General features: G+C 42.5%; 1 protein-coding gene across 1 annotated transcript; it reads right to left on the bottom strand.

The window, feature by feature from the left end:
- Positions 1-22,932: 22,932 nt before the first annotated feature.
- POU1F1 (POU class 1 homeobox 1) lies at positions 22,933-50,854 on the bottom strand. Its single transcript, XM_073670809.1, has 7 exons — positions 50,599-50,854; positions 47,432-47,572; positions 46,654-46,767; positions 45,425-45,658; positions 30,141-30,305; positions 26,351-26,411; positions 22,933-25,283 (listed from the first exon to the last, which is right to left on the bottom strand). The coding sequence occupies exons 1-7, from the start codon at positions 50,846-50,848 to the stop codon at positions 25,070-25,072; spliced, it is 1,179 nt and encodes a 392-aa protein (XP_073526910.1). The 5' UTR covers positions 50,849-50,854; the 3' UTR covers positions 22,933-25,069.
- Between the last annotated feature and the right edge of the window lie 21,235 nt (positions 50,855-72,089).

Genomic DNA, 72,089 nt, shown 5'->3' with positions numbered 1-72,089 from the left:
TTCTACTCGAACTGTTCGCCAATCTCAAATTCGAGCTGTTTTGGGCGGTGTTCGAGCCGTTCGGCGAACACGAATGATTTGAGAAAAATTCGGCTGTTCGAGGTTATGTTCGATAACTGTTCGTGCACCAAAATCATAACTGGATTTTTTCTCAGCAATGATGAAAATTAATGTTAATACGCAGTTTGAGTGTACAGCGGGGTGGGGGGAGGGGCAGGGGATGGATCTCTGCAGGAATAATGAAGATCTCCATTTTTTTTTCTCTTTCCCGCATTTACAGTGGGGAGGTGCAAACTGTCAGCCTATCAACAGCGCACACACGGAGCGAAGTGCTTTTTTTCACACAAGCAAGGGCATGTGTCATTGGCAGTGTATGTCACATGTCCTTTCCCTATAAGACCAAGCCATTTTCCCCGTCGCCACCATTTTCTCACTGCTGCAGCTGCGTGTTAGACGGCACCGCTGTTGCTGTGTGCGCTATACCTTGTTAATTTCAAGCCAATTTTCGCACAAATCTACAGATAGCTTGGGAGTAGGGAATAGTTGTGATTGCAGTCCTTTTAAGGACTAGGTTACAGCATTTCCTACGACTTTTATCAGGCAGGTCTGTGCTCTTAAATAGATAGGTTGTGGGAGTAAAGACTAATTGTAATTGGAGTCCTTTTCAGGACTAGGTTACATCAGTTCCTATCAGTTTTTGCCAGGCAGGTCTGTGCCAGTGCTGTGCAAGTTTTTTTTCACAGCATTTGGCTGAATCTAGCAAAGCTAATCCTTTTTGGCCTATTGCAGAGTGTGTTAGTCAGTGGAGTAGCCTATCTGTGTTGCAAGATATACCACCTGTGTATAGAATACCAATTTTTTTACTGCACCTAGTGAAGTAAAATCTTTTGGGCATAGCATCATTCTATTAGTCCATCTATACTGACCTCCATCAGGTTGCAAATTGAATATAATTTTTTTCTGCATCTAGCTCTGAAAAAATATTTGGCCTTCTAGCAGTGTGTGGGACTTTCTCTATTAGTCCATCTATACTGACCTCCATCAGGTTGCAAACTGAATATATTTTTTTCTGCATCTACCTCTGAAAAAATATTGGGCTTGTAGCTGTGTGTGGGACTTGTTCTATTAATCCATCTATACAGACCTCCATCAGGTTGCAAACTGAATATAATTTTTTTCTGCATCTACCTCTGAAAAAATATTTTGGCTTCTAGCTGTGTGTGGGACTTGTTCTATTACTCCATCTATACTGACCTCCATCAGGTTGCAAATTGAATATAATTTTTTTCTGCATCTAGCTCTGAAAAAATATTGGGCTTCTAGCTGTGTGTGGGACTTGTTGTATTAGTCCATCTATACTGACCTCCATCAGGTTGCAAACTGAATATATTTTTTTCTGCATCTACCTCTGAAAAAATATTGGGCTTCTAGCTGTGTGTGGGACTTGTTCTATTAATCCATCTATACAGACCTCCATCAGGTTGCAAACTGAATATATTTTTTTTCTGCATCTAGCTCTGAAAAAATATTTGGCCTTCTAGCAGTGTGTGGGACTTTCTCTATTAGTCCATCTATACTGACCTCCATCAGGTTGCAAATTAAAAATAATTTTTATCTGCATCTAGCTCTGAAAAAATATTTGGGCTTCTAGCTGTGTGTGGGACTTGTTCTATTACTCCATCTATACTGACCTCCATCAGGTTGCAAATTGAATATAATTTTTTTCTGCATCTAGCTCTGAAAAAATATTGGGCTTCTAGCTGTGTGTGGGACTTGTTGTATTAGTCCATCTATACTGACCTCCATCAGGTTGCAAACTGAATATATTTTTTTCTGCATATACCTCTGAAAAAATATTGGGCTTCTAGCTGTGTGTGGGACTTGTTCTATTAATCCATCTACCGTCATGGCCAAAAGTTTTGAGAATGACACCAAAATTATATTTTCACATGATCTGCTGGCCTCTGGTTTTTATTAGTGTTTGTCTGATGTTTATATCACATACAGAAATATAATTGCAATCATATTATGAGTACCAATAGGTTATATTGGCAGTTAGAATGAGTTAATGCAGCAAGTCAATATTTGCAGTGTTGCCCCTTCTTCTTCAAGACCTCTGTAATTCTCCCTGGCATGCTCTCAATCAACTTTTGGACCAAATCCTGACTGATAGCAGTCCATTCTTGCATAATCAATGCTTGCATTTTGCCAGAATTTGTTGTTTTTTGTTTGTCCACCCGTCTCTTGATGATTGACCACAAGTTCTCAATGGGATTAAGATCTGGGGAGTTTCCAGGCCATGGACCCAAAATCTCTATGTTTTGTTCCATGAGCCATTTAGTTATCACCTTTGCTTTATGGCAAGGTGCTCCATCATGCTGGAAAAGGCATTGTTGGGCGCCAATCTGCTCTTGGACGGTTGGGAGAAGTTGCTCTTGGAGAACATTCTGGTACCATTCTTTATTCATGGCTGTGTTTTTAGGCAAGACTGTGAGTGAGCCGATTCCCTTGGCTGAGAAGCAACCCCACACATGAATGGTTTCAGGATGCTTTACAGTTGGCATGAGACAAGACTGGTGGTAGCGCTCACCTCTTCTTCTCCGAATAAGCTGTTTTCCAGATGTCCCAAACAATCGAAAAGGGGATTCATCAGAGAAAATGACTTTGCCCAAGTCCTCAGCAGTCCACTCCCTGTACTTTTTGCAGAATATCAGTCGGTCCCTTATGTTTTTTCTGGAGAGAAGTGGCTTCTTTGCTGCCCTCCTTGAAACCAGCCCTTGCTCAAAGAGTCTCCGCCTCACAGTGCGTGCAGAAGCACTCACACCAGCCTGCTGCCATTCCTGAGCAAGCTCGCCACTGCTGGTAGTCCGATTCCGCAGCTGAAACAGTTTTAAGATACGGTCCTGGCGCTTGCTGGTCTTTCTTGGGCGCCCTGGAGCCTTTTTGACAACAATGGAAGCTCTCTCCTTGAAGTTCTTGATGATGAGATAGATTGTTGACTGAAGTGCAATCTTTGTAGCTGCGATACTCTTCCCTGTTAGGCCATTTTTGTGCAGTGCAATGATGGCTGCACGTGTTTCTTTAGAGATAACCATGGTTAACTGAAGAGAAACAATGATACCAAGAACCAGCCTCCTTTTAAAGTGTCCAATGATGTCATTCTTACTTAATCATGACTGATTGATCGCCAGCCCTGTCCTCATCAACACCCACACCAGTGTTAATGGATCAATCACTAAAACGATGTTAGCTGCTCCTTTTAAGGCAGGACTGCAATGATGTTGAAATGTGTTTTGGAGGTTAAAGTTCATTTTCTGGGCAAATATTGACTTTGCAAGTACAGTAATTGCTGTTAAGTTGATCACTCTTTGACATTCAGGAGTATATGCAAATTGCCATTACAAAAAATGAAGCAGTAAACTTTGGAAAAATTACTATTTGTCTCATTCTCAATATTTTTGGCCATGACTGTATACAGACCTCCATCAGGTTGCAAACTGAATATAATTTTTTTCTGCATCTAGCTCTGAAAAAATATTTGGCCTTCTAGCAGTGTGTGGGACTTTCTCTATTAGTCCATCTATACTGACCTCCATCAGGTTGCAATTTAAAAATAATTTTTATCTGCATCTAGCTCTGAAAAAATATGTGGGCTTCTAGCTGTGTGTGGGACGTGTTCTATTACTCCATCTATACTGACCTCCATCAGGTTGCAAATTGAATATAATTTTTTTCTGCATCTAGCTCTGAAAAAATATTGGGCTTCTAGCTGTGTGTGGGACTTGTTGTATTAGTCCATCTATACTGACCTCCATCAGGTTGCAAACTGAATATATTTTTTTCTGCATCTACCTCTGAAAAAATATTGGGCTTCTAGCAGTGTGTGGGACTTGTTCTATTAATCCATCTATACAGACCTCCATCAGGTTGCAAACTGAATATAATTTTTTTCTGCATCTAGCTCTGAAAAAATATTTGGCCTTCTAGCAGTGTGTGGGACTTTCTCTATTAGTCCATCTATACTGACCTCCATCAGGTTGCAAACTGAATATAATTTTTTTCTGCATCTAGCTCTGAAAAAATATTTTGCCTTCTAGCAGTGTGTGGGACTTGTTCTATTAGTCCACCTATACAGACCTCCATCAGGTTGCAAATTGAATATATTTTTTTCTGCATCTACCTCTGAAAAAATATTTGGGCTTCTAGCTGTGTGTGGGACTTGTTCTATTAGTCCATCTATACTGACCTCCATCAGGTTGCAAATTGAATATAATTTTTTTCTGCATCTAACCCAGCCAATAGTTTTTGTCTAATACCACAGTTTGGCCACTCAGCTCTGCTCGGTTCCCATCCATTGTTTTTTTGTGCAAACAACTCCAGAGTTGTGAATTAGTTAACCACCAAAATAAGTGGAAAAAGGCCTGCTGCTGGTGGAAAGGGGAATAGGCGTGTTGGGAAGGGGAAAAAAGGTTGTGTCCGTGGGGTAGGTGTTAAAGCAACAGTAACATCTGCAGAAGAAAGACCATCTTCCAGCCAAACTAAAATGTTTACTTCTTTTAGCGGACAATGTGATAAGATCCCTTTCTTACGGCCACGCCAATCGCTACAAATTCCAGATGAGGCACAAAAACAGCAGGTGCTTCAACGGATATCAAGTGCTCCTTTAAGTGGGCTCTCCTCCACATCAACTTCAACATCACAAATACTCCAGTCCTCAAAGGTGTCACCCCAATCGCACTTGCTTCCTCACAGCTCCCAAATCTCCAGCTGCCCGTCTGAGTATGAGGTAGAACAGATGGTTGAGTCTGCAGAGCTGTTTACTCATACTATAGCCTGGGAATCAGAGGTCGACTCCAGCGCTTCTGTGAATCCAGACGAGGAAATGATCTGCACTGATGCCCAGAATCTTTATGAGTCGGATCCAGAACCAGACGCAGAAGGTTCTGACCATAATGTAGACCCTCATTCCCAAACTGTAACTCCTGTTGGTGGAGACAATGAGGAAGACGATGATGAGACTCAAATACCTGATTGGAGCGACAACTTTAGTCTTTTGTCAGGGCAGGAACAGGTTGGCTCTGAGGACGACGGGTGTGATAACGCACAGGGTGATGATGATGAGGTTGGAGATCCCACTTACTGTCAACCCACAGTCAGCCAAGAGATGAGGTCAGCAGAGGAGGTGGAGGAAGATGCTAGTGACGACGAGGTCAGGTTGCGCCTTCCTGGACAGAGACGTAGTACTGGAAGCACGTCAACAACTGCATCCTCAAACAGAACTCTGCCTCTCACCACAAGTCGTGGTGGCTCTTCAGGTCGCATGGGTGCTAAGCCTTGCATAGCCTGGGCATTTTTTCAGATCGATAAAGATGACCCAACTCGTGTTATCTGTAACATTTGTCAGCAAAAGCTAAGTAGAGGCCAAAAAATACATAGTTTGAGTACTTCATGCATGAACCGGCACATGGACATGAAGCATAAGTTGCAGTGGGAAGCTCAGTGTGCTACAATGCGGCCTAGCCGGCCGGGCCAACCACCGTCTGCCATATCTTGTGCATCCGCGGCCTCTTCATCCTCTGTGACTGGGGGGACAGCAGTCACACCTGTTTTGGGGCGCAGACCTGCCACCTCTTTACCCGCAACAGCCAGCGTGATTGGCAGGTCATCATTTTCTTTGGAGGTGGTAACACCAGCTGGTGTTGAGCGCTGTCCGACATCGATAGCACCACCTTTGGATCAAGGCAACCTAACATGTCCGCCTGCATCTTCCTCACAGACCGGCAGTTTGCCGGGGACACCCTTATCAACCCCGTCTAAGCACAATAGCCAGCCCTCGGTCCCTCAGATGTGGACAAGTAAAAGACCATTTCCTCCTAGCCATGAGAAAGCTAAGAGGTTGAATTTCACCATCTGCAAGCTCTTGTCTACAGAAAAGTTGCCTTTCCGCCTGGTGGACACAGAGGATTTTCGAGACCTTATGTCCATCGCAGTGCCCCAGTACCAGATGCCCAGTCGGCACTACTTCTCAAAGAAAGGTGTGCCTGCGCTCCACCAGCATGTCGCACACAACATCACCGCTTCTTTGAGAAACTCTGTGTGTGACAGGGTGCATTTCACCACAGACACTTGGACGAGTAGGCATGGACAGGGGCGTTACATGTCGCTGACTGGGCACTGGGTAACTATGGAGACAGCAGGACAAGGGGCTGCTGTCCAAGTCTTGCCGTCCCTACGAGTTGTGCGTCAATCCTCTTTATGTCAAAGTTCCTCCACTGCTTCTGCCTCCTCAACCTCCTCTCGGTCTTCCACCTGCACCCAAAGCCTGTCTGGTCATGCCACAAGCTTTCTAACTGCGCAGAAGGGATCCTGCACAACTCCTTACTATGCTGGCAGTAGGGCTCAACGTCATCAGGCGGTTTTTACTTTGAAATGTCTGGGAAATGTGAGTCACACAGCTGAGGAGTTGTGGTCAGCTCTGGAGAACCAATTTCATGAATGGTTGTCTCCACTGGACCTGAAACGTGTTGAACCTGGTTGTCCAGCAATTTTTAGCCCACTATCCCAGACTAGATGGCCTTCTGCAGAGGGCACGGTCGCTGTGTGCTCACTTCCGCCGTTCGCATCCCGCAGCTCAGCGACTTACATCTCTGCAGAAGTCGTTGGGCCTGCCACTTCACCGGCTAAAGTGCGATGTGCCTACCCGGTGGAATTCAACTCTGCACATGTTGCAGCGACTGTGGCAGCACCGACAAGCCCTGGTGCAATACGTTCTGACGTATAGCCTGGGCCAACGAGATCCAGACGTGGGGCAAATCACGCTGGAGAAGTGGTCTCAGATCAGGGACCTATGCACCCTTCTGCACAGTTTTGAAATGGCGACGAAGATGTTTAATGCTGACGATGCCATTAGCAGCATGACTATTCCGGTGATTTACATGCTGGAGCACATGTTAAACAGAATTTGGAGTCAGGTGGTGGCACAAGAGGAGGTGGAGGAAGTAGAGGAGGAGGAGTTGTATGCGGAAGGGCTAACATCTGCAAGGTCCAGACGGTCGGCAGCACCAAGGCGGCAGGCATGTGAGGGTGGGGGAGATGGTTTTACCAGGGCGCATGGTAGCAGCCAAACTAGTGAGGAAAGTGCAGGAGGCCAGGAAGAAGTGAAGGACGAACTGATGGAAGACTCATCAGATGAGGGAGACCTTGATCACATTTCTGTTGTGCGAGGTTGGGGGGAGAGGACAGAGGAAGGAAGCATGATTGTTACCTCGCCACCAACACAACAGGGACTTGGTGCTCCTGGATGCGCAACACACATGAGTGCCTTCTTGCTGCACTACCTGCAACATGACCCTCGAATTGTGAGAATTAGAAATAATCCTGACTACTGGGTTGCCACACTGTTAGATCCCCGGTACAAAAGTAAATTTGCAGAAATTATTCCTGCCATAGAAAGGGATGCACGCATGCAGGAGTATCAGCAGAGACTGTTGCAGAATCTTACATGTGCTTTTCCACAAAACACCAGTGGTGCACGTAGTGAATCTCACAGTTCCAACTTGCCAACCGTGGGACCGTCAAATGTTCAGCACTCAAACCATAACAGAACCACAGTATCTGCTGGTAACATCAATTTTGCGCAATCATTTCACCACTTTTTTAGCCCATCCTTTGCAAGGCCACAGGAGACAAGAAGTCTGACACATAGTCAACGCCTAGAGACGATGGTACAGGAGTATCTCCAAGTAAACATTGAAGCCATGACTGTGTCACTGGACCCTTGCTCTTTTTGGGCTTCCAATCTGGATAAATGGCCGGAGCTAGCCACTTACGCCTTGGAGATCTTGTCATGCCCCGCAGCCAGCGTTCTGTCTGAACGTGTGTTCAGCGCTGCTGGTGGTGTGCTGACAGATAAGCGCACGCGGCTCTCCACTGATAATGTAGACAGACTCACGTTCATAAAGATGAACAAATCATGGATCCGAAACGACTTTTCTACCCCTGTGTCATCCTGGGGAGAGTAAAAGATGGATGATTGGTTAAAATCACCCTACCAACCGTTTTAAGCTTTCAAATTACTAATCATGTTTATCTGTATCTTGGCTGGAAAATAATTTGGGCTTTGTAGCAGTGTGCAGCACTGATTCTATTAGGCCATCTATAATAAGCTCCACCAGATTTAAAATTGCTAATCATGTTTATCTGTATCTTGGCTGGAAAATAATTTGGGCTTTGTAGCAGTGTGCAGCACTGATCCTATTAGGCCATCTATACTAAGCTCCACCAGATTTAAAATTAATAATAATTTTTAGCTGCATCTAGCCCGGAAAATAATTTTGGGGCTCCGAGATGCGCAAGACACATAAGTGCCTTCTTGCTGCACTACCTGCAACATGACCCTCATATTGTCAGAATTCGAAGTAATCATGACTACTGGGTTGCCACACTGTTAGATCCCCCAAACTTTTCGATCAACCTTTTCATTTTAATAAAGACCAAAAAAATGGTCATTTTTGAAATTATAAGCATTAGCAGGTTATTAGAAACTGAAATCAAACAGTTTTCAACTCAAAACTTTATTCTAGGTGATGTTACATTTTCACATAGGACCCCTTGTTCGAAAGGAGCTTCTGAACTCTCTCGTCCATTGAATTTGTCAGGTTTTGGATGGTTTCTGCTTCAATTGTTTTGCATGAGGACAGAATACCCTCCCAGAGCTGTTGCTTAGATGTGAACTGCCTCCCGCCATCATAGACACTCCTTTTGATGATGCTCCAGAGGTTCTGAATGGGGTAGAGGTCAGGGGAGCATGGGGGTCACACCATAAGTTTGTCCCCTTTTATGCCCATATCAGCCAGAGATGCAGATGTTTTATGTGCAGCATGAGATGGTGCATTATCATGCAAAAAAATGATCTTGCTGTGAAATACACGGTTCTTCTTCTTGAACCATGGCAGGAAGTGCTGTTTGAGAAAATCCACATACATTATGGAGTTCATCTTTAGCGCCTTCAGGGATCCTAAAGGGGCCGACAATCTCTCTCCCCATGATTCCAGCCCAAAACATTACTCCACCTCCTCCTTGTTGGCGCTGTAGCCGTGTTTGCGTGGGGTGTCCATCAACCAGCCATCCTCCACTCCATCCATCTGGACCATCGAGCGCTGCACGGCACTCATCCGTGAACAAAAGAGTTTTGAAATCAGTCTTCATGTAATGTTTGGCCCACTGGAGCCGTTTCTGCTTGTGTGTAGTGGATAGAGGAGGTCGACAGGATGGCGTATGCACAGCTGCAAACCTCTGAAGGACCCTGCATCTTGTTGTTCGGGGGACGTTGGAGGCACCAGCAGCTTCAAAAACTTGTCTGCTGCTATGACAAGGCTTTTTTGCCGCTGCTCTTTTAACCTGACATAATTGCCTTGGGAAAAAGTCCTCAATTTGCCCTTATCAGCACGCACACGTGTGTACTGTGAATCAGCTACATACTTCTTGATTGCCAAGACACTTCATCCTGATCATCGCACAATGTTGATTGTAGTCATGCGTTGACCTAAACACTCCACAATTTGTTGCTTCTCAGCAGCCGACACATCCTTTTTCTTTCCCATTTTGGCAGAAAATGTAGGCTGCTTAATAATGTGAGACAGCCTTCTTAAGTAGTCTTGCCTTTCACTTTCATTGGACACACCTGCCAAACTAATTAGCACAGGTGTCTGCAATTGCTTACAGTGATATAAAGAGCCCTGACACACATCACCATCAATGAGTTTAACTGACAAACAAACAAATTCTTCCCTTATCACTCCTAAACACTTTTTGCATAATAATTTGGAACACAGTGTACATGTGCTTTTCCACAAAACACCAGTGGTTCACGTAGTGAATCTTACAGTTCTAACTTGCCAACCGTGGTCTGTATGGAGTTGTTCAATAAAGGGCCCAAAATTAAGATAACATAGATGGGAGAGGTCTCTATGAATAGGAATTCCTAAGTATTTGATACCCTGTGAGGGCCAGGCAAAGGGAAAGTTGGACTGGATGGAATCCTATATGGATTTGGGGAGGGAGACATCGAGGGCCTCAGACTTCGCTGCATTGATTTTAAAATTTGACCATGTAACAAAGTGATCTATTTCAGCCATAACAGCATGGATGGATATATGTGATTGAGTGATATATACTAGGACATCATCAGCAACTAGAGAGCACTTGTACTCGGTGCCTCCCACCTCAATCCACCCAATATTGGGGTTATGGCGAATTGATGAGAGCAGGTGCTCCGTCACTAGGATGTATAAGAGAGGGGACAGAGAACATCCTTGCCTTGTCCCATTGGTGATTGTGAAAGGTGATGAAAATGTTCTGACGCGCCCCCTGGGCCTTGGGACACCCGGAGCCGGAACCTTTTTGGTGGATGCTGGTGGTTGTAGTCTCCGTTGCGGCGACCCGGTTCCATGGCTCAGGGCGGTCAAACCAGTGGCGGAACTATTTATGTGGTTTTGATGTTTAAATGTCCGACTACGCCACCCGTGGATTGCGGTCAGAGTGAACCGCCGCTCCAGGGCAGACCGCTGAGTCTGGTGTTGTGGGTGCAGCAGAGCGTAGCATAACTCCCCACAGGAGGAGTATAGCCTCAGGGCAGTGTATGCGGAGGATGGGGGTGATGATGCAGGGCAGCAGCAGTAACGACATGGAGTCAGTGATGCAGTCCAGGGCCTTTACTCACAGTTCTTATTATCCAGACCACATCTGCAGGTAACGGCTGCCCACGTCGTACTGTGCTCACCAGGTGAGGGGCTCAGACAACTCCCAGATAACTTTGGAGCGCTTCACAGGACCCCCTTTGTGTGTCCTTTGTCTGGCCTTTCTTACCAACCCTTCTGTCCGGCTGCCTCGGGCCTCCTCTTGGTAAACTTGGCGCCAGTTTCCCTGACCCTATGTGGTGCCTTCTTAGCGGGTGTAGCGAGGGGCTGCGCCACATAAAATGTCACAGCCTCCTGTTTCTAGCTGAGGGTCGTTTCCTGCCTCCACTAGTTTCGGGGACCGGTCTCCCCCTTTGGCCTGACCCCTCCACGCAGGTGGATTCGGGCGTGCGGTGGCGACTCGCCCGTCCGCACCCCTGGGATCCCTTCGTTCCTTGTTCCTGGAGCCTTCTCCGCTCCTCTTCCTTCCTTCTCCCTCTTCCAGGCCTGGGCCTCTGTTACTAGGCCCGCCTCCGGAGCAGAGCTCATGCAGAGCCCCTGCTCCCTGCCACTTCTGCTCAGACTTCTCTGCACTGAACTAAGATGGTGCCCACCTTTTATACTCCCTTCTCAATGCACCCAGGAATTGCTTCCTCCCTGCTCCTGCACTACAGGGTTCCCCTTCCTCAGTGTTCCCTCCCCCCACTCCAGCCAGGGACAGGGACTGTCGTGCCCATCTCAGGGGCATATTGGTCGCCCTGCCCCACGGCAATGTGGTGTAATGCATGCAGGTGTCGGGTCCTGATCCACACTCCATCCTTACCTGAGAGTGAGATATCACACCTCTGGGTGAGGTGCAATACCTCTGTAGCAACCGAGTCCTCAGGGTAATACAGTTCCATTTATCTTCAGCCTAGGTGACGTATTGCGATACAGGGCCGTAATTTTGGCTATAAAAGGGTCCCCTAGACCCCTACCCCAAGCTTTTTAAGAGAATCATATATGGCGTGCCAGGAGACTCTATGGAATGCTTTCTCAGCATCCTACGAGAGTATCTAATTACAAATTTTTAACTGCATCTAGCCCAGGAAATACTTTGTGCCTAGTAGCAGTGTCTGCTAGTCAGCGGATTATCCCGGCTGTTAAGCAAGCTACACCACCTGTAGTTTTGACACTTAATTTTTTCAAAGGAAATTCTTCGGGACCACGGGATACTCAGTGAAGAGCATCAGGAGGCACCCCAAGGCATAGGGGCTGGGACTGGCAGTAGGATGCCTTGCGGTGGACAGCCGAGCTCGATCCTTATAAAAGCTTTTTAACTGCAGCAGCTTTAGTGGACGCTACTGGAGCTGGAATTACGCGGCTGCTGGCATGAGACTTGCCCTCCAATAGATCCTTGTAAATGGATTTAAAGTGTATTCATTCAAATTAGAGAGACAATTTAAATTAAAAAGCTTAGAGCTGCCTCCACCACAGGGGGGCTCGCTCGACCCACCAGCGGACAGGCACCAGTATTGGGAGAGGGGGGCTGGCCGTCAGGGTTCACCGCGGCTCTGGCACAAACCCGGCGACACGGAGGTGGCACGGGCAGGAGCGGACTGAAGGTGTCGGCTTCTCACTTTTTGGATATTAGAAGGGCATGACATGCCTATATCTGTGTCTCCCCCTCCTTTTACTCCTCCACCTCTTTTCTTTTCGCATGACTATATGTACTTGTCACTTTTCCATGTGTTAGTTGTGTCTTCAGAGCAGTTTGTCAGCTTTTGGACACCTTTGAAGGTGTTTTCTATGTGTTTCTATGTGTTTTTGTTTGCCTGCCATTGGTTTTAACGGTGTTCGAAGGTGTTCGACGAACAGTTCGACGAACAGTTCGGCGAACACACGGGTGTTCGACGAACCGAACCAAACTCGAACGCTACGGGGGTTGCTCAACACTATTGCCCACCTTGTGTCTGTGGCCACCACACTGCTTGTTCCTGCCTGTTGTGGTGCTATGCCTCCCCCTGTGTGCTGCTGTCCTCACTCTACATGTCCCATTGCCAGGTTGGGTTAATGACGTCATTGTCCACCACTTCGTTTTCCACTTCCGCACCCTTGTCCTCCTCCTGACTTTCTGTCTATTGTGTCTTATCATTATCCACCTCTTGTGACAGTGTTTGCACTTTCCCACCGTCACCTTCGGATGACCATGGCTCCTCAAATTGCTACATGTGATTTTCTGTTGCCCTGCTCGAAGCTGGCCGGTCGAGAGGCCCAAATTTATCGACGGAAAATTGAACAGCTCTTGGGGTAACCCTGTACTCTAATCTCTCCTTCAAACCACACATCCAAGCTCTTTCCACTTCCAAGCGGACCGAGCGAGCGGCCAGAATCTATAAATGGAAAGATGAACAAAACAGCTTTTTGAAGAGTCCAAGTGTGGGATCAGTTGTCTTAGGGCACTCAGAATGGTGGGAGGATGGAGGATCAGAGTGAGGAAGATGCCGACTCCTAGTAAAAAGAACCTCCCGGATCCGCACATTCCTCAACCATGAATCTACAAAAGCACTAGTGCACACGCTCATCATGTCCCTTCTTGACGACTGCAACTTCCTGCTCTGTGGCCTCCCTTCTAACACTCCCGCATTCCTCGAATCTATCCTAAACTCTGTTGCCTGACTAATCCACGTGTCTCATCGCTATTCCTTGGCCTCTCATCTCTGTCAATCCCTTCACTGGCTCCCCATTACCCAGAGACTCCAGTTCAAAACCCTAACCATGGAACCCATGAAAGCTATCCACAACTTGTCTCCTCCATACATCTGTGACCTAGTCTCCCAGTACTTACCTGCACGCAACCTTCGATCCTCACAAGATCTTCTTCTCTACTCCCCTCTTATCTCCTCTTTCCACAATCGCATTTAAGATTTCTCCCATGCATAGCCCCTTCTCTGGAACTCTCTACCCCACCATTTTTGACTCTCGCCTAATGTTGAAACCTTGAAAAGAAAGCTGAAGACCCACCTCTTGCGACATGCGTACAACCCCCAGTAAGGCTGTGTTTCCATGATGCATTTTTTAAGCATTTCCGCAGCGGCAATTTTGCTTGGTAGGAGGCCTGCCATGTTCCCCAATGATAATCCGCATGTGCTGTGCACATGCTGCGGAAATTTCCGCTGCGAATTATCATTGCGGAAAAAAACGCAACACTACCAATTATTTTGCGGAAGCGCTGCGTTTTCGCCGCCATTGACTTGCATTGGAACGCATGGATTCCGCATCACTGCATCTGTACATGCAGAATCCATGCGTTTCAATGTGCGGATGGTACCCGGGTCTGGAGGAGAGGAGACCTAGCCTAACCCTCGCTCCACCATACCGCTGCAAGACCAGCTCTATCCTCACCTACTATATCCTCACCCATGCCTTGCAGGCTGAGCCCTCGCGGGCAGGGTCCTCCCCTCTCCTGTACCAGTCGGAGTCGCAATTTTATTCAAGATTATTGTAATTGTTTTTGCGATGTACACCCCTTTTTCACATGTAAAGTGCCATGGAATAAATGGCGATAAAGTAATAATAATGTGATCCAGACTCACATCTACTGAGACTGGACCATGTGGAACACAGGGTGGTGGTGGTGGCAAACTGACTGGAAACTTTATCTGCTATCCAACCAACAACCGTTTCACACTGCTCTGGCTTCAATAGTGGTGTTCCGCGGCCCCATAGAAATTGGGACAGGAAGGTAGTTCGACATGATGTGGGTGTTTGTTCTGCTCCCTCAGCAGGCACAGTTTCATCTTGCCCACGGCCTCTGCGTGCACTATCACCATCACCATAACATCCACTTCCCCGCCCCTTGACACACACCTTGCCCATTTTAAATGGAGTTTTAGATTTCTTACGTTGCCAAAAATGTCAGTATTATTACTGCAGTAATATAGGATCACGTCTGATGAGATGACCACAGTTTTAGGCAGTGCCCTTGGAGTCAGAGATGCTTCCAGGGGTCTTCCCCATGTTGTTCCTATGTCACACACCACATGGCGAGATAAGGTTATAAAATGTTAAAATGACATTTACCGGTGAATGCATTTGTTTTGGTTGAAAGCAATGCGAAAGTGCAAAACCGCATCAAAAACGCTACGTGTAAACATAGCCCAAGGTGTGTAGGAGAATTTTTGTTTTTGGTTATTTATTTTGCCTTATATACAAGTCATTACCCTGAAAAGGATGTTCCTTAACATATTTCCCAGGAAAATCTATTTTGGTTTCGTTTTTGTATGTTTTATTGTGAGTCCGTAATACCTCTGACAACATTGTTGACAGCAGTGACCTGGGAGTCAGAAATGCTTCCAGGGGTCTTCCCCATGCTGTTCCCATGCCATTTGAGGACTGTTCCCATCGATTTGGGCAATTTTTAGGCTCTCTGCAGACCGTCACGGGGGGGGGAGCTGCCAGAAAAATGCTCGAGTTTCCCATAGACTTATATTGGGCTCGTTACTCAGACTGAGCACTCGAGCATTCCAATTTGCTCGACCTGAGTAACGAGAGTACCCGAGCATTTTAGTGCTCTCTCATCACTACTAAGTACATAACACTACATGAACTGGTCACTAGCCAGTAGGTGTACAGAACAGACAGAAGCTATTAAGTGCATGGATGATATGAACATGATTTTGAAGAAAATGTTAATATGGGCCCAACTAGACAGTTAGATAAGTGTGTTGAGGAGATAGGCCAGTCTAAAGAAATGGGATTTTAGGGCACGCTTAAAACTGTGGGTATTGGGAACTAATTGAATTGTCCTGGGTAGTACATTCCAAAGAATTGGCGCGGCACGTGAGAAATCTTGGAGACGGGAGTGGGAAGTTCAGATTATGGAGGATTTTAGTTTTAAGTCATTGGCAGAACAGAGGGCACGAGTAGGTTGGTAGACTGAGACGAAGGATTAGATGTAGGGGAGTGCTGAAGCATGGAGTACTTTGTGGGTAAGAGTGATAAGTTTATATTGAACTCTGTATTGGATGGGCAGCCAGTGCAATGACTGGCACAGGGAAGAGGCATCGGTGTAGCAGTTGGAGAGGAGTATGATCCTGGCTGCTGCATTGAAGACGGATTGGAGAGGGAAAAGTTTAGAAATAGGTAGACAGATTAGTAAAGCATTGCAATAGTCGAGACGAGAATGAATAAGAGCTACAATAAGAGTTTTTGCCAAGTCAAAGGTAAGAAATGTTCTGATTCTAGAGATGTTTTTGAGGTGTAGATGACATGAGCAGGCGAGTGATTGATGTGAGGAGTGAAGGAAAGATCTGAATCAAATATGACCCCAAGACAGCGGGCATGTTGCTAGGGAGTAATGGTAGAGCCACAAACGAAAATAGCAATATTGGGCATAGGTAGGTTAGTGTAGGGAGGAAATACGAGTAGTTCAGTTTTTGACAGATCCAATTTTAGATAGAGAGGCGGACATAGTGTTAGAGACAGCAGAAAGACAATCACTGGTATTTTGTAATAATGCAGGGGTGATGTCCGGAGATGAAGTGTATAATTGGGTGTCATTAGCATAAAGATGGTACTGAAAACCGAATCTGCTGATTGTTTGTCCAGTAGGAGCATTGTATAAGGCAAAAAGAAGGGGTCCTAGGACTGATCCTTGAGGAACCCCAACAGTAAGGGGAAGGGGAGAGGAAGAGGAGCCAGCAAAAGACACAGTAAAGGAGTGGTCAGAGAGGAAGGAGGAGAACCAAGAGAGGGCAGTGTCCTTGAAGCCAATAGAGCGGAGCATAGTGAGCAGAAGTTGGTGATCCCCAGTGTCGAACGCTGCAGAGAGATCCAGGAGAATCAGCAGGAAGTAGTGACCATTAGATTTAGCTGTTAGTAGATCATTAGAGACTTTAGTGAGTGCAGTTTCAGTAGAGTGTAAAGAGAAGAAACCAGATTGTAAAGGGTCAATAAGGGAGTTATCTGAGAGATAGCTGATTAGACTGGAGTGGACCAAGCTTTCCAGGAGTTTAGAGATAAAGGGAAGATTGGAAACAGGTCTGTAGTTAGCAGTGCAGTTCTGGTCAAGGGATGTTTTTTTAATGATGTAAGCTGGCGTGTTTGAAAGAGGAGGGAAAAATACCAGATGAGAGGGAGAGGTTGAATATTTTAGTTAGGTGAGTGGTGACAGTTGGAGAAAGGGACTGAAGGAGATGTGAGGGAATAGGGTCACTGGTGCTGGTGGTAGGGCGAGAAGATGCAAGGAGCCTTGTCACTTCTTCCGTGACTGGTTCGAAATCAGAAAGTGAGCAAGATACAATGTGAAAAGGAGGAACATGCATAACATTTGGGCATTGGGATAAAATTTCCTTTCGGATATAGTCATTTTTTTCTTTGAAATAATTGACCAGATCGTCAGCGCTGAGATCGGTGGTTGGGCCCTGTGCTGATTGATTAAGGAGAGGGTGAAAAGTGTCAAAGAGACGTTTAGGATTATTGGACATAGAGATGATGAAATTATTAAAATAGGTTTGTTTGGAGAGATGAAGGGCAGAGTTAGACGTTTCAAGCATAAATTTAAAATGGGGAAATCTTTGGCCAGATTAGATTTTCTCCAAAGCCGAGTTTGTGGGGGAACGGTGAATGGGGATGATTGTAGCAGCCAGAACATAAATGGCACAAATACAATTGGTGAACACTGTTTGCAAAACAGATGACCTGGAAGCAAGTTTGTTTAATTGTCTTGCATGTCTTACCTGTCTCCTTCCCTGTCCAACTGCAATGTCTAACTGTGGTGGGACTTTGAAATACTAAGGGACTTCAAAAAAATGTGCATAAGGCTGTGTGCCCACGTAGCATTTTTCAAGCATATATGCTGCGGAATTTCCGCAGCGTAAACGCTTGAAAAACGCATGTATATCCGCACCCCATGGTCCCCAATGGGATTCCGCAAGTTCTATGCACATGTTGCGGATTTTTCCGCAGCGTTTATGCCGCGTTCAAAAATCCGCAGCATGTCATTTAATTTTGCGTTTCCGCAAGCGGAATTGCCTTTGTCCAATGCATAAAAAACGCAAGGCAATTCCGCATGTGGAAAACGCGTGATAAACGCGCGAAAAATGCGCGATAAACGCGTGCGGAATTCCGCATGCGTTTTTCCGGGAGAGGACTTGCAGAAATGAAGCAGAAATTTTCTGCTTCATAAATGCAACGTGGGCACATAGCCTAAATGCTATAAAAAAAATGCACCCCGCATAAATGCTGCCCCTTAGCTTTGTCTCAATATATAGGGACGTATGTGCTTAGATCTAGTACAGATTTAACTCGTTAGCAATCAATCAGCTAGCCTAAGACAGCAGGAGATAATTAAACCGCAGAAGCAAAAACAGACTGGCAGCTCAGCATAGATCATAAACTCGGTCATGTAAGTATGATGAACTTAAAGCATCATGGCTTAAAAAATGTAGATGAATGAGATATATATACCAATGAGTTGCAGAGCAAGGCTACGTCCACATGATCCGAAGCCGGCTGTGGCCCCGAGCCTGCGGACGAGCCGCCTCCGGCTTCTGCTCTTTATGCAAATGAGCGGCAGCTGGGTATTTTTTTTTCTCTCAAGCGGGCTTTCCCCATAGCGATTAGGTCTATGGGGAAAGCCAGGTTGTGGACCCGCAGGAGAAATTGACATGCTGCGGTCTGGAAGACGCGCCGCATGTCAGTTTTCGCGGGTGAGCCGCAGACGCATAGTGGGCATGGGATTTGTATAAATCCCATCCACTATGCTGTAACATCTGGTCACTGCGGATAGCACGCAGCACACTTTTCCAATCTGCAGTGAACACTGATCGTGTGCACATACCCCAATACCGGCATGAAGATGCAATGCAGACTTCAGAAGGGTTAAAACACAGCAGATGAATGATATATATACCAATGAGTTGAAGAGCAATACAGGTATGAAGATGCATTGCAAACTTCAGAATGGTTAAAACACAGCAGATGAATGAGATATATATACCAATGAGTTGCAGAGCAATACAGGCATTAAGATGCAATGCATATTTCAGAAGGGTTAAAACACAGCACATGAATGAGATATATATATCAATGAATTGCAGAGCAATACAGGCATGAAGATGAATTGCAGACTTCAGAAGGGACTGGCCTGAGTCAGCAATATCGGCCTTCCAGCATTTTAAAGAGGCCTTTGTGAGTGCTCCGGTGTTGCATCACCCCGATTCCAACAAGAAGTTCCTCTTGGAGGTAGATACCTCATCTATCGGTGCTGGAACAGTGCTCCTGCAAAGAACTTATTTGAGGAAGTCTGTCTCTTGCGTTTTTTCCTCCAAACTGTATTTGTTAGCACAGCGAAATTATACTATTGGGGAATGTGAGCTTCTGGCTATCAAGATGGCACTCGAGGAATAGAGACATCTACTGGAGGGTGCCAGCTCTTCTTTAATAATATACACCGACCATAAAAATCTGACCTTCCTGCAGTCCACCCAGCAGTTGAATTCTCATCAAGCCAGGTTGTCACTCTTGTTCGCTCCTGTTAACTTCGAGTTACACTTCTATCCTGCGGAGAAGAATGTCAAGGCAGATGCTCTGACTCAATCCTTTGATGTGACCAATTTCCTGGAGAAGGCTCAGCACATCATTGACCCGGCCAGGATTATTGAAGCAGCCCATGTCCTTTTAAAGACATATCTCCGGGCAAAACCTTTGTCCCCACTGCTAGAAGGAGAAGAGTTCTTTCCTGGGCACATGAATCGAAGTTGACTGGTCATAAGTCCACTGAGCTGATTTCTTGCCACTTCTGGTGGCCCTCGCTTATCAAAGATGTCCTGGATTACGTAGCTGCTTGTTCACAGTGTGCCAGAAACAAGTCTTCCAGGGATAAGTTTGCTTGTCTTCTCCAGCCTCTGCCAGTTCCTTATGCTCCCTGGCAACATATTGCTATGGACTTCATTATGAACCTGCCTCTCCCAGGGTTACGACACCATCTGGGTTGTGGTGGATCGATGCTCTAGGATGGCTCACTTCATGCTCCTGACTAGTCTTCCCTCTGCTCCTCAGTGCTCCACCCAATTCTTCCAACATATATTTCATGTCCACGGTCTTCCTCTCCACATAGTCTCTGATCGAGGAGTCCAGATAACTTTGAAGTTTTGGAGAGCTCTGTGCAACCTGCTGAATGTCCAGCTGGACTTCTCTTCTGCCTACCATCCACAGACCAATGGGAAAGTGGAATGGGTAAATAAGATTCTTGAGAGCCACCTTCTCCACTTTATCTTTGCCTTTCAGGATGACTGGGTGCAATTACTCCCTGGGCAGAATTTTCCTAAAACAACCAAGTTGGGGAGTCTTCTGGAGCATCTCCATTCTTCGTGGTATACTCCCAGCATCCTCAAGTGCCCTCTCCTACAGTGGGGAAAATAAGTATTTGATATACTACTGATTTTGCAAGTTTTCTCACTTACAAAGAATGGGAGGTCTGTAATATTTATCATAGGTATACTTCAACTGTAAAAGACAGAATCTAAAAAAAATCCAGAAAATCACATTGTATGATTCTTTCATAATTAATTTGCATTTTATTGCATGAAATAAGTGTTACGGATCCGTTTGGTGGAACCTCTGTGCTGCGGTGCAAGGAGGAACCAGAGGGGCGTGACTAAGTATCTACTCGGCCTGACCAACGTTGCACAGCGGCTCAGTCGAGTCCGTGAACCAGGGAGGGACCGAGCAGAGGGACCAGGTGCCACTCTGGGACCAACCTTGTATGAGAGCAGGTGACTCCCACGGGTCAGAAGACAGGAACTGACCGGTACAGCGGATGAGCACGGCAGGGAGGCTGATGGGTGGTCAGGGTAGACAGACAGGCTGATTCGACTGATAGCCAGACGGGTGCTCCAGGTAGGCAAGCTGGTGGACACAACAGGTAACAGGCAGGTGCTTCCAGGTAAGCAGGCAAGCGGGCACGGCAGGTAACAGGCAGGTGCTTCCAGGTAAGCAGGCTGGCGGGCACGGCAGGTAACAGGCGGGTGCTTCCAGGTAAGCAGGCAGGCGAACACGGCAGGTAACAGGCAGGTGCTTCCAGGTAAGCAGGCGGGCAGAGCCCATAGACAGACTGGCGGACTGGACTGTAGGTAGACTGTCGGGCTGGAAAGTAGTCAGACTGGCGGACAGGACTGACTTGCAGAGGACCTGAGGGCTGAAGTAAAGTAAGTATCACAGAGCAACAACCTTGCACGGGCACCTCCAAATTGGAGGAGGTGCCATTTATAGAGAAAGTCCTCTGGCCATTGGCCGGGGACTTTTTATGATGGCGCGCGGCCCCTTTAAGAGGGAGGGAGCGCACGCACATGCCCTAAGCACAGTGCCAGGGAAGCTGCGTGCACCAGCAGCAGCAGGGAGGCCGGAAGACGCCGGAGCAGGGGCGCGGCGGTAAGGGGGACGGCGTCTCTGCCTGGCAGGGGGCAGAGACGCCGATGCTACAATAAGTAATTGATACAATAGAAAAACAGAACTTAATATTTGGTACAGAAACATTTGTTGGTTCCTAGTTAGCTCGTCTGCTAGTCTCGTGTTCATGCGTTTGTTTGTATTGATTCTCCCATTTTTGACCTGGCTTGTTTACCTGTCCTGCCTAACCTCTCTGTTTTTGACCTTGGCTTTGTATTGAATGAGAATCATACCAAATAGAGAAAATGCTGTTTATAAGGTACCTGGGTGTAAATGTTTATTTGTGATACTGCCTTGTGTCTTTTCAGTACTGTGGTTCCTGTATGGTCTGCAGCCTGTTAACGGCCTGTAACAACAACTCATAGTATCTCCTTACTATTGTTAAGGTCATACTAGGAGATGTAGGTTTATGTAATACCAGTGTATATTGTGGGGTCTGACCTGGCATTGCAATTGATTGCTGTAGTTAACTTGGTTTTGTATTCATGTACTGATGTTGGTGCTGGTACATTATTCATGAACTGAGCGTGGTTCTGGTGATAAATTAATGTACTGATGGTGGTTCTAGTGATGTATTCATATACTTATGGTGGTTCTGTTGATTTATTCATGCACTGATGATGGTTCTGGTGATGCATTCATGTATTGATGGTGACTCTGATGCTGCATTCATGTACTAATAGTAGTTCTGGTGATGTATTTATGTACTGATGATGGTTTTGGTGATGCATGTATGTACTGATGGTGGTTCTGGTGCTATTTTCAAGTACTGATGGTGGTTATGGTGCTGCATTCATGTACTGATGTTGGTTCTGGTGATGTTTTCTTGTACTTATGGTAATTCTGGTGTGGTTTTCATGTGTTGATTGTGGTTCTAGTGGTTTATTCCTGTATTGATGGTGGTTCTGATTATGTAGTCCTTCATAGGAGATAGTTATTTGTTCTATATTGTTCTCTAGTCTGTGGTATTGCAGTATATAGTATAAGCTATTAGATGATTGCAGATTCAAGATCCCTAAGGGGACTAAATAGCAATGAATGAATACCGTAAAAGCAAACCCCCAAAACAATGACAGAATTGAGTTTGATCACTATAGGTAGTCGCCACATAGGATGTGTAATGCTGATTTTATTATTTATACTTAGAACAAGCCGAGGATGATAAGGAAAAAATATATATTTGTGGAAATCTAGTGATGCGCAAGCGTGCTCGGATAAGGTGCTATCCGAGCACGCTTGAGTCCTAACCGAGTATCTTCGGCATGCTTATTAGATATGTTTGTGGTGCCGCGGCTGCATGTCTCACGGCTGTTGCCCAACAAACAGGCAATCTCTGCATGCGTTGCGATTGTCTAACAGCTGCGGAACATGCGGCTGCGGCGACGCAAACCTATTTAATGAGCACGATGAAGATACTCGGTTAAGACTCGAGCGTGCTCAGATAACACCTTATCCGACCATGTTCGCACATCACTATGGAAATTGCCTTTAACAAGTATTCAGTCCATTTTGTAAGATACACAGGAACCACCCATTTTAGTCTATATGGCCCTTTGGCGCATTCACCCAAATCCAGTTTTGCAGGGGGGTTCGGATGTAAGTCCCAACGGAGCCACTGAGCGGGTGTCTGAACAAAATGTGAAAGCACCTTTACAAAAAAAAAAACCCATGAGCATTGATGCTATAACAAATATTGAGCTATGCACTGCCATCTTGTGGTAATATTGGGCACAGCAAGTAGAATAAAAGACAAGTACACTATGTAAGATATTCCTTACTGGTTTATTATAGTATAACAAAAATAATAAATAAATTATCAACAGCTACAGACCACACAGACAAACTACATGTTAAATACAATAACAAGTGACACACCAGTTAAAGGGGTTATCCACTACTAGATAACCCCATCTTAACCTTTAGTGGTTAACCCCATCTTAACCTTTAGCTCTCCACATAAAATAAAAAAAAGCATATCGGCTCCAATATCCTGTGTCTCCCGGTGGTCACATGACATTGTCTACTCTGCTCTGATGGATTAGTGAAGTTTGCAGTTAATCAGCTGCTGCAAGTTGGCTGCGGCAGTCATGTCACAAAGTAATGTCATATGACCTACAGGAGAGTCAGCGCCAACATCGCAGATACAGTTCCAATATTAGAGATATATATTTTTTGGGAGGTGGGGGCACTTTAACAGATAAGAAGGGATTGTTAGTGTAGTCAACATCTTCTTTAGTTGGACCATAGTCAATAAATGGGTCTTCATTTAATTTTGTTTAGGCAGCTTATCAAAGTTTAGCAAGGAGTGTGCAGTTTTGGCCGACAAACCTATCACAGTTTGCATTATAGAAAACTTCTGAATCAGACCCCAGAAGTTTCAATGTACAGGATTGTACTTGCCATTATTCAGGGGAATGTAACGGTATCTCCTATAGTTCAAAAATATTATTTTACTGCCCAATATGCAAGAAATAAACTTTCAGTGACTGTGTTGGCCGACTTATCTCACATGGTCACTGTCATGTTAAAAAACTTTGGATAAATCAATAGTATAACCGAATATAAAAAACTGCCTCCTAAACTTATCATCCACTCTAAAAAAAACAGTTAAACTGCACCTTGGTCAAAGTAAGACAGTGAGGTGTCTGGTTACAACATCTGTTATACTCTATGGACAGGGGATGAGAAAGAATCAGGAGCACTCAGCAAAGTGAGAGACCAGGCAGATAAAGTCGGATCAAACTGCAGTTTCAAGCAAATATTTTATCTCACTCCAGAACTGGATTCACAGCCACACAGCTCAGTACTGATGTTTAATTTTCTCCAAGCTGATGCTGGAGCTTTTAACTGTCTGCCACAGAGCACAGCTCAGTACTGATGTCTAATTTCCTCCAAGCTGATGCTGCATCTTTTAACTATCTGCCACAGAGAAAGAAGATGTCTGTGGAAGACATCAGAGAAGCTGGTGTTCACCCAGTAGCTCAAAGAGAACTGTAAATTAGAGCTTTAGCCTGTATAGGAGAAAACTGATGAAAATGTAGGCTATAAGTCAAATAATGGCCATAAATGGTATTATTCTTCATGTACACACATGACAGCTCGTTCTGAAAAACTTATCTAAAATGACAGGTACACTATAAACAGAACTTTTCCTGACATATCTGTATTACTAAATAAGATTGTGTTGTTCAGTTCCTTTATTGCTCCTCCTGGAAATGTATTAGTAAATTGAAAATGTGCTATTCTCATTGTCAATGAGACTGTCACTAGACAATGACACTGTGCAATTATAGCTGATAATGTCATATTGTGTGGGGACACATCCTATGGACAAGGCAAGTGGTAATTTAATGCGATATTAGATTAGATATTGTAATGCATTTTATTGATTTTGGGATACTTGAGTATCCCATTTATATCTCAGATAAATTGCATTCTGCGGGCTGCATATACACAACCTTCCACAAAGCAGTGCATTATGGGTGCTTAAAATACTGTTAAAGGGAACCTGTCAGATGACTGATAGTGCCTAAACCATAGGCACCGTGAATCAGAAAGCGACCCCTTTATTAAAAATATGTATATTTTTCTCTGAAATGCTGCAGTGTTTCTCAGAAAACATAGCTGAAGATGGGGACTGGGGTCGAGGTGACTAGGATTAAGAAGACTAGTCACAGAAGGACTAGCCACTTGACAGGTTCTGTTTAACCAGTTAACGCTAAGCTGTACCGTCAGAAGGGGCTCTGAAACCCTGAGAACAGGGCTCTGCAGCCGCGTCCTGAAAGGAGAAGAGGTGCGCATGCGCGGTCTCCACTCCATTCATTGTCTATAGGACTGCCGAGCACGGCACCCGGCTATTTCCTTCAGTCCCATAGACAATGAATAGAGTGGAACTTTATTTTAGGGGAATAACCCTTTAATGTTGTATTTAAAGTGCGATGTGGTGCTTTTGTTTTCTGGTTTCATCTGCAATCATGGTGATCTTTAGAAAAGGTGGTAAAAGTGTTCTGGTGCAGGCTGGTCTTTACTCTCTTCTCTCTCTGTCTGCGATTACAGAACCAAACCCGGACGACTTCCTTCTCCAGATTGAGACTTTCAGCCATTCTCATGATCTCTTGTGATGAGGGTTTGCTCTGTTCTCCAAAATGGGATTCTAATGCTTCTTTTGCAGCAATGCTATTTTATTTAAGTAGTAAAAGAAAAGAAAAATGTCACTAAAATACTCCAGAGATGTGATAAGATTCTGTCAGTGTCAAACACTCCACTAGGTGAAATCGGCAATAGGGCTTGCATATAGGGGGCACAGTTGCCATTGTTTATATGAGGGCATGGTAGATGTCACTGCCAAGTGAGCAATAAGACTAATTCTTAGGGCAGGGGCAGACGGGTGTATATTCTCTCATCCAAGAGAATCAGGACAATTATGCTAATCACACTCTGATCAGAGTGTTATCATAGTGTGATCTCATTCTCTCAGATGAGGAGAAGATGAAGAATAGAAATTCTCCATCTTCTCCATTCTGTCACTGTGTGGAAATCAGACTGCACTCAGATGCCATCCAAGTGTTTTCCCATGGTTTCCACAGACTCATTGAATATCGGATCAAACTCGAGCATGAAGAGATTTTTTTTTTTACTTTTGCACAGCTGTAAGGGTGTGTTAGGAACGATTCATGACCTTTGTCCTCTCCTTATAAGACTGGTGCATTTGTTTATGGAAGTGTGAATGATGTTTATATATCGATAACGGTTTATGCATAGTGATGTAAACAATATTATGTGTACATTTTTATGTGTGGATGATTAATGTTGAATAATAAAATTATGTTTTATGATAATGTAATAGCATAGGGAAAGGATAGGAAATTAGGATATACGTGTAGGAACTAGATAAGGTAATAAGGATAGATAGGAATTGGGAAAGTACAGTGGAGGGCACTGTAGCAGTTATGGAGGGGGACAAGATTATATAAGGGGAGAGAGACTTCTGGCCAGCCGCTGCCGCCACTGATAACAGCTGATCATTGGGGGTGCCGGGTGTCGGACCCTGTCTGATCAGACATTGATGACCTATCCTTAAGATAGGTCATCGATGTAAAAGTAATGGACAACCTCTTTAATGTTGGCAGATAGGCTCACAAACTTTGATAAAATGTGTGTAAAACCCCGTCACCACTGTTACCTCTTATCTGCAAGTGAAGCATTAGCTTATATACAGAAGTCCCCAACAACTAACTCATTACCTTATTGTCGTTCTGCGCTTTCTTTTGCGTTCATTCCCTCCAATCTTCTCATTGTATAAGGCTGTGTGGCGGCAAAGAAAAAATATTCATTAAATAACATGTCTTATACAAATCTCGGGAAAATGTTTCCTATTTATTCATTACTTATTGAAAGTTTACTTGTAATGTAAAATATATCTTAGGCTCTATTCACATCTCGTTTAGGCAACATATTACAAGTGACCATTTTTACTTTGCAAACAGGTGTAGTCCAGCTCACCTTAGTTGAGGTTTCCAATGATTCTCAGCACGGAAATGTTACTCCTGCCCCTTGTGGCCAAAGACAGCATAACAAATAGAAGATTTTCCAGACAATTTTTGATTAAAATAGTTCAAAAACTTTTATTCCATAAAGTAAAAATTGGCACTCACAATAAATACTAGCATGATGTAGTTCCCCACACGTTTCTGGCTAAAAAATGTCCATATGCATGGAGAAAACATGATTAAGGACTTTTTTAGTCTGAAATGCTGAGGAAACTACATCATGCTTGGATTTATTGTGAATGCCAATTTTTATGATATAGATAAACACTATAGGGAAATAGAGCACCCAGACCATTGGGTGATACCTTTATAAAAAAAATATATTAAAATCAGATAATATGCTCACCTGAGTGAGTTGTGCAGGCACAACTCCTGTGAAACTTCTGAAAGTTCAATAACGGTTGTTGCTACCCCGAGTCTGAGGGATGAACTCCACCAGAATGATTGAAGGAAAAGACAATACACGGTTTTGGGTTGCGCTAACTAAAATGATGATCCTTGCTCCTGTGTGCACTGTACAGTTTGATTTTACACTTGACGGGGTAATCTTCCTGAGTACATTGACGATAAATATATTTGTAGCTATTGGCGGCAAGTGCAGTACAATTATTGTCTATATCGGGTCACCTGTTCTATCCTTTTTATTGGTTGTTAACAACTTAAATACCTATCTGGCCAGCACCCAACCACCCTTGGACGAAGCATTTCAGTGTGAAACGCGCGTCGGGTGTGGTGGGTCCCCGGAGCAACTGCCTAGGTAATCCATGTGCTTTTGACATTATGTGTTTTCCCTGCTTTATTTAAATGGATTCAAATATATTTCTGTTATACCTATTTGCTACCATTTAGCTGTATTGTTCGCTGTGATATTAGAATGGGCACAAATTGTTGTGCCCATATTTAATATAACATATTTATACATGTTTCTATATAGGTATACTAAGTACATACTTTCTGAAGGTTGATGGTATTTATATTGCAAGGACAAATTTAATATTTAGCACACTGATGACTGTTTTACCATCTGAGTGTTCCCACCATTGTCTTACCAGTGGTGTTTTCATTTTTTATGTGTTTTTATTGTGCCTTGTTCTAATTCTACTAATTAAATATACAGTTTAATTACTCTGGCCTTCATATCAAGCTCTTTTTTTTGGTATCTGGTTTATACCCTTGAGAAAGATGGCTGTCTGTCATGGAAACATGTTGTGGAATAAAAATCACTTCTTTATATAGTGGATCATTTTGGTTAGCGCAGCGCATGAATTGTGTTTTCCTTCAATTTTTACGATATGGAATAAAAGTTTTTGAAATATTTTAATCAAGAATAGGTTGGAAAGTCTTCTATTTGTTATGCACCATTTTTACTTTCAAGAGTGAAACAAAAAGTACCTTAATTAGGAAAAGGTGAATATAACAGGGATATGTCTGTTATACCTATAAATGATTATAGATTCCATTCTCATGAGGGGAGCGTTCCCTTGTCACAGTGATTGACAGGCTGCTGTGTATACATAGCTGTAAAGCAGCTTGCAATCCACTGCTGATGAACATCACTACAAGCATTGTCCTCAGAAGCATCAATCAAGCAATAAAGTGTCAGTGTGGACAGGCTAACAGTACAGGACAGTGACTCTACCTCCTTCACTGGACACAAAATATCAGCACCAGTGGAACACCTTTGTAACATCAATGCTAATTCATGTCTCCTTTGATTCCACTTTGGCCGCTGGACAGCAGAGGACTTTCATTGCTGGCGACACGTGACAGACACAGTCCTGTTTTTTGCCTGGTGCAGCTTAATCAGGGATCTAATTTTAGTCAGGTTTTGATCACTCCTTCCTGAGAACCTTGGGTGGTGCTGTCAGTTATTTAAACCCCTGAGGCTCTGACTTCCACTGCCAGTCAATAGTTCTACTTTTCTGGTCTGTGCTCCTGTTGTGTTGTCCTGATTTATTCTGCACTCTGACTTTGGCTTGTATTTAGACCACCCACTTGCTTTCTTGCTTTTGTCTCTGATGTTACCTCTTGGTATTGACCCCGCTTGACAACCATACTTGTCACTAGCTTGATCCACTTGGTCGTATCTGACTGCTGCCCCAGCCCAGGAGAGCCTGTGTAAGTCCAGATCCCTGTATAAGGGTACAAGGGTGAGAGCAAGGGCAACCCTTGGGATTAGGTAAAGAGAGTGGCTTGCAATAGGCCTGTCCATGGAAGCTCTATTAACCGCTGCTGGGTAAACACAAACAGTAGGGTTTCTCAAGTATTAGGATTTAGGATGCATTTTTTAAAAAAACAGGCTGAGTCTCTTTAATGGAGTGTCCCAAGAGGTAGTATAAAGAATAGAACATGAAAAGTTAGTTGCACCAAGGCATTAATGACATTTTAAACCCTTTGTGACCAGTCCAGTTTTCCTTTTTACACTTTAATTTTTCCTCCTCTTCTTCAGATAGCCATAATATTTCTTATTTACAGCTTATAGCCCTATGGAGGCTTGATTTTTGCGGAACAAGTTGTAGTGTTGAATAATAAGATTCACTTTACCATATAATGAACAGAAAATTTGAAAACAAAGTTGAAGTATGGTGAAATGGTGAAATAAAAAAAAATAAAGCAATTTTGCCATTTTGGGTTTTTTTTTGTTGGAATTTCGTTCATTGTGCAGTAAATGTGGCCTAGCATTATGATTCCACAGATCAGTATATTTATGGTGAAACAAAAATTATGTCCAAAATTTTTTTCTTTGTTAGTGTCGTTAATTTTCTGAGATCCATAACATAACATTTTTTGCAGTTTTTTTCTCTTTTTATACTATTTCCAACTGTACGACATACCCCTAGGTTACATCATAATTGTACAAAATTTGTGACGTTTTGCTATTTTTAAAAAGTGGCCAAGTCGGCATTTAGATTTAAGATTTATAATTTCTGACGTTTTGAAAAGTCAAAATCTCACTCCAGTAGGGGGTGTGGGTGGAGTAAAAAGTGAAGAATCAACTCTAGACAGAAGTATTGTACATAAAGACGCATCAGATTTATCAAATGCTGTAGGACACTTTGATCAACTTATGATAATTTTTTCCCCAAAACTCTCCCCCGTTAAAATAAATTTTTTACTCCACAAACTATGATGCTAGAATCCCAATCAGAATATCTTCTTACTCCTAAATTGGCAATGATCAGTGACCATTATAAAGAGAAAACCTGTCCACAATGACGTGCCCATCCTCAAGTTCCTACATGTAGCTGTGAGATTTGTTTAATTCCCTGTAGACAATGTTCTGCCGTTGGCCTCATTTTTCTTGACGTAGTTGTCAGGTGAAATCCTGCCAGGTGCAATAAGCTTCTTTATGCAGCTGATGTCCGGTACAATAATGCCACTAACATAGAGTGGTGTCAAGGGAACATTACCGGACAGACAGGCTGTACTTCATTTAAGGTAACAAACCATTGTAATGTGAATCATTTACGACCAATTACTATACCTCCAACTTGTTCGGCTTCGTCCAGCCATTTAGACAGGATGGACTTTAGTTTACAGGCGTTCCTAAAACTCAGCTGCAAATTTTCAAAGCGGCAGATGGTTGTTTGGCTGAACTCCGAGCCATGGACAGCAGCGAGGGCTTCTCCAACGTTTGTCTGAGTGTAACCTGCTTGAGAGTAATAAACAGATTTATGTGTTAGCAAGAAGGCAAAGCTACACCACTCCTGATACAATCTTCAGATGAGTGACTTCTAAACTATCTACAACAGATTCATGTGTTAGCAAGAAGACAAAGCTACATCACTCTTGATACGATCTTCAGATGAGTGACTTCTAAACTATTTCAATAGATTTATACCGGAAGAAAGAATCCAAGGAACAGAGATAGAGCAGTATTTAAAGGGTTATTCCATTTTCAAAATGAGGACAAGATCGACAGACAGTTAAAAATCAAGCAAGCTTGCAATTTACTTGATATTTCTATCTAACTGCATTCTATCCTTATCCCTGCTTTTCTCTGTTTTTTACGACTCCTTGCCTAGAGGTCTGCAGTCTATCAGGGTTGGTTGAACGTGAGCTGTGCTTACAAGCTCTTTCCTATTGCATTTGTAAGCACTGCTTTGAAATTGGCCAAGTCCACTAAAGTGGTTAGCTCCTGATTCTTGCCATATTCAGTATCACTGTGCTTCTAGAAGCTCCAGGGCAAAGCTGTCTCATATAGCAACATTGGAGAGGGCATAGTTCAGGTCAACAGCGCGACAATGCCTCTAGTTCCAACTGTCAATCAATCAGAAGCTCCCGACTCCAGCTAACAGTTAGCTTGGAAGACTGGAGAGTGCTGCAATCCTGAACAACAAAACTGGGACAACCTTCAGGACTGTTGAAAAAACGGCAATTTTTCAGCCGTGTGGACACTCGTCTTAACTTGGAGATCCAAACCAACAAGAAAGTGGAGTTTTGTGTCTTCTATTACTTTTCAAAGCCTGGGGGAAAATGCAAAAGGACAATTGATTCTGTTAGTCTTCATTGAAGACTTATATAATCTATCGAGCCATCACTCCTTACAGTGATCTATAAAGATGTATTCCCCTTCCAATTTGCCTTGGGTTTTGAAGAGAGAACTGGGACATGGGACCCCCATTTAAGTATAGGTGCAATGGTCTACAGTGGGACCCCACCAATTAGACATTTATGGAATATCTGATATATAATTCTTATACAAATACTTTTTTAAAAGATTTCAACAATCCAACTGTGGGACCTCCATTATTGACAAGAATGGAGGTTCCAATACCAGACAAAAGTGCACCTGTGTCTATAGGACTACACATATTCTTCAGATTGGTGGTGGTCCAGAGATTAGAACTACACCAATCATATTTTACTGGCCTATGCTAGTGATAAATCATAAGAAATCATTAGTACAGAACTTCTTTAACATCTTCAATACCTTTGACGCACCTATACATCATGGTCGGGTAGGAGTTCCCGACCTTTGACCTATAGGTACAGCACAGACCAAAAGTTTGGACACACCTTCTCATTTTAAGATTTTTCTGTATTTTCATAACTATGAAAATTGTACATTCACACTGAAGGCATCAAAACTATGAATTAACACATGTGGAATTATATACTTAACAAAAAAGTGTGAAACAACTGAAAATACGTCTTATATTCTAGGTTCTTCAAAGTAGCCACCTTTTGCTTTGATGACTGCTTTGCACACTCTTGGCATTCTCTTGATGAGCTTCAAGAGGTAGTCACCGGAAATGGTCTTCCAACAATCTTGAAGGAGTTCCCAGAGATGCTTAGCACTTGTTGGCCCTTTTGCCTTCACTCTGCGGTCCAGCTCACCCCAAACCATCTCGATTGGGTTCAGGTCTGGTGACTGTGGAGGCCAGGTCATATGGCGTAGCACCCCATCACTCTACTTCTTGGTCACATTGCCCTTACACAGACTGGAGGTGTGTTTGGGGTCATTGTCCTGTTGAAAAATAAATGATAGTCCAACTAAACGCAAACCAAATGGGATAGCATGCCGCTGCAAGATGCTGTGGTAGCCATGCTGGTTCAGTATGCCTTCAATTTTGAATAAATCTCCAACAGTGTCAGCAGCAAAGCACCCCAACACCATCACACCTCCTCCTCCATGCTTCACGGTGGGAACCAGGCATGTAGACTCCATCCGTTCACTTTTTCTGCGTCGCACAAAGACACAGTGGTAGGAACCAAAGATCTCAAATTTGGACTCATCAGACCAAAGCACAGATTTCCACTGGTCTAATGTCCATTCCTTGTGTTCTTTAGCCCAAACAAGTCTCTTCTGCTTGTTGCCTGTCCTTAGCAGTGGTTTCCTAGCAGCTATTTTACCATGAAGGCTTGCTGCACAAAGTCTCCTCTTAAGAGTTGTTGAAGAGATGTGTCTGCTGCTAGAACTCTGTGGGGCATTGACCTAATCTCTAATCTGAGCTGCTGTTAACCTGCGATTTCTGAGGCTGGTGACTCGGATAAACTTATCCTCAGAAGCAGAGGTGACTCTTGGTCTTCCTTTCCTGGGGCGGTCCTCATGTGAGCCAGTTTCTTTGTAGCACTTGATGGTTTTTGCAACTCAACTTGGGGACACTTTCAAAGCTTTTCCAATTTTTCGCACTGACTGACCTTCATTTCTTAAAGTAATGATGGCCACTCGTTTTTCTTTACTTAGCTGCTTTTTTCTTGCCATAATACAAACTCTAACAGTCTATTCAGTAGGACTATCAGCTGTGTATTCACCTGACTTCTGCACAACACAACTGATGGTCCCAACCCCATTTATAAGGCAAGAAATCCCACTTATTAAACTTGACAGGGCACACCTGTGAAGTGAAAACAATTTCCGGTGACTACCTCTTGAAGCTCATCAAGAGAATGCCAAGAGTGTGCAAAGCAGTCATCAAAGCAAAAGGTGGCTACTTTGAAGAACCTAGAATATAAGACATATTTTCAATTGTTTCACAATTTTTTGTTAAGTATATAATTCCACATGTGTTAATTCATAGTTTTGATGCCTTCAGTGTGAATGTACAATTTTCATAGTCATGAAAATACAGAAAAATCTTAAAATTAGATGGTGTGTCCAAATTTTTGGTCTGTACTGTATATCATGGCCATGGACAGGAGCTGTGCCTGAGTTATCGTTGCTGGGAGCTCAGATAACATGATGGCCAAGCCCCAGTTGTCACATCCAGGAGCAATGCCCGCACCGCCCAGACTGTTTAACTCCCTAAATGGAGCAATCAATATTGATTCAACATTTGGGAGACTAGGAGAGTGAGGGGGCTCACCCTCCCATCCGATTGCGCCCCCGCGATGTCAACGCGAGGTCCCGTTCGTTGTCATGGAAACTCGAGGTCATCATGACAACCCCCAGGTCTGTCAGTGATGGTGGCCTGGTTAGACTATGCCAAGAGCATTGTCTAAGAGGTTTCTGTCAATGTCATACTGACAGGTACAATATAATACATTGCAATGCCTTATACCAGTGATCAAAGTAATTAAAGTTAAAGTCCCATAGAAGGACTAAGTAAAAAAGTCAGTTAAAAGTAGAAAAAAATGGTAAAATTATTATTTTTTTAAAAAAAATCACAAAATAAGTAAAAATAAATGTAAAAATATTATACCAATAAATACATATATTTCTGTAAAAAATTGCACATAAACAAAAAAAGTATACATATTTGGTATCGCCATGTCTTAAACGATGCACCCTTCAAACGTGTCAAACTAGTTAACCCTTTCAGTGAACACCGTAAAAAAAAAAAGTGGCATAAAACTATGCTTCTTCATTTTACTGCTGAACATAAAGTGAAATAAAACGTGATGAAAATACCGAATGGAAATAAAAATGGTATCATTGAAAACGTCATCTTGTCCTCCAAAAAACAAGCTGCAATACAGCTCCATCAGCAGAGAAATAAAAAAGCTATAGATCTCTGAATAAAACGATCCAAAAATAATTCTTTTCTCTATAAAATTGTTTTTATTGTGTAAAAGGGGCAAAACATGAAAAAATGATATAAATGTATCTCTGAAATCATAATGACTAAGAGAATAAAGCTGTTTTATAATTTTACGTGAATGGTGTAAAAAAACAAACAAAAAACAATTCCTGAATTTATGTTTTTTGTTCTCTCTGCCTCACAAAAATCAGAATAGAAAGCGATAAAAAAAGTCATGTGCTAAAAAATGGTACCTATAAAAACGTCAACTCGTCCATCAAATAACAAGCCCTCAGATGACTTTGTCTGCAGAATTATAGAAAAATTGTAGATTTAAAAATATGACGATGCAAACACTTGCTTTTGCAAAAAAAAGCATTTCTTATTGTGTGATAGCAGCTAAGCATAAAAAAATAATATAAATGTGGTAACACTGTAATCGCACCGACCTGAAGAAAAAAGCCATCTAATCACTTATACTGCACAAGGAATGGAGGGAAAAACAAATAATAGCAATTCTTCAACTGCTGTTGATTTGTTTATTCTGTCTCCCAAAGATCGCAGTAAGGCTTGGCTCACATTTATCCTGTGCTCTGCGCCAATCACTTACATCGGGGTTTCCATGTAAATTTCTGAAATACGTGATTCAGACGGAACCCCTGATGGAAGATTCCATATAATGAGGCAGATGGAGGCACTGTGGATGCTGTCTGGCCCATGATCCAGTGGTGTCCATCTTTTTAAGTGTGCATAAAAGTGCAGTCAACCACATTTTTGTGCACCTCTAAATAGAGGCCAGACGGAGTCCAGAGTATCTCTGCTTCTCATTATAGTGAATGGATCCCTCAGGGGTTTTATCTGAATTCCGTCATTCGGAAACTTAGATGGAAACCCCGATATAAGTGCTCAGCGTAGAGTACAGGATTAATGCGATCCAAAATGTTATGTAAAATGTTCCCAATAAAAGCTTTAACTCAATCCACAAAAAAAGCAAGTCCCCACTCAGGTTGGTTATCTGTTAATAGAAAGATAGGGGGCTTCCACGTTACTGGTAGTACAAAGGCTCTGGAAAAGCGAAATGGCTTCTTGCCCTCCAAAAGAAATCCAGGGAATTCTGTGCTCCCAAATCCAAATGCTCCCTCCCTTCTGAGACCAGGTGGTGCCTAAACTGCATTTAGCATCCACAAGTTTGTCATTTCTGTAGCGATGAGAGCCCCCTTAATTTATGAGGTCCATGTCTCCAAAAGCAGTATCTGGACAGAATGTATAGGCACTATAGTGTATTGGGCACTACAATGTACTGGGCACTACAATGACAGATCTGCAATTTTCACTCAGCAACATCCACTGCTTCTTGTTTCTTGAAAACTCTCATGGAATCAAAATACACCTTTAGATAAATTTCCAGAAGAGTGTCATTTCCAAAATGGGGTCTCTTGAGGGGTGATTCTGTTTGTCTGGCACGTAGGGGCTCTGAATGTGAAGCCTGCAAATTATTCTAAGATAATTTATGCTATAAAAAGCTAAATAGTGCTCCATCCTTCCCGAATCTCGCCGTGTGGCTAAGCAGTAATGTACAGTCACATTGCCACATTCAGCAGACATTGTGTGACAAATTTTGGTGTCATTTTTATCCATTTCTTCATGTAAAAATGTAAAATCTGAGGCTAAAATCTTTTTGGTGGTAATAGTGTAATTCATTTTTCTTCACTGTCCAATGGATTAAAATTCTGTGGCACACCCGTAGTGTCAATATAATCACTGCACACTTAGGGCCCACTATCACTTGCGATTAAATCGGACGAATGCTATCCGATAAAAAATCGGATTGCATTCGGACCAATGTTAATCTATGAGTGTGTGCTCATACGCGGGTTTTTTTCAGCAACAATCGGATCACGATCGGACTGAAAAAAAAATGCAGCATGCTGCCATTGCATGCTGGATTGTGATCACATGTAATGCAGGTGCCAGAATGCAACGCACAGAGACACAAGGCAAGGACATTCGGAGATTATTATAAACAGTTTATGTATATATAACAGGTATTCTGAACAAGGGGATAACAACAAGGGTATTGAACGGTAATTTGAAATATTAGCAAAATACGAAGTCTCTCAAAGTAATGTGGTGCACCCAGTCAGGGGAGTCACCACGTCAGTTCTTTATCTCTGTACATGGCCCTAGCGGGGGTCACCAGTTATTTCAGCTAGGCCGCAAGTCTTTTCCGGACAAAATCAATTAAAGCAAGTTTAGCTTCTTCCGCCCCAACCGTTCTCCTCCCAACCTGAGTACCTAAACCCAACTGGCCCCGGTACCGTGAGTGAACAGTAGAAGTGACGGCCCTGTTCAAGTATTCAGCTCCTCTGCTTTCACTGGTGTGACTTTCCTGGCTCAGCATTCTCCCAACTCCTCTCTTCCTGGCCGTTGGAGGCAGTCTATCATGCCGTGGATAGGGGGGTCCAAACCTCGTCTGTCGGCGGGCGACGTCGGGTTCTGCGAACTCACTCAGCACCGCAAGCAGGTTCCGACTCTCTTCAGTAGGCACAGCACTCGAGTCACATCTGTGAGGGATCTGGAGCTCATTCACCTGCGCCCGGCTGTGGCACCTCGCAGGCCTCCGGCTTAGACCTGCCACGAGGGGCTTCTCAACACGCATGGAGCACTTCTGCTCCTCTCCGCTGCTTGGTGCCAAAAACCCCTCAGGCTTGGCGCGCTGGCCTCTTGTACCTTGGAACTCCTTCCTGGAAGTCACCTGACTGGGTCCAGCATCTAAATCTGCTCCCCCTTCAACTTCTCTTGTACATCTCGGTTCCACATGACTGTGCCTGACCAGCAGATGGCAATCTCTCTCTATCTTTGAAGCACCCTATAAGAATCCTCTTAGAGGCCCTTTCGTCTCCATTACATTTCTCCCTCCTTTTTGTTCACCAGTCCTCGGGCGAGTGGTTTCTTGCGGAATGGATGCCTCTTTCCAGCCAGTGCAAGTTCAAACAGGAGTTGGGCACACTCCTTTGTTTTCTGTTGGATCTGAGACCCTATGAACTCTTCTTGAGCATACCGGTTAAGAGGAATTCTGGCATTAGCCCGCTCAGTTCTGCGGGGCTCCTCCTGCGGAGGTGACTCCGGGATATCTGATGAATCAACCACTGGAGATTGCAAGTCACTTCTCGCTTCATTCTGGGTCCCACTCGGGGTTGACTTCGACGGTTCTGATGGGCCCAACTGCATTGTGGCCCATTCTTCTTCATCCCCCAAGGTTCCTGTATGTGGCACCTCAGTCAATTCGTTTGAAGGCCCAACTTCGTTACCGGCCTCTGCTTCAGAGGAGCAAGGTCGCAGCATATTGCGGTGCAACACCCTGGTTGCCGCGGCGTCATCCCCTTCGGGCTTGACATCGTAGACTGGGTTGTCGGGGTGAATTTTCTTCACCACCCGATATGGTATCACCTCCCAACGATGGTGCAATTTACTCCCAAATTGTTAGGCCCTTACCAGCACACGGTCTCCTGGCTGGAGTGATCCACCTGAGGTCGGGGACCGATCTACATGCTCTACTTCATGAAACTTCTGAGCAACCAATCTTCTCACCATATGAAGCCGGCGCTTGTGCTCTCGAATCCAGGTACTCGGGCTACTGCCCGGGCCGGAGTCTTCTGAGTCTAGCTCTAGTTCAGTAATTTCTCGTCCACTCCTTCCAAACAGCAACATGTAAGGGGTGTAGCCAGTAGTTGCATGAACTCGATTATTACACACCCACACCAGCTCGGACACAAATTCGGGCCACTTCATCTTTTTGTCCACTTCCAGCATTCGCAATATTTGCAACAGGGTTCGGTTGAAGCGCTCACATGTGCCGTTCCCTTGAGGGTGGTAAGGCGTTGTTCGGGATCGGTCGATCCCATAGATATGGTATAGTTCATCCATCACTCGTCCTTGGAAGCAGGCCCCTTGGTCAGAATGTATTCGCTTCGGGCACCCATAAATCCAGATGAAATCCTGGCAGACGGCCTTAGCTGCAGCTTCTGCTGGTCTTTGGTAGGCGTCACTACTGCAAACTTGGTGAAGTGATCAGTCATTACCAAACAGTGTCCGTAACCATTGTATGAAGTTTGAATCATCAGATAGTCAATCATCAGGACTTCCAAGGGTGCAGAAGTTCGGATGGTCTGAAGGGAGCTCTTTGTTCTGGGGACTTGTTCAACTCACACTGGTGACATGTTCGGCAGACCCCTTCGACTTCTTGCCGCAGTTGAGGCCAATACACCAGCCGTTGCAACCACCAAAAGGTCTTCTCCACACGGAAGTGAGCACCTCTTCTATGAGCCTCCTGGGCTAGCTGCGTTAGCAGTGCCTCTGGAACTACTAGCTGCCAGGTAACATCAAACTCTCTAGGTAGCTGGATTCTTCGGCATAGCAAGCCATCCTTCAGGAAGAGCCTCTCCCACTGGCCTAGGATTTGTATGGTAGTTGGAAGGGAAGCGGCCCTGGCTTCCTGGTCGGGTCTTTGACCAAGGGCGACCCATTCTCTCAGCTTTGCCAGCTCTTGGTCAGATTGTTGCAGATGTATCCACTTGTCCCTTGAGCGGCCCAGAATTTGAGTGGGCCTCGGCTCCTCTCTGGTCTCCTGGGCGTCGACCACAGCAGCGGCAAACTGGCTGAAATCCAGAATATCATCGCTTTCGAGCTCCTCATCTCTATCCCTCTTCGGTCCCGTCTGAGTGACCCGGGACAGGGCATCTGCATGAGTGTTCAGGGCCTTGGACCGATAGGCGATCTTATACTGGTATTTGGACATCCTTGCGACCCACCGCTGCTCTAACGCGCCCAGCTTGGCGTTCTCCAAGTGGGCCAAAGGGTTGTTATCTGTCCGCACTTGCACTTCTGACCCCGACAAGTACTCAGCAAATTTCTCGGTCATGGCCCACACCAGTGCCAGTAGCTCCAGTTTGAACAAACTGTAGTTGTCCGTATTCTTCTCCGTATCGCGGAGCGACCTGCTGGCATATACAATCACCCACTCTTTTACTCCCTGCACTTGAGCCAGCACTGCTCCCAGTCCATGCAAGCTTCCATCAGTGTACAACACGAAAGGCTGCAAAAAGTCAGCGTAGGCCAGAATTGGGGCATCCGTTAGCGCCATTTTCAATGCTCGGAATGCCTCTTCATGTTGTGGGCCCCACTGAATGGGCTGCCGCTTGGCTCCCCCAGCCGTTCCTCTCAGCAATTCATTGAGCGGGATCGCAATCTTAGCGAAGTCTTTAATGAATCTGCGGTAGTATCCAGCGAGCCCCAGGAATACCCTCAGTTCTCTTAGATTGGCGGGTGTGGGCCATTTCTGCACAGCAGTTACTTTCTCCACAGTGGGGTGCACTCCCTCACTGGACACAGTGTGCCCCAGATATTCAATTTCCCGCTTGAAGAGACGACACTTACGAGGCTTAATTTTCAGGCCGTGCCTCCGAAGCCGTTCTAACACTTGTTCCAGTCGGCGGAGATGATCTTCAAGCGTAGCAGAATAGATAATGATATCGTCCAGATATATTAAAGTGGCTTCAAAGTTGAGGTCCCCCAAGCATCTCTCCATCAGTCTTTGGAAGGTTCCCGGTGCATTTGTTAGCCCGAACGGCATCTGATTGAACTCAAACAGGCCCATAGGGAGAACAAAAGCTGTCTTCGGACGATCCCTCTCAGCTACTGGGACCTGACAATAGTTACTGGCCAGGTCGAGGGAAGAGAAGAACTTGGCGTTTCCTAGCGCAGATAGAGACTCTTCGGGGGAGTGGATAGGAGTCCCGTACTGTACAGGCATTCAGCTTTTGATAGTCTACACAAAATCTCAGGGTACCATCCTTCTTCCGGACCAGCACGATAGGGGCCGCCCAAGGACTCTGACTTTCGCTAATCATGCCATTATGCAACATGTGGGCGAACAGCTTTTTCACCTCCTGGTACATTTGAGGTGGGATCTGCCGATATCTCTCTCAAATGGGAGCAGTATTTCCGGTGGGGATTTCGTGCTGAATGTCCCAAGTGCACCCAAAATCGTCTTCATGTTGTGCAAACACTCCCTGATATCGCTGTAGAAGTTGTTCGATCTGTCTTACTTGTCCAGCAGAAAACTCAGTAAGATTAGCCTCCATTTTCTCCAAGAGGTGGCGCCCAGTCAACGGTTCTCTTCCATTCTCTTTGCTGTTGAGGGACACCTCCAGGGTCCATGGCTCTCCTTCCACAGGTGCCAGCCCTATAGCGTCAGCTCTGGTGAGAGCCTCTGGCATTATACAAACTCGCGCCACCTCTTGGCGGGGCAACAACTGTAAACTCGTGCCACTTAGATTGATGCAACGCACGGGCACTCGACCCTGCCGCACGGTGGCCAGAGTCCGAGCAACCAGGAGTCCAGAGGGAGTTTCCTCTCCCTCCATTGGTTCAATTTGAATGTCCACGCCCTCTAAGGATACATGTGCTAGCACCGGTAGAGTGAGTACAGTCTGTCCCACTGGCAGTGTCATTGTAGCTTTGGGTGGTATCGATACCTTACCAAGGTACTGAGAGGTAGCAGGCAACTTTTGAATTTGACTGACCCGCACGAGATGCTGGAATACTCTCTTGTTAGCTGGGTCACGAGTGGCGCGGGTCCAGTTGTTTCTATTACAGCCCTCAGCCAGGAACTGTCAGACCTCATTCAGCACATTCATGCCCAGGGTTACAATGGGCCCATTGCCTCTGGGCCCTGTGGTCAGTACTATCCCTTTCCGACCGTGGTCCTTTCCACATGCCCGGACAGACATCCATACTACTCCCGCTACCCGGATTAGGTAGTTGATTAGCAGCCACCAGCTTAACACTGGGTTCCCGCCAGGAACGAGCAACTTCAGGAAAGTGGCTTTGGAAATACACCTCAGGCATAGTGGTCACCTGAGACCCAGTGTCCATTAGGCAGTGGATCCGCTGCCCATTAATTCAGCCCAGATAATGGGCCTCTCGGAGACAATGTCTTCAGAGCTCCCTCTTCCACCCTCTGAAGCTCGAGACCCCACAGTATTCTCCACAACCGTGGGGCATCTTAGTTTAACGGCTGTCCCTGCCTCCTCCTTTCTTGGTTTGGACAGTCCTTGGAGATATGCCCCCTACCACCGCAGGTCCAACACTCTGGTCCTCGTTCTACCGATAGGTCGGGTACATGACGTGTTGGGGCCTGGTAAGAACGTCTTTCTCTCTCTGGTCTTCGCCCACGTGAGGCAGTAGGATCCATCGGCAAGGAGGCAGCAGGGGCCTTTCTAATAGTGTTCAGCTCACCCTGAATATCTTGAATTTCCTGATGTATCTCCCGTACCCAATCAGGATCTTTACTGGTGAATCCAGGGGTAATTGCCTCATGACTTCTAACTGTGGCTTAGAGAACAGGAACTTCTTTCTCCAGGACTCTAGCTTCAGCCCCTACCTCCAGGAAGCCCAGATCAGGGCTTCTTCAAGATCTGCCTCAGGGAGGGGTCTTTCAAGCCAGCAATCAGTTGGTCACGCAACACTTCATCCAATGGTCCCAGTCCTCGGTTCCCATCTCGAGTCTTCTTAGTGATATGGGCCGTCACTTCCTGTAATGCATTAACATACTGATTTATGGTCTCACTTTCCCCTTGGACCCGCTGAAACAACCGTAGGAGCAAGTGTCCCAGATCTGTGGTGTCACCGTGCATGTCCTCTAGGATTTTTATCACTTTGTCCAAGGTGTCACGGTCCCCAGGTTGGCTGTACATCACAGTTTGCCGGGCCTCTCCAACAAGGGTTAGGAGGGCCAGTTCCGCCTGGGCTGGGGGATCAAGGGGATACATACGTAGCATACTTCTCAGTCTTTCTACCCAGTCCCACAATGCCATGCCATCCCCCATGAACTTGGGAAGATGATTGAGCATAGCCCCCAGGGGTATATGGTTTCGGCCAGCCCCAGCCCCAGACTGATCTGCCATCTCTGCCTCTGAATGTTGCATCCTGCCGACTACTCCAAATGTAATGCAGGTGCCAGAATGTAACGCACAGAGACACAAGGCAAGGACAGTCGGAGATGATTATAAACAGTTTGTGTATATATATATATATATATATATATATATATATATATATATATATAACAGGTATTCTGAACAAGGGGATAACAACAAGGGAATTGAACGGTAATTTGAAATATTAGCAAAATACGAAGTCTCTCAAAGTAATGTGGTGCACCCAGTCAGAGGAGTCATCACGTCAGTTCTTTATCTCTGTATATGGCCCTAGTGGGGGTCACTGGTTATTCCCGGTAGGCCGCAAGTCTTTTCCGGATAAAATCAATTAAAGCAAGTTTAGCTTCTTCCGCCCCAACCGTTCCCCTCCCAACCTGAGTACCTAAACCCAACTGGCCCCGGTACCGTGAGTGTACAGTAGAAGTGACGGCCCTGTTCACGTATGCAGCTCCTCTGCTTTCACTGGTGTGACTTTCCTGGTCCAGCAGTCTCCCAACTCCTCTCTTCCTGGCCGTTGGAGGCAGTCTCTCAAGCCATGGATAGGGGGGTTCAGATGCCCGCCGGGTTCCGCGAACTCACTCAGCACCGCAAGCAGGTTCCGACTCTCTTCAGTAGGCACAGCACTCGAGTCACACCTGTGTGGGATCCGGAGCTCATTCACTGGCGCCCGGCTGTGGTACCTCGCAGGCCTCAGGCTTAGACCTGCCACGCGGGGCTTCTCAACACGGAGGGAGCACGTTTGCTCCTATCCGCTGTTTGGCGCCAAAAACCCCTCAGGCTTGGCGCGCTGGCCTCTAGTACCTTGGAACTCCTTCCTGGAAGTCACCTGACTGGGTCCAGCGTCTAAATCTGCTCCCCCTTCAACTTCTCTTGTACATTTCGGTTCCGCATGACTGTGCCTGACCAGCAGATAGCAATCTCTCTCTATCTTTGAAGCACCCTGTAAGAATCTTCTTAGAGGCCCTTTTGTCTCCATTACACACATGCACCCACATAAGTCTTTGGGTGCGTGTGAAACATCGCACTGCACTCGGATATCACCAGAGGAGATGGAGAAATTAATTTCTCCGTCTCCTCCGCAGCTGTGCTGCGATCCTCTCAAGCCAGAGGATCAGAGCACTGACACTCGGCTTCTGCTCGCATCGGATGTGATACGCTAGTGGGACAGCAGACAAATTCATTGAGAGCTGTAGTTTGTATAATAGGGTCACTTATGGGGCGGTTCTGCTGTTCTGGCCTCTCAGGAGCTCTGCCAACGTGACATGACACCCTCAAACCATTCCAGCAAAATATAGTATGCACTCCATGGAACCTCTTTCCTTCTGAGCTTTGCACTGTGCTTCAAAAGTAGTTTTTGACAACATGTGGGGTATTGGCGTACTCAGGAGAAATTACATAAATTATATGGTCCATTTTCTCCTATAATCCCTTTTGAAACTTGAAAACTTGGGGCCAAAACAACATTTCAGTGGAAAAAAATTTAATTTTCCATTGACTCAACCCAGTGTTTTACAATTCTGTGAATCGCATGAGGGTTAAAAATGCTCACTACACCCCTAGATGAATTCCTTAAAAGGTGTAGTTTCCAAAATGAGGCCACTTCTAGGGGTTTCTGCTGTTTTGGCATGTCAGGGTCTCTTCAAATGTGACATGGCATCCTCAATCCATTCCAGCCAAAATTGCACTCCAGAATTCGATTTTCGATTCTTTCCTTCCAAGCCCTGCTATATGCCTAAACAGTAGTTTTCCACCATATATGGGGTATCGGCATACTCAAGAGAAATCACACAACATATTTTGGAGTCCATTTCCTCCTGTTACCCTTGTGAAAAGGAAATATTTTGGGCTAAACCAACATTTTTGTGGGAAAAATGTATTTTTTCATTTTCACCGCTCAGTGTTTTAAAATTCTGTGTAGCACCTGTGGGTTCCAGGTACTCTCCACACATCTAGATAAGTTCCTTGAGGGGTATAGTTTCCAAAATATGGTCACTTGTGGGGGGCTTCCACTGTTTAAGCACAACAGGGGATCACCAAATGCGACAAGGCATCCGTTTTCGATTCCAACCAATTTTGCGCTCCAAAAGTCAAATGGTGCTCCTTCCCTTCTGAGCCTTGCCATGTGCCCACAAACAGTAGTTTTTCATCCCATATCAGGTATAATTGTTCTCATGAGAAATTGCACAACAAATTGTATGGTCCATTTTCTTCTGCTAGCCTTGTGAAAATGCTAAAATTTGTGGCTAAAGCAACAAATGAATAATGTAATTTTTTATTTTCACAGCTTAATGTTATAAAATTCTGTCTGTGGGTTCAAGCTGCTCACCAAACCTCTATACAAATTTCTTTAGGGGTGTAGTTTCCAAAATGAGGTCAGTAGTGGGGGGTTTCCACTGTTTAGGCACATCAGGGGCTCTGCAAATGCAATATGGTGTTTGCTATCTTTTCCAGCCAATTTTGCACTCCATAAGTTGAAGGATGCTCCTTCCCTTCAAAGTCCTGCTGTGCACAAAAACAGTAGTTTTTCATCACATATGTGGTATCGGCATACTCAGGAGAAACTTCTGTCCATTTTCTCCTGTAACTCTTTGAAAAATGTAAAATTTGGGGCTAAAGCAATATTTGTTTGGGAAAAAATTAAATTTTGATTTTTTTCCTTCCACATTGTTTTATTTCCTGCGAAGCCTCTAAAGGGTTAATAAACTTCCTCAATGTGATTTTGAGCACTGTCAGCAGTGTAGTTTTTAAAATGGTGTCACTTTTGGATGTTTTCTGTCATATACGTTCCTCAAAGTCACTTGAAATGGGGTGTGGTCCCTAAAAAAATTGATTGTCTAATTTTTGCTGAAAAAATTAGAAATTACTGATACACTTTAACCCTTCTAATTTCCTAACAAAAAAAAATTATGTTTCAAAATTTATGCTGATGTAAAGTAGACATGTGGTAAATGTTATTTATTGTCTATTCTGTGTGGTATAACTATCAAGTTTAAGGACATAAAAATGTAAAGTTTGAAAATTGCAAAATTTTTTAATTTTTTGACAAATTTTCAATATTTTCACAAATAAATGCAAGTCATATCGACCAAAATTTACCACTAACAGGAATACAATATATCACGAAAAATAATCTCAGAATCATTGGGATATATTGATATCCCAATGATATAACCTCATAAAATGACAGTGGTCAGAATTGAAAAAATTGGCCTTGTCAGGAAGGTGAATTTATGCTGGAGGGTAAAGGGGTTAAAAGTTGCAGCTTTCAGTTTTTGAGTAAAACATTGTCATTAAGAGATCCATACCCAGCTTTATCCTCCTGACTTTGAATTCATTAGCAAACTTTTCCAGTTCTCTGATCTCTGGTGAGTCAATATCAATTGGCTCCTCTATAGATTTGCTCTTTCTCCTGAATTCTTGCTTGAAGTCTGTTGTAGTAACATCTTCCAGGAGGGTTTGATGCATCGGGGCAAAACCATGGCCCAATGTGCAGGAGCTGGCGCTCATTAGGCAGGGTGGTAAGCTTCCAGTATGGACTCCTGGGGAAGAGAGAGAAAGTCTAAGGATGTAATAGTGGAGTTGGTAAAAAACATTGATTTAGCAAAAATAAAACTGGTGGGTATGCCATTATAATGACAAACATATAATTAGGAGGAGGTCCAACCGCTGAGACCCCCACTAATCACTAGAATGTGACCCCTATCCCATGTGAATGGAGGGATAGCATGCATACTAGACCAGCACTTCATATACTTCTCTTACAACTTGAATAGACAATAAGTCATAGTCATGCATGCCTTCTACTACTTTCATTCACAGAGGAGTCAAAGGACGCCCAATTCTCATAATCACAGTGTTGCAACTCCCACTGATCATGCATTTATCACCTATGCCAGTGATATAACATCTTTATCCCTGACCATGTTTGGATCAAGGATTGAATAACTTTTTTAGTTTGTACCAATGTGTCTGAACGAGACTTGTTTGTTTGTTTTTTAGCATGTACTTTTCATTTATAACATTCTGGGACATGCTTACATTAGTATTTAATATTAAAGATGAAAGCATGCCCTGTTCGATGTCATGAGTGCGTCACACCGGGCCTACTAATCAGAAAAAGTACAGTTAATAGGAGGCTCGCAAGGATCTAGTCTGGAACCAGGGATTAGAGACGTGGTTGCTTGAAAAGGCTCCTGCAATTCTTTTTGCTCAACTCTCAAATAAGTGAAATTCATTTTCAATATGGATCAGATGCATAACTGATGCAATCCGAAGCAGAAGGAACCTATAGACTATTATGGGGTCTATCTGAGCTCTGGAATGTTTCAGAACAGAATAAAAAGTCTATTGCTTGATGGTTCCTTGTATTTTTATTTTGATGCTGTGCTGTTCTTGCCTTTCAATGTCATTAAATTGCCAAATGAGTGTGAACGGAGTCTTAATGGTTGCCATTTTAAATGGTGATTACTATGAAGTTTATAAAGGCATATACAAGGCTTTGATACACACGACTAATATCTCTCCAACAGTTTACCTTGTAAAGTGCTTACTCCATTTACGACATTTGAAAGGGGCATACTGCATGTTTGTAAAATCCGTGTCTGCGAAATACTTGCTGATAGCATTTCTGGAGAAGTGGGTTTTATTCCTAGAAAGGGAATAAAAAAAAAAGAGGTAATACATTTTGGAAAATATCCCTGTGCTGTAGCAATCTTTAAACTAAAAAAGAAGTTGTGATCACCTCTCGAGGGGATAGGTGATCAATGCAGTTTGACAACTGAAACTTCCTCCAATGGCCAGAATCTGGCACTTTGAATGGAGCAGCGCCATTCGTCCTGCATGGGACTGTCAAAGATAGTGGAGTCCAGTGCTGTCACATAGAGAATGAATGGAGCGGCACTGCACTTGCAGCCATACAGCCATATTTGTAGTTTGGGATCAATTTCCAATTTTATATAAAAAATATCCAGCAAAACAAGAATCCATATTTCAACCATGTAAATGTTCCCATAAGCAACGGCCATAACATTACTACAAATACTGTACATGTCTATTGGTATAAATGATATCCTTGGAACGGAATACAATGTGCATACTGGGATTGGGTTCTGTTTTACTTTGTTGTGAGGGATATTTTGTAACCACTTTTTTTGTTAAACCAAAAAAAAGGGCATGAGCACGATATCTGTTGGGAATACATAAGAGTTTTCTCTACTTAATTTGTTAGCTTCAATTCTTAAAGGTGTGGGGTGATATTTACCGCAGGAAATGCACCATTATACTGGAGAAAATTGACAGCTGGAGGCTCTTACCTGTCATGACTCCATAGGTTGATTGCTGGTTTCCATAGTGGCATGATGGGTTTGGGTAGTGAATCCCGGCTGGTGTATTTTCCACAGAGAAGTATATGTGACATAATTTAGGAATTTGGACCAAAGACAAAACAGACGGGACTGGTAAGAAAATGTACAAGTATTCAAGAATATTCATAGCATTTATTCCACTGCAATTTATTAAGCTGTATTTTGAGTACACGATGGCAATAAACATTTGTTTAAAGACAATCCTTTTACAATTATGCAAAATATGGGGAAAAAACTACAAAAAATGTAACTTTTTATATACTTACCTTAAGGCTTTGTTCCCACAATGTATTTTTGGTGCCGATTTTGACGCTGCGTCTTATATATCCAGTAGAGTGGATGGGATTTATAGAAATCTCATGACCTCTGTGCTTTTTCTTTACTCAGCGTAAACTGACCTGCGGTGCGTGTTAATTTCTCTTGCGAGTACGCAGAGTTTTATGTGCGAATTTCTCCAATAGAAGTGCACTGAGTGCAGAAAATTCGCAGGTAAAAGGCACGTATGCTTTTTTAGCGCATTTCCGCTTGGAAAACTCACCAAATATGTATGCAATTCGCTGTATCAATAAAGTTTTGTCAAAGTCAAATACAAGAAAGTATCAAAAACAAAGAAGCTTTTTTATAGCATGACATACCAAAAAGACAAAAACCACAGAGTCAAAAACGTGAAAAAAAAACACACTCAAAAATGCAATGAAAAAATACAAATAACTTAATTTACATGATAGGTACAGAAATGCTCCAAAATTTCTGCAACATCAAAAACTCACTAAAATCTGATCGTGGGAATGTAGCCTTAATGATCTTCATTCCCTCATGGCTCCCTGGGTCTTTTTTATGAACAAACTTGCATGATGCACTACATTAACCATACCAAGTGACTGTGCCTACAGGGAGTACCGGGGTGGCACCCGGAACTAGATCCCTACTTTTGGGGTCTGTTAACCTCTTACTTAGTTGGGGAAGTTATTGGGAGGGGGCTTTGGGGGAACCAACAATCCTCTCTGACCTGGTCAGGATATTTAGATATAAGACTAGGCCAGCAAACCTATCTACTAGATGGGTGACAAATATTAGACCTTTCCCACCTCTCATGAAGCTGCATCTTTAGCACTGATACATTACTGCCATGGCATTTCTTGGACTCCTCCATCAGGGCCCTTCTTTGATTAGGCTTTAGGTGACACTTTCGTTATCACTTTTTTTTTTTGTCATGTCCTCTATTATGACATTATTGAACTTTTACTACTTTTTTCTTTTTTCATACATTGCGCTATCCACTCTTTTTGCCTCTACTACAGGAACGTTGGTATATTTTACAGTGCAAGCAAAAAAAAAAAAAAAAAAAAGGCATAGCGCCTCAAACGCTCCCCGCGGAAGCTCGGAGAAAGAACGCCGCCAAGGGTTTGAAACGCGTTGCCTTGATCACCTTTGGATTTATTGTTTTAAATGTTTTGAATAAATTTGGAATTTTAGGAGACTGGAATTTCAATTCCGATTAGGTGAGCTGGTTTAATTTTTTTTCCCACGTATATTTTACATTGACAGGAGATCTTTGCTCATTACAGTGGGTCATCCCATGTTAAGGTTTTGATCACTATGTGCCTAGTTCACACTATTCACATATGACTGTATGAGTTATTTTTGGAGCATGTGGAGCATGTCTTTGTTGTAATATTGATCTCAGAAACTTCCTTAATTTAATGTGCGCACAACCTTTTTGTACTGTCTTTTGCTGTTAATGCGTTACTATCTCCAATGCATGTATAGTGCCCAAAGCTCATCATTTTATCATTAATTTTAGTTTTTTTAAGAACTCTTACAGATCACTTGAAAAAGGGACCGAACCTCATCAGGCTATCAATTACTACCAACCTAATTGCTAGAATACGCTTCAAAGACTTTTTGCATAGAAATCTAAGACCTTCAAGCTTTACCCCTGGTTTTTATATTTTTTTCCCAAACTGCTGGATAGCACATCTGCCTAGTCATGCAGTAGTGCAACATTTATATTAAAATTTAATTATGTCGTTTGTTTAAAATGTTTCACATTACGATCACTGATTTTTCACAATTATGCCACTATTTTTTGAAAAAATATTGTAAAATGTTTCACATTATGATTACTGATTTTTCACATTTATGCCACTATTTTTTGGAAAATTTTGTAAAAATTTTCACATTACAATTACTGATTTTTCACATTTCTATCACAATTTTTTTGAAAATTTTGTCCAACTCTATGGAAAATGATAGTACAATAATAAAAAAAATCTAGTCATAAAATATGCAAATATATCATAACTCATAATATAGCTATTTTTATTATTTATTCTAACATTTATGATTGATGAAAAGAATTAACTAAAATAAGATGTGCCACGTGACATACTATCAGCAACTTAAGGCTTTTAAAATCAGAAAATGTAATATCAGTAAATAACAGAAATTTAGTAAAAAAAAAAAAATGATACTACAATAACTGTGAATAAGAAATATAAATCACAGCAAAGATCTGAACATAACTGCTTAACTACTTACATATGATAAAACGTGTGGAATTAGTACCTTCTAATGGACACATACAGACGTAGCAATCTTGAAATAAAGGTACATTACAGAACATGAATTAATTTGGTGCAGTGAATCTTGGTGTGCAATTTGCGTAAAGTGTCTAATCTGATACATAATAAAAGAGCGGAAGTGCTGGGTAATTTTTGTAGGTGCTTTCCATTAATGCCATAATGTGCCAAGCGGCTTAACTTTAAGATTCCCTAATAAAGTTTTTGCTATTATGGCATTTCTTATTGAATTTCTATTTTTCAAATTTTTTCAATTAAAGATGACAAATTGAATAAAATTACATAGTCACTGCTCGTATTCCTATATGTTTTTTGCAATATGGTGGTTCAGATAAATTAGAACATATATAATATTTTATAAACGTCAATTTCAAATTATTAAATTCACAGTTTAAGTAAAACATAAATAAGCGTCATAAGTCATATCATCTAAACTAACATACTCTATGACCTAGATACATACTGATTTTTAAGTATGGGAATATAACCCCAAAAAAATAATAATAAAAGAAAAGATCATCAATATGGAAATACCTGTGGAGACCACGTTAGTTGTATGATTGGTGACAGGCAGATACTCTGCAGTGCCATGATGCATCCTAAGGGGGAAAGTAGCTGAAGAATCAGTATTTATAGGTACAAATGTATCAGCTGTCACAAAAGCTTGGAAACTCATCCCCCTAGACAATGGAAAAAGACTAAAGATGAATTGTAAAAGTTTTCTCTTTTGTGAATCTAAAAGGAATCTTTCAAGAAAAGTTTTCTTTGCCTTGCATGTATGCATTAAGGGACTGCCTGGTGAGCGCATAGCGTGTGCAGGTATTTATACTCCTAGGAAATCCCTGTATCCATGTTAATGATTTCTTCCTAGGAGATTTCTACATAAACGCATCAACTGTCCTTCCCACCTCATATAACAATACCTGGCCAATTGGTCGGACTAAGCAGAAACCTGAGATGCTCTATTCATTGAAATGACTGTCTATGTGCACTGGACTAGGTGTATACAGAGGTCTGATGGCTAAACCTGGAAAACCAGAAAGAATATGGTCTTATAGGTTTTAGGCATAAATAGTAAAACAATATAAAAAGAACACCCTATAATAATTCATGCCTCTTTTTGTTATTGTATTAAAAGTATCAACCCCTTCACGCAGCGGCCAATTTCTGTTTTTTTCTTTTTCGTTTTTTCCTCCCCTTCTTCTAAGTGACATATTTTTTTTTATTTTTCTGTCAACACCGAGGTATGAGGTCTTTTTTCTACTTTTGAATGACGCCATTCATCTTATCTTGTGATGCACTGAAAATCATGGAAAAATTCCAAGTGCGGCGAAATTGTGAAAAAAAAGTGCAATGCCACAATTGTTTTTTTTTATTTACCACGTTTATTATATGGTAAAAACTTACCTGGAAATATGATATCGTAGATCAGTACAATTCCAAAGATACCAAGCATGCATAATTTTTTTAAATTTAGGAAAATGAAAAAATTTTATGGAAAATTTTTGAGAACTGTAACTGTTTTGTCGTCACTTTCCAAGAACTATAACTGCTTACATTTTTTGTCAGTGTGGCTGGGTGAGGGTTTATTTTTTTGTGCCCTTAGCTAACGTTTGTTAATACCATTATAGGTTGCATACAATGTTTTGATGACGTCTTATTGCATTTTATTGCAGTTTTGCAGCTGTCGAAAAAACGTAATTCAGGCGTTTTCATTCTTTTTCTCACTACGCCCTTTATCGATCGGGTTAATTTATTTTATATTTTGATAGATCGGACTTTTATGAACATAACAATACCAAATACGTGTTTTTATATTTTTTTTATTTCTTTATTTTAAATGGGAGAAAAGGGGATGATTTATTTGTTAATCCCCTTAGGGGATTTGAACCTACGATCATCCAATCGCTTGTACTATACACAGCAATACCATCGTACTACTGTGTATAGCAAGAAAAATCACAGTCTCCTATGAATGCCAGCTACAGGCTGGCATTCACAGGACCCCCGGCGGTCATGCCAACCCATTCACGCCTCACGATCACATCACAGCAGTGCCGGTGTGCTGTAAATGTCACTGTCAGCGATTGCTGGTCCACCCATGGCTGTTAGAGGCAGATGAAGGCTGAATATCACCATCATCTGCCGGGAAAGATGCGCCTTTGGCTTGCAAACCTGCATCAAATTCAGGGAGCTTACATATCACAAAACGGTATGTCATATCTTGGTAAAGGTTTAAATTAAAAAATACATTTTTATTTTAAAGATACTAATCACTTTTATGTTTAATAAATAATAATCCCCTAAAATGTGCTAATGAATAATAGTATTAAGAGTAAAACCCTTCCCTCCACAATTGGGAGCCAGTCACTAGTGTACAAAGAGGATTGGGACCCCAAAGCAAAGATAAAAATGAGATCCCTTTAAGGTGGTGTTACTGTTATCTTATTCCGTGAAGTTCTGGAATCTGACCTGAGGTTCCACTTTCCCACTTTGGTTATATTACAACTTCTGTGGAAAGTACATCAGCACTTACAGACCCTTTATTTCTCAGAATAGGTGATGGTTCTAGAGGTCAGCCCCTTACAGATCATAAAGTAACGGTGTATTCTAGCAATATTAGATTACTTTACAATATATCCCTTATCCTTTTAAATACATTTTCCTACTATTTAGTTGTTAATATTTGACTATTGACAAAAGAAATAAAGAAGCTCATCACGCCAATATTGTTTTGGATACATCAGAAAGTTGATGACTGGATGCCAATTACCGCTGATGAAGCTCAAGATAAAACGAAGATAAAACCTTATGCGTTTCTGGCGTACACTATGCCCTTAGTCATAGGAATACTATAAAATGGGAGTCACAGCAATCTGTGTGGTGTCCATATTAATAGCATGTATTATGGCGAATCCCTTATAATGTTGAGCCGTATTATTAGTAGCATCACTTTGTGTAATATGTTTTACTAAATAAGGTGACATTGGAAAGGTCGAATACGATAACTACGGCACATCTCAAAACTGCGCTGTAATAGCGATGATACAATGTTATTTATTTATTTTTTATTATATATATAATTATTTTTTTTATTATTTTTAGATAATTCCTTTCCATAAAACCAATTCTCATTACTGCTGAACACATAAAAATGTCTTTCCTTGTGAAAATAAGGTTAAGGCTGCTGATTAGGCTGAAGTGTGGACGAGGCTGAAATAAGAGGGGTCTGGTCAGTGCAATACAGATAAGCAGGTACACAGAGCCAATTAGGGGTCTGAAAAGAAGACACTTTCCCATGCAGCAACACAATGTGCCAGGTTTTAGAAAACATATAGATGGCTTATTAGGTCTTGCTGCTGATGTCTGCTTCGCTGACTTTTCAATGCAACCAAGCATAATTACATTATAGGTGACAATAGCCTAAAGCCAGATTTTGAGAAAACCAACATATTAAAGTAAAGCACAAATACAGTTAGATTTGATTTACAGAACCACCTGCCCATGCTCCGCTTCCGCTCTGTGTGCTAGAAAGAAAATATATGTGCCAGTTTAACATTGATTGCACGTGCAATTGTCATGGAGTCAGATTTATTTGGCAGCAAGTGAACAGTCAGTTCTTGAAGTTGAGGTTTGAGGCAGAAAACATTGCCAAGTGCAAATATCTCAACCACTTTTATAACTAATATATCTAGTTATCTAAATTGTGATGGCCAGGAGACTTAGTCCGAGCATTTTTAAAAGGACTAGTCTTGTGTGGGGCTTAGCAATAAGTAGTTGATGGTATCTACCAAACATGAGCCAAGAGAGGTCAACTGGTAAACATGGACACCAAATGCTCATTGATGTGGGTGGGAAGCAAAGGCTTGCTTGTTCAGTCTGACCCATCAAACTAGTAAAAGGTTCAGTGAGATGCTTCACATCTTGCTGTGTATAGGCCTGTGCAGTACAGACTAGTCTCAGTGCCCATGCTGACCCCTCTCCACTATCAAATGAGCTTAAAATGGATAAATGAGCATTAGAACTGGACCATGGAGAAAAAAAAAGAATGCGGCCTGGTCTGAAGAATCATTTGATTTTTTTTACATTGTTGTGGATCACCTACTTGGAAAAGAGATGGCACCAGGATGCTATGGCCAGAAGACAAGTCTTTGGAAGCAGTGCAGAGCTGGCTGTCAGTCAATGCTTGGTGTGCTTTCAGGCACCACTCTCAGTGATGTGAATGGTGACTGTAATTGCTTTGAGCACACTTGCATGACTTAAAGGGAACCTGTCATGTAAATTTTTTTTATTGTCCTAGATATATGGTTAATCTGCAGGTTAATAGCATTTTGAAACTGCCTGGCACCTGCACTGAGAGCCCCTCTGCTGGGAGGAAATTAACTTTACTCCTCCTGGCAGCATTGTGGTTCCAATCATAGGTGAACAGTGGCTGTAACTGCATGCTGGCACTGACAGCCAACTCTAATGCTGAGTCGCCCCACCCCTATGACTATGCAGTGAGTGGTGACAGAAGCTGCGCCGGCCCACCACTGTGACTGAAAGCCCAAGGCTGCCGTGAAGAATAAAGTTAATTTTCTCCAGGCTGTGGGGCATTCAGTGTGGGAACTGAGCAACTTCGAAATGCTATTAACCTGCAGATTAACCCCATATCTTCAGGTTAATAGCATTTTTTCACATGACAGGTTTCCTTAACTTGTTCATGACCTTTGATGTACCCATACCTTTGACGTATGGGTACATCATGGCGATTCGATCACCTTCGGGAGCTCGTCTTAAATTATAGCCGAGCCACAGCTGTCACAGCCCAGAGCAGTGCCCACACCGCCCTGGGCTGTTTAACCCCCTAAATGCTGCGATCAATAGCGATCACAGCTATTAGGAGGTTGAGAGAGGGAATGGGCTCACCCTTCCCCCACGACTGGCACCCCCATGCCTGCTGCCGAACTTTGCCATGGCAAACCGAGGTCAAATGATGACCTCTGGGCCTGTCAGCTACAGCGAGCCTCTTAAACTATGCTAAAATGCATTGCAAGGCTGGTGCGTTTAACAAAAGTAAAAGTCCTATAGAGGGACTAAGTAAAAAAGTTAAAAAAAAAGTAAAAAAAAATATTAAAAATATTTAAAAAAAAAAATGTAAAAAATTGTTATATCAATAAATACATATATTTATGTAAAGACAAAAATAAATAAGCAAAAAAAGTATACATATTTGTTATTGCCGCATCCGTACCGACACGAGCTATAAAACTGTCACACTATTTAACCCCTTCAGTGAACACAAAAAAAACCCTGGTAAAAACCGACGCTTTTTCATCAAACTGTCGAACAAAAAGTGGACTAATATGTGATCAAAAAGACAAATGTAAGTAAAAATGGTATTGCGGAAAACATTATCTTTTTCTCAAAAGCAAGCTGCCATACAGCTCTGCCAGGGGAGAAATAAAAACGTTATTGCTCTCAGGATACAGGGATGCAAAAGCAATTCTTTTTTCTATAAAATAGTTTTTATTGTGCAAAACCAGCAAAAAATTTAAAAATGATATAAATGTGGTATTGCTGTAATCGTACTGACTCAAAGAATAATGCTGCCTGATCAATTTTACCACACAGGCAGCAACATAAAAAAAACAAACAATACACATTTCCTGAATTGCTGTTTTTTGTTCATTTTGCCTCCCAAAAATTGGAATAGAAAGTGATCTGGTACCAATAAAAAAGTCAACTCAACCCCCAAAAAACATGACTGTCAGCAGAAATTCAGAAAAATTATAACTTTCAAAATATGACGATGCAAAAATTTTTTGTTATAAAAAAATTGTCTTTTAGTGTGTGACAGCAGCCAAACTTAAAAAAACTAAGCAGCCAAACATAAAAAACTATATAAATCTGGTATAACTGTAATCGCACCGACCAGAAGAAAAAAGTCTCCTTATCACTTATACCGCACGAGGAAAGGTAACGGTAAATAAATAATACCAATTCTTCACCTGCTGTTGATTTGTTCATTCTACCTCCCAAGGATCTCAATAAGGCTCAGTGCACATTTAACTAACGCTCTACACAGAACGCTTACACCGAGGTTTCCATGTAAATCTCTTAAATACGTGATTCAGACGGAAACCCCGACAGAAATTTATACAATCATAGAATCGTAAAATCTTAGAGTTGGAAAGGACCTCCAGGGTCATCATGTCCAACCCCCGGCTCAATGCCGTATTCACTAAACCATCTCAGACAGATGTCTGTCCAGCCTCTGTGTGAAGACTTCCATTGAAGGAGAACTCACTACTTCTCGTGGCAGCCTGTTCCACTCATTGATCACCCTCACTGTCAAATTTTTTTTCTAATATCTAATCTGTATCTTCTCCCTTTCAGTTTCATTACATTGCTTCTCGTAAAAAAAAAAGTGCAAAAAATAAAAACTGGCCACAGTGAGAAATGGTTTAATAGAGTAAAAGTTAAACAAAGAAAAGTAAATCAATAATATTTAAAAATCATAAAAAAGCCTCAGTATGAATGGTATGCTGGGGCTTATAGTTCTGCAGCAGCTGGAAGGATACAGTATCTCACAGGGGTGACCTTTCCATACTTTGTGGCTGGGATGAATATGTTGATGAAATCACTTTGCACAGAAGATGATGTGTTTGTTACTGAAACTGAAACCTGAAAACCTGGGAAACAGATGATGTTTTTGTCACTTGATTCACTAATATTCATCACTGCAGCCAATGACCTCAGTTCATGGATGAATAGCAATGAAGACTTGTAATCTGAAGGAGTACATGTGATAATTAGCATTAATGATGTGTCTCTTGACCAATTTGTGACCCTTTGGGGCTTATGTAGAGATGTGATTGCTGAGCTCTCACTTTAGCCTGTGGTTGGAAGTGCACATCACATGTACAGTACTTCTATATATTACACAATTTTTTTTAAAGGGAGTCTGTCAGGTAAAAATTACTGCTCAAACCAAGCACAGGCGCTCAGTACAAGTTGACATGGTAGAAGACTCCATGAGGACTGGACTCCAGCACCAATGATAAAATGTTAAAATATAACTTTGACTGTGCAACTAAAAACATGGTGAGCAAAAGCAAAACAGATTAAAGATCCATAGGCTTACACGTTTTGGTTTAGCAACCCTTATTCAGAGGTATAAATAACGATTGCATAGATGCTCCTCCTCCAAATCAAAAAATTGGTATAAGGGGCCTATAAGCATTTGTCTGTGCTTTTATATATATTTAGTTTACTTTTTGCTTTTCTCACAAGTTTTTTTTCTGAGATTCAAACTATCAACTTAGAGCATAGAAACTTTAGCAGTGAACCCCAGGCTGCACTGCTAAGTATAGGATGCTTTTCTCTGCCTAAAGATCTAGATAGTATTCTTCTTCTTTATAGGCATATTGTACTGGTACATAAAGATACATTCTATATACCAGTGCAACTCTATGTATCAGTTTATTATAAAATAAAAGTTGGAGATCTTTTATCCTGTAAAATTTCTAAAAAAAGGTAAATACAATTTCAATACAGGGGCTTCATCAGAGAAAACAGGTTTACCTCAGTCCTCTGCAGTATAATCCCTGTACTTCCTGCAAAGTTATTTTCTCTGATGAAGCCCCATTCAGACTATTTGGGACATCTTGAAATAAAAGGTTAGTGTCATGCCAGCAGTAAAGTATGCTGAGACCATTCATGTGTGGGGTTGGTGTTTATCCCATGGAGTGGACTCATTAACAATCTTTCCTATGAACACTGCCATGAATAAAGAAAGGCATCTAAACATCCTCCAAGAGGAACAACTTCCAACCATCCAGGAGCAATTTGGTGATGAACAATGCGTTTTCTAGCATGATGGAGACCATGTCACAAGGAAAAAATGGAATTAAGAGGCTAGGTGAACAAAACATTGAGAGTTTGGGTCCATGGTCAGAAAACTTCCCAGATCTCAGTCCCATTGAGAACCTGTGGTTAATCCTCAAAAGCTGAAATTGAGCTGCCAAGGAAAATTGTGGAAGTTTTGAAAAGTAAGAGTCAATACTGTAAGTAATGGGTCTATGCATAACACTGATGTATTTTTATGAAAACTTTTGAAATGCTGAGAATTGTACTTCAATAACCATGCAATCATCTGGCTAAAAGATCTAGAATTACTGAAGCAGCAAACTATTTGAAAACCAAAATTTGTGTCAATCTCAAAATTTTGCCCATGACAGTTTATATAATTGACAATTCTGTTGGCTCCAGTGCTGAAATTTCTCAGCATCCATTCCTTACATCTGCGCACGTAAGTCATCTGTGAGCGTTATACGTTCTGTCCAGCTTTTCTGCTTCTAACTGTAAACAAGAATGTTCTTACCATGACAGTAAAAACAGATCTCGAAAATATTGAGGATTTGATAAAAAAATGTATTTATACCCAAAAAAGTCCCCATTGTTAGGATATGCTACATGCCAAAGTCCTGGTTACTTCACCGCACCAAACATTAAAGGCTCTGTCTACTGATCATTGAGCTGAGTATTACACAAGAACCAGCATAGATCTTAGCAAGATTTCCCCTCTGGGGATTATCACAATAATACCACAGAAGTCTTTCATAGAATAAAAAATTTAGCTATGTAAAGCTAACAACAATAACCTAAAAGTATAACCAGCATTTTACCATTGCATACATGATATAGTCACGGCCAGTGTATAAGACATGAATTTTAGTGTCCATTATAAAACATTAGTGGCCCATATTGCAGCTGGAGGAGGCCGGACAGATTCGCAGCACATAGAATCATAGAATCATAGAATCATAGAATCATAGAATGGTAGAGTTGGAAGGGACCTCCTGGGTCATCTGGTCCAACCCCCTGCTCAAAGCAGGATTCACTAGATCATCTCAGACAGATGTCTGTCCAGCCTCTGTTTGAAGACGTCCATTGAAGGGGAACTCACCACCTCTCGTGGCAGCCTGTTCCACTCATTAATCACCCTAACTGTCAAAAAGTTTTTTCTAATATCTAATCTGTGTCTCCTCCCATTTAGTTTCATCCCATTGCTTCTAGTCTTTCCTTGTGCAAATGAGAATAAAGATGATCCTTCTACAATGTGACAGCCCTTGACATATTTGTAGACAGCTATTAAGTCTCCTCTCAGTCTTCTTTTTTGCAAGCTAAACATTCCCAAATCCTGCAACCGTTCCTCATAGGACATGGTTTGCAGACCAGTCACCATTCTGGTCGCTCTTCTCTGAACTTGCTCCAGTTTGTCTATGTCTTTTTTAAAATGTGGTGCCCAAAACTGTACACAGTATTCCAGATGAGGTCTGACCAAAGAGGAGTAAAGACCGATAATGACTTCATGTGATCTAGACTGTATGCTTCTGGTAATACATCCCAGAATTGTATTTGCCTTTTTTGCTGCTGCATCACACTGTTGACTCATGTTCAGTCTATGATCTATTAGTATACCTAAGTCTTTTTCACATGTACTGTTGCTTAGCTCTTTTCCTCCCATTGTGTATATGCTTTTTTCATAATAGAAGCTACTTCTGAACCCTGGTCTGTACCCAGATTTTATGATCTAAGTTGCATTCCCACTTCAGGTATCTCTTATTATCTGTATAAAAATATACAATTTTTACATCACTGTTCATCAGCATTGTGGATCTGCTTTTCATCAATTTTTGCTGTCTATTTTTACTATTTTTCTATTTTTTCTATATTTCTATTTCTATATTTCTATTTTTGCTCAGTGTTGGACTGGGGTGCCAAGTGCCCACCAGTAACCATCTCCAGGACCCCACTTTTCCGCTACATGATGCTGCCTTTGTCTCTTTGTCTCTACATAGTGATTTAAGTATATTGTGCCAAGTACTGCTCATATAAGAGGGTGGTTTCCCATTCTTGCACAGGGGCCCACCGGAGAATTCTCCTCTTCTCCTGTGGTCCAGTCCAAGCCTGGACTTCTGCTTCACATCACTTGTCTCAATACTGCACTATTCTATGTCCTGTTGTGCATAAATATGTGACTCTTCAGACTTTGTGTTGTACTGAGCCTGTGAAAGAAGCCTGAGTAGTCTTGAAAGCTTGCTATTTATTACCATCTTTTCAGTTAGCCTTAAAAGGTATCAACCACTGAGGACCCTCACATTTCAATATTTTTCTATCTATTGGCTAACACGGTTCAAAGATATATATTTTTCCGGTGTTTTATCAGTTTTTCTCGTAAGCAAAAAAGCTGACGGCGCTTTTCTCAAGCTTCTCTTAGGGAACATTGAAAAATGGACAGCACCGAGATACAACCCGGATGGAATCTCTGTGCTGGTTTTTTTTGTTTGACTTTTTTTGTGGACAGATTCGTTTGAAAGCAAATTTGGTAAAAAATGAGTCATGCCACATTTTTTTCTGTGGACTATTAGTTAGGAAATAAAATAAAATCTGACTTATATAGCCCCACAGAATACGATGGGTCAATGCACTGTCAGAAAAAAAGCACTGATGGCACATACAGCAAACAGTGACGTCTCAGAAACTTTGAAATAAGAGATACCTGGCAGGACTTTGGCATAGTTCAGTCCACCTGTTTTTGGTCTATGTGCTGTCTGTGCATAAAGAACAACACGCAGACAAAATGTGGCCTTTTTGCGACTTATTTTCTACATAGTAAAGATAGCCCTTTTCTCGTCTCGATAAATGTGGGTGCATTTGCTGGAGCTAACGCTTCAGTTTTCAGAGCTCCCATAGAAATGAAAGGAGAGAGCCGTACATGTGTCTCCAATTCTGACTTATCTTACCATTCTTAAAATAAATACAGCTCCCAATATTGTCATATCATTATGCCATCAATGTCCCTGATGGGAGAAACTTTTTAAGGCTAAGGTCACACGTTCAGTATTTGGTCAGTATTTCACATCAGTATTTGTAAGCCAAAACCAGGAGTGGGTGATAAATACAGAAGTGGTGACATGTTTCTATTATATGTTTCCTCTGATTGTAAGCCGAAACCAGCAGTAGAACAAATACTGATTTAAAATACTGACCAAATACTGAACGTGTGAACGGGGCCTAAAATGAATGTTCACATTTTAAACACTTTTACAGTTTACATAGAAAAAAATATCCAGGTCGCCGGCCTCAGCCATCAACGTGTGTATATAATTTCCTGTTCACCTGTAACAGTTTGGAGTGTAATTTTTGGCTAAAAACCCAGAAAAAGAACAGCAAGTCCCTCTGTAGCTTCACAGATCTCACTTCTTACAGCAGTGCAGATATAGACTGAGTAGGCCGGCAGATGAGGACACAAAATACACAAATCTATTATAAATAGTTTATATATTTCATTAATTTCTTGTTAGTAAATATATAAAATGACGAAATAAGCTGACTGTACATATACAGTACACATGGGATGTATAAATGTGACTGATGATAGATAGATAGATGGATATATAGATAGATAGATAAATAGATAGATAGAGAGATAGATAGATAGATAGATATTAGATTGATGGATAGATAGATAGATATGAGAGATAAATAGATAAATAGATACCAGATAGATCAATAGTTAGAAAAAAGATAGAAATGAGACATGTGGATAGAAACATAAATGATAAATAAATATAAGACAGTTAGATACATGATAAATATGTACTAGATAGATGGATAGATAGATAGATAGATAGATAGATAGATACATAGATAGATATTAGGAAGGAAAGAAGATAGGAAGAAATTAGATAGATAGATAGATAGTTAGATAGATAGATAGATAGATAGATAGATAGATAGATAGATATGAGATCTATGGATAACTACAAGATAGGTAGATGCTTCATAGATTTTAAATTTGAAATAAATGGACTGCTAGATAAATAAATAGATAGATAGATAGATATGAGATAGATGAATAGATATATATATATATAGATACATAGATATATATATATAGAAATAGGTATATAGATATATAGTTTAGTTACTAGATATATGGATACAAGATGGATAAATGGATACATACTAGATAGATCAATAGAAAGAAAGAAAGAAGATAGATTGATAGACAGAGACCCAGATAGATAAGAAATAATATAAATATATATATATATGTATATAAAATATGACAGATATGTATAGATAGATAATTAGATAGCTAAATAGATAGATAGATAAATAGATAGATAGAGAATTAGAGATAAATATGAGCTAAATAGAAAAATAGATAAACTGTGATGTATTTTTCATGTAAATTGAATCTAGAGAACCCAGAATTATTCACAATGTGTTGGTCTATTACTTTGATTATAGTGTGAGACGTCTTCCATTGCTCAGTATTGTTCCTGTACCTACAATATCTCGATGTATAAGAAAACTATGTACCTGGATGAAGCGTCCTATACTGCCCCTCTAATCCACCGTCCACCGTATAGATCTTCATGTTTGGAAAACATTGCTAGTTTGCCGTCTGCAGATATCACAAGTAGATTATTCTATCGCCCCTAAATGCATACAGCTGGATTTATCCCGATTATAGTTGTTTGTCAGTGGCTGCCAACTTTATATAGGGAATCAATAAATTTATTAAATGAATACTGAATGTTTATGAGGATAACTGATTGATATTACTCAGCGCAGGCACCTGGCGCGTTGTCTATGCATGTCATACATTTTAAACTCCTTATAGCAGAACCAACTTATATCGTAAAGTAAGATAAGAAGTAGCAGAAAAAGAGCAAAGGAAATAGAACAATAATAATGGTTTAAACAAAACATAGCAGATAATTGCTATCATTACACTCAAATGGGAGAATTTACAAATACTGGTGTTTTATAAGCCAATCTTTTCTTAGTGGAATTTGCCTGCTCTTTAAGATTTTAGTTCATTAATGAGTAAGTGATTTTTCATTTTTGCACTCATGATTTTTCTTCCCCTTCTTCCAAGATCCATAACCTATTTCTTTTCCGGCCAACATAGCCATATGAGTGATTGTTTTTTTGCTGGACGAGTTGCAGTTTTGAAAGATCCCATTCACTTTACCATATAATGTACTGAAAAATGGGAAAAAAATCTAAGAGAAGTAAAAACAAGACGCAATATTTATAGCGTTCATTGTGCAGTTAAAATTACCTGGTAGCAGAATTTTCCAGGTCAGTATGATTACGGCAATGTTATATAATTTTTGCATTATTTTGTGGCTTCAATTTTTTTCTAAACTTCTAAATAAAAAACTATTTGGTATGTGTTGCAGTCTTAAGAAACCTATAAGTTTTTATTTATTCGTTCATGGAACTGTATAAGGACTTGTTATTTGTATGCTCAGCTATAGTTGAAGTAAATATGACATTTCGATCATTTTTTATTACAATTTTGTGGGCAGAATTGCAAGCAAATAATGGAAATCTTTTTTACATTTCTACTTTTTTGCTTCACGACATTTCCCATGAAGGTAATACAATGGTCAAAACTTCCTTTAGCATAAGGAAATGGCTGTAAATGTAAACAGTATTTCTACAGCACTCTGCAAATATTGGATACATGAATTACATTATTGATACATACAAAGTGATGTTCTTCATACACATATTAATCAATTACTTGTAGATTGGTACAGACACTTGCACCCTAATTCATCAAGACCAATGTTATCCAAGCTGGTCTTGATAAGTGGGCTTGTTGGAATCAGAGGCCCCTGATTCCTCTTTTTGTATCAGGCTCGTCTGAAAGTCGCGCCTATATGAACTTCACAACAATTCTTTCTTCAGTCAGGGACTGGACTAAGATTTCTGGTCACAGTTCATCATGACTTAGACCAGTTGTGGCATCACGCCCATCCCCGTTCTGTCCATTTTGGTGGGACTGGGTGAAACTGGTATGAAAACACCAAAAGTCAACATGTTTTACATCAGGCTTCTGGTGAAATCCTTTGATGAACTGGGGTTATAAAATTTATAAAAAGAAAAAAACTGTCATCTTATAAATATGTAAGTGCATGGATCAGACGTGGTAGACACTCATAGTGAGGTGAACTACAAGAGTTATGTACCATCCCAATTGGGGTACACCATGTCAAGGTGGAATGACTTTATGCTGTTTTTTTATCAAAACAATGTACTATTACTATTTATTTACGTACTACAGGAAATTTGCTCATTTTGTTTTTATCTTAGGTTCTGCATGGTAGATACTCAAGCATCAGCTTGAAAAACATATGTTGAGAAGTTAAAAGTTTTCTGCCTCTATTGCTAACATCTTTTATAACCCAAACAGACACAGGCATTATAATAGACTGATGTTGAACAAATAGTCTGGTCCTTAGTCGTCGCTATCGATAAGTAACTGTTATGATCTGCAACAAGTACTAAGGAAAGAAAGGGGAAAGCTATCCCTACAGTAAGACTAAGCTGAATCCCTATGATGTAGCGGGCTGCCTGTTCCTTGCGAGCAGACCCCCCTAAGTCCTCGGCTAGTCTGAACGAAGACCTATAGCATAAAGGAAGGGGTCCCTAAAAGAACTAAGGACTGGAACAAAAATGGGACACCTCCTGAACAGAGAAGGTTGTTGCAGAACACAAAAAGATAAACTGACAAAAAGGTACTAGCGGTCCCAGAAGGACCAAGCAATCTGACAAGAGATAGGAACAGAAGCACATGGCTAGCAAAACAGTCAACAACACTGAAGTCCAGCACAGCCAAAAGGGCGGAACTGGAACATATAGGCAGATGGTCACGTGATCGCAAGACACAAGATGGAAAAAACAAACAGGAGGGTTCTAACAGTAACCTTTGGTTGGGATATCTAACACTCCCAATTAATCACCAATGCATATTAAAAGGATATACATGTTAATATCCCAACCAAACGTTAGTTACCGATATCTACAACTAAGGATACATCTGATCGAAATGCGTCAGTGATGATGCCTCTGTAAGGGTCTTAAAAGATTTTCGCAATAAAGGTTAAAGAAATTTAACTTCTCAACAGTGTTGAACCATGTCTTTTCCATGTTGACAGAAAAAGGCAATAAACTCTAACTATCTTAATTTTATCTCTCTATGTACATGTGAGGGAGAGACTTGTCACTTACTTGCAGCTGCGCTGGGAAGAGCCAACAAAGAAATCACTGCTGGCACCATTGTTTATATCAAGAATCAACACTGTATTCATCGCATGGGTTCAAAGATGGAACCACGCTGGATTGGACCTTATCTAGTTGTGGAATCCTTGACAAAGGAACGAGTAAAACTCGAGAACAGTAAGACTGGCAAGATACTGAGCAACATCTACTACACCATGAACCTTAAGATTTATCAGGATGAAGAAACTTCTCCACCACCCCATTCCACTGATGATTGTTCCAGTGATTCACAGCAACACAAGCAAAGCAAGACTTTCAACCCACTACCAAGTTCAGGAAGAAAGTATCTTAGCACAAATCTTGGCCTTATGTTTGGTAAGGTTGTGTACTATGGATGCACAAGGGACCTTGGACCACCATGGTGTATATACAAAACCAAAGGTGATGGGAACTGCTACTTCCAGGCCACCATTTAAATCCTGACAGGAATAGAGGACAACCACTTCCTTCTCAGAGATAAAGTAATTTACCACATGAAAATTGACTTGACACAAAAACTGCAGGACTACTTGAACCAAAATGTGAGTGAATATATTAACACCTCTTTCATCACTCATGATAGAGTCTGGGCAACAGATACAGAGATCATGGCCACAGCTAATCTGTTGAGTTGTGACATCGTTATCCACACAAAAATTGGTGACTCCATGGATTGGTTGACCTATCCTGCAAGCTTCAATCTGCAGTCAATAACAGAACATGCACTTTATCTAGAAAACATGCAGGATCATTTTGATGTTCTTATCAGTGTTTAACTTTGAACCTTTCTATTGTATCGAGGACTTACTAGTCTTAGAAGTAGTGTTGAGCGAGCACTAAAATGCTCGGGTGCTCGAAGCTCGGGCCGAGCTCACTGTGATACTCGGGTGCTCGACCCGAGCAACGAGCCCAATGTTAGTCTATGGGAGACCCGAGCATTTTTGCGGCGGCACCCGAGGCAGTCTGTAGAAAGCCTAAAGAGTGCCCAAAACGATAGTGACAGTGCTCAAAAGACATGGGGACAGCATGGGCATCGCCCCAAGAAACATTTCTGACCTCCAGGTCGCTGCTGTCAACAACGTGGTCAGAGGTATTAAGCCACTTTTACGGACTCACAATAAAACGTTCAAAAACGAAACTGAAATGGTTTTCCTGTGAAATATGTTAAGGAACTTCCATTCCAGGTTAAAGACTTGTGTATAAGGTAAAATAAATAACCAAAAACAAAAATACTCCTCCACACCTTGGGCTATGTTCACAAGTAGCATTTTTTAAGCGTTTTTGCACTTTTGTATTGCTTTCAACTGTGACAAATGCATTCACTGGGAAATGTCATTTTAACATTTTACAATCTTATCTGGCTATGTGCTGTGTGACACATGCATACAGTGCTGAAAGGACTTGGGAACAGCATGGGGAAGACCCCTGGAAGCATCTCTGACACCCAGGTCACTGCCTAAAAGTGTGCCCATCAGAAGTGATCCTTGCCGCATCAGAAGATGCAGACTTGCAACTATCCCCGTGCAAGTCCTTGTCCCAGGGCAGTGTTCCATTGTACCTCCCCCATTCCTTGCAATGCAAGCGCAAGTATGCAGCCTGCCACCCACCCACCCCTAGGCTGCAATGCCATACTGCTAGCTTGCACTTGAAATGGGGCCTTTTAGTTTGGAGGAGGCCGAAGCTGGCCACTACCTCATGGCTGCTTTGGTAGCGAGGTATCCATACTCAGTCCCCAGCAGCCCCGCGGCCGGGTGTCCACGCTCGGTCCCCAGCCACCAGGGGGTGGCCGGGTGTTCATACTCGGTCCCCAGCCGCCAGGGGGTGGCCGTGTGTCCACACATGGTCCCCAGCCGTCCCTATTACTCCTTGGAAGTTCCCCCACACTTTTCTTAGCCCGGCCTGCTTTAGGGCAGCATTGGACAAGCCCACCAGAGAACCAGACTCCTCCGGTGGGCCCTGGCTTCTTCATCAGGGGAGTTGAAAGTGCTAAGGTGAGGAGCATGATGATGATGATAGAAGTTAGCGTCTGCTTTGTTTTCTTGGAATACAAGCGCATGTATGCAGTAGCGGCTAGGCCTGAGGTGGTCAGTTTTTTGGTGAATATCCTACCTCCTCCAAGGATTGCTGGATGTTTTCCTGCTACTAACCCAGTTCTATGACTCCCGTTAAAACAAAGCTTCAGGTGATGAATGATGGATGAGGTGGTGGCAAAGGAGAAAGAGCAGGAGGAACAGGGACCATTCACATCAATATCAGGCCAGTCAACCACACATGTCTTGTAGGATATGTTTCTGTACCAAAAGGAGCGGTTTGGCTACACAGTTATAGGGCATGCAGTGAGTGCAATGCCTACCAAAAATTTAGAGGCACTACAATGCCCCTTGGAAGTGACATGGAGGTCAGAGGGCCTTAACTAAACCGTTTTTTTCCATTTATAGCAACTGGGTCTCCTGTGCACTATTGGCCTAAGCAGTGAATGGAAGGCTTTCCAAAAATTATGAGGAACTGCAATGCCCCTTGAAACAGATGTGGATTACAGCATACTAAAAACCTTCTACCCATTATTGGGGAGTGGGTCTCCCTTAGTGTTCGACTATGCATTGAAAAGCAAAAGCTGACTAAAATTAGGAGGAAATGCAATGCCCGTTGGAAGAATGGCTGTGGTCGCAGTGGAAAAAAAAGACTATATCAATGCCCCTTGAAAAAGTGATGGAGGTCGCAGTAGCTTAACAAGACAGTTTTAATGCCCCTTGGAAAAGTAGTGGAGGTCGCAGTAGCTTAACAAGACGGTTTTAATGCCCCTTGGAAGAGACGTGGAGGTCGCAGTAGAATAAAAAGACAATATCAATGCCCCTTGGAGAAGTGGTGGAGGTCGCAGTAGCTTAACAAGACGGTTTTAATGCCTGTTGGAAAAGTGGTGGAGGTCGCAGTAGCTTAACAAGACAGTTTTAATACCCCTTGGAAAAGTGGTGGAGGTTGCAGTAGCTTTACAAGATGATAATAATGCCCCTTGGAAGAATGGTGGAGGTCGCAGTGGAAAAAAAGACAATATGAATACCCCTTGGAATAGTGGTGGAGGTCGACGTAGCTTAACAAGACGGTTTTAATGCCCCTTGGAAGAGACGTGGAGGTCGCAGTAGCTTAACAAGACGGTTTTGATGCCCCTTGGAAAAGTGGTGGCGGTCGCAGTAGCTTAACAAGACGGTTTTAATGCCCCTTGGAAGAGACGTGGAGGTCGCAGTAGCTTAACAAGACAGTTTTAATGCCCCTTGGAAGAGACATGGAGGTCGCAGTGGAATAAAAAGACAATATCAATGCCCCTGAGAAAAGTGGTGGAGGTCACAGTAGCTTAACAAGATAGTTTTAATGCCCCTTTGAAGAATGGTAGAGGTCGCAGTGTAATAAAAAGACAATATTAATGCCCCTTGGAAAAGTGGTGGAGGTCGCAGTGGCTTAACAAGACTGTTTTAATGCCCCTTGGAAAAGTGGTGGAGGTCGCAGTAGCTTAACAAGATGGTTTTAATGCCCCTTGGAAGAGACATGGAGGTCGCAGTGGAATAAAAAGACAATATCAATGCCCCTGGGAAAAGTGGTGGAGGTCGCAGTAGCTTAACAAGACAGTTTTAATGCCCCTTGGAAGAGACGTGGAGGTCGCAGTGGAATAAAAAGACAATATCAATGCCCCTGGGAAAAGTGGTGGAGGTCACAGTAGCTTAACAAGACGGTTTTAATGCCCCTTTGAAGAATGGTAGAGGTCGCAGTGTAATAAAAAGACAATATCAATGCCCCTTGGAAAAGTGGTGGAGGTCGCAGTAGCTTAACAAGACGGTTTTAATGCCCCTTGGAAGAGACGTGGAGGTCGCAGTAGCTTAACAAGACGGTTTTAATGCCCCTTGGAAGAGACATGGAGGTCGCAGTTAGTGTTGAGCCACCCCCGTGGTGTTCGGGTTCAGTTCGTCGTACACCGGGATATTCGTGGAACTGTTCGTCGAACACCTTATAACACCGTCGAACACCGTTAAAACCAATGAGAGGCAAATAAAAACACATAGAAAACACCTTCAAAGGTGTCCAAAAGCTGACAAACTGCTCAGAAGACACTCTCTTTAAAAAAGCCGCCGGCAATTCAGCAGCAGTACCCGACAATTTAGAACAGAAAGAATAGAGCATCACACATCGATTAGATAGATAGAAACATGTCAGTCACATATATAAGAAGTAAAGTGACAGTGTTGGTTACTGTACTTGTCATATAGTGTTAAAGGATTTATTTAAAAATATAATAGTGTTTTAATGCATCGTCTCTTTAAAAAAGCCGGCGGCAATTCAGCATCGGTACCCGACAATTTAGAATAGAGAGAATAGAGTATCACACATAGATTAGATAGATAGAAACATGTCAGTCACCTATATAATAAGTACAGTGATAGTGTTGATTACTGTACTTGTCATTTAGTGTTAAAATAAAGGATTTATTAAAAAAAAAATTGACATGGGGTTCCCCGCAATTTTAGTCTCTAGTGGAGGTTAAGCAGACGGCTGGGGCAGATGTTTGAAGCCTGGGAAGGGGGTAATACCCCCGGAGCTTCCCGGGCTACTAATATCAGCCCCCAGCTGAATACCTAGCCTTTACTAGCTATTAAAATGGGGGACCTCGCAAAAAATGACGTGGGGTCCCCCCTATTAATAGCCCAGGAAGGGTGCCATGAATATTGGCCCCCTCCCAGGCTAGAAACACCAGCCGTCAGCCACCCCAGAAATGGCGCATCCATAGGATGTGCCAATTCTGGCACTTAGCCTCGCTCTTCCCACTGCCCTGTAGCGGTGGCAGTGGGGTAATAGGGCTGGGGTTGATGTCAGCTTATAATGCCAGCTAACATCAAGCCCAGGTTAGTAATGGAGAGGCGTCTATAAGACACCCCCATTACTAACCCCATAGTCAAAGTTAAAAAAAAAACACAAACACCCCGAATAAAGTCCTTTAATTGAAATAAACACACAATTCTTTAATGTTCTAAATTAAACCATACTTACCATGACGCCCATTCCAGCTGAAGGCAACGATCTCCTGCAATAAAAATAAAATAATAAACCAACCTCATCCTTACCTTTCCATGGTTCCCAGGATGGCTCCAGCTCTGCTACATTCACAGGCTGGATCGCAGTCAAAAGCTGCCATCCAGCTTGCCATGCCGCAGACACTGATAAGCGCAGGCATGCTTGCGCTCCTCAGTGTCTGGCTGTGACGGCATCCAGATGAGTCAAGTTCATGTCCAATGAACTCGGATCACCTCATTCACGTCACTGACAGCGTGGGAGAATTCTCCTGCACATGCGCTGAGCGTGAGGGAATTCTCCTATGCTCACGTCAAACGCAAGCGCAGGAGAATTTTCCCACACTGTCAGTGACATGCATGAGGTGAGCTGAGTTCATTGAACTCAGCTCACCTCATGCACGTCACTGACAGCGTGGGAAAATTCTCCTGCGCTTGTCGTGAGCGCAGGAGAATTCTCTCAAGCTCACGGCAAGCGCAGTAGAATTTTCCCACGTTGTCAGTGATGTGCATGAAGTAAGCTGAGTTCATTGGACATGAACTCGGCTCATCTGGATGCCGTCACAGCCAGACACTGAGGAGCGTAAGCATGCCTGCGCTTCTCAGTGTCTGCTTCATGGCAAGCTGGATGGCAGCTTTCGGCTGCGATCCAGCCTGTCATGTGAATGTAGCAGAGCTGAAGCCATCCTGGGAACCATGGAAAGGTAAGGATGATGTTGGTTTATTATTTTACTTTTATTGCAGGAGATCGTTGGCTTCAGCTCGAATGGGTGTGATGGTAAGTATGGTTTAATTTAGAACATTAAAAAATTGTGTGTTTATTTCAATTAAAGGACTTTATTCTGGGTGTTGTGCTTTTTTTAAATACTTTACTATAAATTCATGGCAGTCATGTCTAATATTGGTGTGACCCCATGAATTTCGGGCTTAGGGCCAGCTGATAATACCAAGTTGGCCCTAACCCCTTTATTACCCAGTGAGTCACCGCACCTGGGCCCTGGATGAGTTGGGTACAGCGCCATAAGATGGCGCTTCTATGAATGCGCCATTTTCTGGGGTTGCTGCTGACTGCAATTTGCAGCGGGGGAGCCCAGAAAGCTTGGGCCTCCCTGCGCTGCGGATTCCATCCCCCAGCTGCCTAGTTGTAGCTGGCTGGACACAAAAATAGGGCGAAGCCCCACGTATTTTTTTTTAATTATTTCATGAATTTCATGAAATAATTAAAAAAAAATTGACGTGGGGCTTCGCCCTATTTTTGTGTCCAGCCAGGTACAGCAGGCAGGAACGGGCTGCCGCCAACCACCAGCTGCCTATTTGTACCTGGCCGGACACAACAATATAGGGAAGCCCTTTTTTTAAATTATTTCATGAATTTCATGAAATAATTTAAAAAAAAATACGTGGGGCTTCGTCCTATTTTTGTGTCCAGCCAGGTACAACTAGGCAGCTGGGGGATCGAATCCGCAGCGCAGGGAGGCTAAAGCTTTCTGGGCCCCCCCCGCTGCAAATTGCAGTCTGCAGCCACCCCAGAAAATGGCGCATTCATAGAAGCGCCATCTTCTGGCGCTGTACCCAACTCATCCAGGGCCCTGGTGCGGTGGCTCACTGGGTAATAAAGGGGTTAGGGCCAGCTTGGTATTATCAGCTAGCCCTAAGCCCGAAATTCATGGGGTCACGCCAATATTAGACATGACCGCCATGAATTTCTAGTAAAGTATTTAAAAAAAACACAACATCCAGAATAAAGTCCTTTAATTGAAATAAACACACAATTTTTTAATGTTCTAAATTAGACCATACTTACCATCATGCCCATTCCAGCTAAAGCTAACGATCTCCTGCAATAAAAGTAAAATAATA

This window comes from Phyllobates terribilis, unplaced genomic scaffold, assembly GCF_046119375.1.
Source record: "Phyllobates terribilis strain yellow unplaced genomic scaffold, ASM4611937v1 Scaffold_2__4_contigs__length_985480577, whole genome shotgun sequence".
NCBI classification, from domain to species: domain Eukaryota; kingdom Metazoa; phylum Chordata; class Amphibia; order Anura; family Dendrobatidae; genus Phyllobates; species Phyllobates terribilis.
This window is presented reverse-complemented; position numbering and strand designations above follow the sequence as displayed.

Excerpts from the sequence above, each read along its gene's own strand:
- POU1F1 (XM_073670809.1), bottom strand. The coding sequence starts at position 50,848 with ATGCATACATGCAAGGCAAAGAAAACTTTTCTTGAAAGATTCCTTTTA. Across the intron at positions 45,659-46,653 it reads TGGAGTAAGCACTTTACAAG|GAGTCCATACTGGAAGCTTA; the intron begins GTAAACTGTTGG and ends TCTCTTCCCCAG. Across the intron at positions 25,284-26,350 it reads AAGCGCAGAACGACAATAAG|CATTGCTGCAAAAGAAGCAT; the intron begins GTAATGAGTTAG and ends TAAATAAAATAG.